We start from the raw sequence: 72,089 nt of genomic DNA on the forward strand, positions 1-72,089 counted from the left end.
TACTAATGGCGCACCATGGCCTATACTAATGGCGCACCAGTGGTGCGCCATTAGTAAAAAATACTAGTGGCGTGATACTAATGGCGCACCAGTGATGCGCCATTAGTAGGCAAAACTGGTGCGCCATTAGTAGCCCTTTTCCTAGTAGTGCACCCCCCCTTAAAAAAACAAAAAACCCAGCCCCTGAACTGCTGAGGCGTGGATGCTTTTTGGTCCCAGTTGGTGTTACCAACCGGGACTAAAGGCTCTCCTGCCTGGGCAAGCCGCAGCAGTCATGTGGAGCCCCATCTGTCCCGGTTCAAAAGTGATCCGGGACTAAAGGTATTGGGCTTTAGTCCCGACCCTTTAGTCTTGGTTCCAGAACCTGGACAAATGGGCCTCTGGAACCTGGACAAATGGGCCTTTTTTTACTAGTGGTTGAAAATGTTTGTGAACATCAAAAGTATGAAACAATTGCTTGGCTTGTCATAGGGGTTGTGCATGATTTGCATATTTTGTGTGATGAAGATGGAGCATAGCTAGACTATATGATTTTGTAGGGATCAACTTTCTGTGGCCATGTTATTTTGAGAAGACATGATTATCTTGTTTGTATGCTCGAAGTATTATTGTTTCATGTCAATATTAAACTTTTGTTTTGAATCATACGGATCTGAACATTCATGCCACAATAAAGGAAATTACATGGATTAATATGTTAGGTAGCATTCCACATCAAAAATTCTATTTTTATCATTTACTTACTCGCGGACGAGCAGGAATTAAGCTTGGGGATGATTGATACGTCTCCAACGTATCTATAATTTTTGATTATTCCATGATATTATATTATATTTTTTGGATGTTTTATATGCATTATTATGCTATTTTATATGATTTTTTGGACTAACCTACTAACCTAGAGCCCAGTGCCAGTTTCTGTTTTTCCTTGTTTTAGAGTTTCGCAGAAAAGGAATACCAAACGGATTTCAAACTGAGTCAAAACGGAATGAAACTTTTGTGATGATTTTTCTTGGACCAGAAGACATCCAGAGGACTTGGAGTACATGTCAGGGAAGCCACGAGGCACCCACAAGGATGGAGGGTGCGCCTAGGGGGTAGGGCGCGCCCCCACCCTTGTGGGGCCCTCGTGAATCCACCAACCTATTTCTTCTGCCTATATTGATACGTCTCAAATGTAACTATACTTTTTTTATTGTTCGATGTTGTTATATTATCATTCTTGGATGTTTTACAATCATTTTATAGCAACTTTATATCATTTTTTGGGACTAACCTATTGACCTAGTGCCCAGTGCTAGTTGTTATTTTTTGCTTATTTTTTACATCACAGGAAATCAAAATCAAACGGAGTCCAAACACCGCGAAACTTTTTATGGATTTTTTTATGGACCAGAAGACGACCAATGGGCCAGAGCAGCACCTGGGGGGTGGGTTGTGCCCACCTCGGTGGCCTCCCACACCCCTCTATACCCTATAAATTCCCAAATATTTCAAAAACCCTCGGGGTTAACCTAGATCAGAAGTTCCGCTGCCGCAAGGCTCTATAGCCACCGAAAACCAATCTAGACCCTGTTCCGATACCCTACCAGAGGGGGGAATCATCTCCGGTGGCCATCTTCATCATCCTGGCGGCCACCACGATGAGGAGGGAGTTGTCCACCCTCAGGGCTGAGGGTTTAAACACCATATTGTCCACCCTCAGGAATATATATGATTTTTGGGAAGAAAAGTCCACGCGGGACGATGCCCGAGGGGGCCACGAGGCAGGGGGGCGCGCCCCTGACCCTCGTGGCCACCCCGTAAGGCAGTTGATGCCCTTCTTTCGCCGCAAGAAAGCTAATATCCGGATAGAGATCATGTTAAAATTTCAGCCCAATCAGAGTTACGGATCTCTGGGAATATAAGAAACAATGAAAGGTTAGAATCTGGAAACGCAGAAACAGAGAGAGACAGAGAGACAGATCCAATCCCGGAGGGGCTCTCGCCCCTCCCATGCCATGGAGGCTAAGGACCAGAGGGGAAACCCTTCTCCAATCTAGGGAGGAGGTCAAGGAAGAAGAAGAAAGAAGGGGCCCCCTCTCCCCTTCTCTTCCGGTGGCGCCGGAACGCTGCCGTGGCCATCATCATCACCGCAATCTTCACCAACAACTTCACCGCCATCATCACCAACTCTTCCCACCTCTATGCAGCGGTGTAACCTCTCTCTTACCCGCTGTAATCTCTACTTAAACATGGTGCTCAACGCTATATATTATTTCCCAATGATGTATGGCTATCCTATGATGTTTGAGTAGATCCGTTTTGTCCTATGGGCTATTTGATGATCAAGATTGGTTTGAGTTGCATGTTTTATTATTGGTGCTGTCCTATGGTGCTCTCCGTGTCGCGCAAGCGTGAGGGATCCCTGCTGTAGGGTGTTGCAATACGTTCATGATTCGCTTATAGTGGGTTGTGTGAGTGACTGAAACACAAACCCGAGTAAGAGGGTTGTTGCATATGGGATAAAGAGGACTTGATGCTTTAATGCTATGGTTGGGTTTTACCTTAATGATCTTTAGTAGTTGCGGATGCTTGCTAGAGTTCCAATCATAAGTGCATATGATCCAAGTAGAGAAAGTATGTTAGCTTATGCCTCTCCCTCATATAAAATTGCAATAATGATTACCGGTCTAGTTATCGATTGCCTAGGGACAAATAACTTTCTCGTAACAAAAAGCTCTTTACTAAAACTAACTTAGTTGTGTCCTTATCTAAAACAGCCGCTACTTTTTATTTACGTAATATTTATTATCTTGCAAACCTATTCAACAACACCTACAAAGTACTTCTAGTTTCATACTTGTTCTAGGTAAAGCGAACATCAAGCGTGCGTAGAGTTGTATCGGTGGTCGATAGAACTTGAGGGAATATTTTTTCTGCCTTTAGCTCCTCGTTGGGTTCGACACTCTTACTTATCGAAAACTATTGCGATCCCCTATACTTGTGGGTTATCAGTTCTTTGTGTTGGATTGAATATTATCTGAATTTTCTTTGGTGTTATTTTAGTATGAACTCTTGGTTACATCGATCGGAAAGAATAGCTTCGTGTTATTTTAGTATGAACTCTAGGATAGATTGATCGGAAAGAATAGCTTTGAGGTGGTTTCGTACCCTACAAACAATTCCGTCTTATGTTCTCTGCTAGATAGGAACTTTGGAGTGATTCTTTGTTGCACGTTGAGGGATGGTTACACTACTAGGAAAAGCCTTATCAGTAGCGTGGGTTTTTGGACTACCAGTTGATGAAGACATGTACCTAGGGTAGGGACACGGACCTGACCGAAGAGTCCTACTCTAGGACACCCCTGGGAGAAATCACCTTTCAATCGACTTGAAGGCATCCCAGTCGACAGGTTCAAGACACTCGACCAAGAAGCTATCACTCGACCATGAAGCCAACCACTCGACCACCGGGAGATCTATAGTCACTCCGCAGGCAAACGGTCAGCTGTTAAGTAGTCTTTATGGTCATTATAGCTCTTTATTAGGGGCGTTACCAGTAACGCCCGACCTTAAATGTACCTTAAACCTTCTGTGACGTGGGCTGGCTGGGGTCCTGGCGCACTCTATATAAGCCACCCCCCTCCACAGGCACAAGGGTTCGCATCCCTGTAATCCATACACGCATAATCCAGTCGACCGCCTCCGGGCTCTGAGACGTAGGGCTATTACTTCCTCCGAGAAGGGCCTGAACTCGTAAATCTCGCGTGTAACAACTTCCCAATAGCTAGGATCTCGCCTCTCCATCCTCACCCCCCTACATCACTGTCAGAGTTAGAACCACGACAGTTGGCGCCCACCGTGGGGCTGGAATCTTAGCGCTTAGTTGAAGAAGTTGTGATTTTTCTCGATCCCTTTGATCATGTTTTCTTGCGGAGTTTTGGTCGAGGGCCGTGAGATCCGTCTCGGCGCGCTCACCTTCATCGTCGACGACTCCGCCTGGCTTCAGGAGGCACCGCTCGACATCGACGCGCTCCCCGCCCGCGGTGCGACACATTTCCGCGCATGCGTTCGTGGCGTCCTCCTGCGGCAACCGCCGAACCAATATGGGTCGGCCCCCGTATCGTCTCCCCGCCCTGTCTCCCACCAGCGCAAGCGCTCCGGTCGGTCAAGGCTTCAGCGGTGGGTGAGGCACGCCGTGGCCCGCCAATCGGCAGCCCCGCAAGTCGCGGCCATCGAGCTCGTCGAATCCCTCTATGGCCTGTTCGACCTGTCGACTGGCTCCGTGGAGACCGCATCCGAGTGCGACAGCAGCGATCCAGCGGCTGAGGTTATGGCGGTCGATGGAACACACAGTCCTCCTGGTTTCCCTCGCACTGATGGAGGCGCGGGTGGTGGCGATCCGTCGCATCCCCACGACGAGTATCTCCCCGAACCTCTCACGTCATTGCAGCGAGAGGAGCTTCGCCGCCGGAACATGGACGCGCTCCGCACTCCTATCGTCGGAGAGACCCCCGAGGCCCGGGCCTTGGAGGACGCGCGTTTGGCCAACTTGGCCGAGCGCACTCGACTGGAGAATCTCCAGCGAGCACTCGACGAGCGAGCGCGTCAGCGGACTCCCGAGTCTAGTCGACGCCAGCTCTTCCCGCCGACGCAGGTATATCGAACCCCAGTTCAGAATCTGGCCGCCGCGGCCCGTATAGCAGAATCGATTCAGCCCTCCCAGTCGGAGGCTGGCAGGGGCTTGTTATAGATCAGAGCATTGCTCCGGGCGGCGGGAGACCAGAATTCCGCTGTCTCTCAGTCACGGAATAGGATCCACAGTCGGTCTGTCGCAACAGATACAGTCGAGTCAGCTCACAGCCCGAGATCGCCCCCGAGGCGTGAGGGACGTGGTGGCCAGCATGATCAGTACAGGAGGAATGAGCAGTATGATCACCGATTCGACCGTGATGATCGACGTCGAGTGCCAACCCCTCCCCCGAGGAGTGGGTCATATGCGCCTCGATGGCAAGATGACAGGCGCCCTCATAGTGTTGGGCAGAGAATTCCAGTCGACCCCAGAGACCCAGGCTTTGATGCGAGATCCATCCTCGTTCAAGGTTTGGTTGACAGGAACAGAGCTCATCGAGAAGGCCACAACAGAGATGCGCCTGCCAGCAGCAGAGTACGTGCTTCAGGGCCAGAGTGTTTCAGTCGAGCCATCAGAGCCACAGTGATACCTCCCAATTTCAGGTTGGCGACTGGAATCGGCAAGTTCACCGGTGAATCTAAGCCTGATACCTGGCTCGAAGACTACCGAGTGGCTGTACAGATTGGCGGTGGCAATGACGAGGTGGCCATGAAGCATTTGCCTCTCATGTTAGAGGGCTCGGCCAGAGCATGGCTAAATCAGTTGGCACCCAGCAGCATTTACACTTGGGAGGACCTCTCCCGAGTGTTTATCACAACCTTTGAAGGAACATGCAAGCGACCTGCAGGCCTAACCGAGCTGCGGTCTTGCGTACAGAAGCCGAATGAAACTCTGAGGGAATACATCCAGAGGTGGATCACGCTGCATCACTCGGTTGAGAATGTGCCGGACCATCAAGCGGTTTGTGCCTTCAAGGAAGGTGTTAAATACAGAGAGTTGAATCTGAAGTTCGGTCGAACTGGAGAGATGTCTCTGAATCGGATGATGGAGATTGCCACCAAGTATGCTAACGGAGAAGACGAAGATCGACTCCGGAGTGGCAAGCAGAAAACAATCGCCCAGGAAACTGGGGGCAATTCCGGTCGGAAGCAGAAGCGGAAGGCCGAGCCAGCCGCCCCTGGAGAGGCCCTGGCCGTAACCCAGGGAAACTTCAAGGGAAAACCCAAGGGAACCTGGAAGCCCAAAAAAGTCAAGGATCAAGACGGAAATGATGTTTTGGATCTGCCATGTCACATCCACACCAAGAAGGATGAAGAGGGTAATTTTATTTACCCAAAGCATACCACTCGACAGTGCCGGCTCCTGATCCAGCAGTTCCAAGGAAAAGAGTCCAAGGATAAGGAAAAAGAGTCGGACAGAGTCGAGGACAAGGAAGACAGTGATGATGGATACCCCCAGGTCAATTCCACCCTGATGATTTTTGCCGATGTCGAAAGCAAAAGTCGACTGAAAGTCATTAACCGAGAGGTGAACATGGTTGCCCCGGCAACACCCAGTTACCTGAAGTGGTCCCAGACTGCCATCACATTCGACCAGTCTGATCACCCGACGCACATTGCCACCCCTGGGAGGCAAGCTTTGGTGGTCGACCCAATTGTTGAAGGCACTCGACTGACTAAAGTCCTGATGGATGGAGGCAGTGGCCTGAACATACTGTATGCTGAAACATTGAAAGGAATGGGCATTCCGATGTCCAGACTCAGCACCAGTAACATGAGTTTCCATGGAGTCATTCTTGGGAAGAAAGCCCAATCACTCGGCCAGATCGGTCTTGATGTGGTTTTCGGTGATTCAAAGAATTACCGCAAGGAAAAGTTGACATTCGAGGTCGTGGACTTCCAAAGTGCTTATCACGCCATTTTGGGCAGGCCAGCTTACGCACGCTTCATGGCCCGACCATGTTACGTGTACCTCAAACTGAAGATGCCTGGCCCCAAAGGTGTGATCACTGTCACAAGCAATCGGAAGAAGGCGGAAGAGTGTTTTCAGAAGGGCTCAAAGATTGCAGATGCTCCGATGGCAGTGGTCGAGCTGCGAGAATACCAAAAGACTGCCGACCCAAGCGAGTTTCTACGAGCCAAGAAGCCTGCTTCAGAATCAGCTTTTCAGTCGTCCGGTGAAACAAAAACAGTCGACATTCACCCGACCGACCCCGACGCTGCCCCGACTCACATCTCAACGACGCTTGGCTCCAAATAGGAAGAAGCGCTCATCCAGCTCCTCCGTGAGAACTGGGACATCTTCGCATGGAAACCCTCCCACATGCCTGGAATTCCCAGGGGGCTGGCTGAGCACCATCTACGGGTCGACCCAAAATTCAAGCCTGTAAAGGAACATCTTCGACGGTCCACCGTCCAGAAGAAGCAAGCCATTGGCGAGGAGGTGGCTCGGCTCTTAGCAGCAGGGTTCATCCGAGAAATTTACCACTCCGAGTGGCTCGCCAATGTCGTCATGGTCCCCAAGAAGGACAAGTCACTTCGCATGTGCATTGATTTCAAACATATCAATCGGGCCTGCCCGAAAGATCATTTTCCTCTCCCTCGCATCGACCAAATAGTCGACTCGACTGCGGGGTGCGAGAGATTGTCTTTTTGAGATGCTTATTCCGGGTACCATCAGATCCGTCTGTATGGACCCGACGAAATCAAAACAGCTTCCATCACCCCATTCGGATGCTTCTGTTATGTCACTATGCCGTTCGGCGTCAAGAACGCCGGAGCCACGTTCATGAGAATGATTCAGAAGTGTTTACTCACTCAAATCAGTCGGAATGTGGAGGCATACATGGATGATATTGTGGTCAAGTCACGCAAAGGTTCCGACCTGCGAGCTGACCTTGCCGAAACTTTTGCCAACCTCAGGAGGTATGATATCAAGCTCAATCCATCAAAATGGACATTCGGAGTTCCAGGCGGAAAGGTACTCGGTTTTCTCGTTTCCGAACGAGGGATCGACGCCAATCCTGAGAAAATTGGCACCATACTCCGGATGAAGCGTCCTGTACGCATGCACGATGTCCAAAAGCTTACAGGCTGCTTGGCCGCCTTGAGTCGATTCATTTCTCGCCTCGGTGAAAAGGCGTTGCCTCTCTACCGACTGATGAAGAAGTCTGACAAGTTCGAGTGGACTCCAGAAGCTGACGCAGCGTTTGCAGAACTCAAAGCTCTGCTCTCCACCCAGCCGGTGCTTGCTGCCCCAATCAGCAAAGAGCCTCTGCTGCTGTACATTGCGGCCACGGGACAAGTTGTCAGTACAGTACTCACGGTCGAGCGGGAAGAAGAAGGAAAAGCCTTCAGAGTTCAGCGCAGTCTATTATCTGTCTGAAGTTTTGACCCCTTCAAAACAAAGATACCCTCACTACCAGAAGCTTGTATATGGGATTTACATGACCACGAAGAAGGTTGCACACTACTTCTCTGACCATTCCGTTACAGTCGTCAGCGACGCCCCACTGTCAGAGATTCTGCATAACAGAGATGCAACTGGTCGAGTGGCCAAGTGGGCGATTGAACTCCTTCCCTTAGATATCAAGTTTGAAGCAAAGAAGGCTATCAAGTCCCAAGCAATCGCAGATTTCGTCGCCGAGTGGATTGAGCAGCAACTTCCGACTCAAGTTCACTCGGAGCACTGGACCATGTTTTTTGACGGATCTAAGATGCTGAATGGTTCCGGTGCTGGGGTAGTTCTAGTCTCCCCCCGAGGAGATAAGCTCAGATATGTTCTCCAGATCCACTTTGATTCCTCCAACAATGAAGCAGAGTATGAAGCACTTTTGTATGGGTTACGCATGGCCATTTCACTCGGCGTCCGTCGCCTCATGGTCTATGGCGACTCAGATTTGGTGGTTAATCAGGTGATGAAGGAGTGGGACGTCAGAAGTCCAGCTATGACTGGTTATTGCAATGCAGTAAGAAAGCTAGAAAAGAAATTCGAGGGGTTAGAGCTTCATCACATCCCCCGACTGAAAAACCAAGCAGCTGATGACCTGGCAAAGATAGGCTCCAAGCGAGAAGCCATTCCCAGCAATGTGTTTTTGGAGCACATCCGCTCGCCGTCAGTTCAGGAGGATCCTTTCACAGAGGAAGCCCCACAACCGAAAAGTGCCACAGATCCGACTGAAGTCGAAGTTCCTGCTGTGGTCGACCTGATCATGGAAGTCTTGGCCATTACTCCCGACTGGACGATACCATACCTCGCGTATATCCTAAGGAAAGAGCTCCCAGAGGACGAGGAAGAGGCTCAACAGATCGTCCGCCGATCCAAGGCCTTCACAGTCATAAAGGGGCAGTTGTACAGAGAAAGCGCGACTGGAATCGGTCAGGAGTGCATAACTCCGGAAGAAGGTCAGATGATCCTTGAGGAGATCCATTCGGGGACCTGCGGTCACCATGCGTCCTCCCGGACCATTGTGGCCAAAGCATACCGAGCGGGATTTTACTGGCCAAGAGCAAATGAGATGGCAAAAGAGATAGTTGACAAGTGTGAGGGGTGTCAGTTCTACTCCAACATGTCCCACAAACCCGCATCAGCCCTGAAGACCATTCCACTCGTCTGGCCCTTCACTGTCTGGGGACTGGACATGGTCGGTCCTCTGAGAACAGGCAGGAGCGGTTTCACCCATGTGCTTGTGGCAGTCGACAAGTTTACCAAGTGGATTGAAGCTAAACCCATCAAGAACCTCGATGCTGGCACTGCTATTAGTTTCGTCAGAGGACTAACATTCAGATATGGAGTCCCTCACAGCATCATCACTGACAATGGGTCAAACTTCGATTCAGACCAGTTCAGAGCCTTTTGCGCCTCTCAAGGCACTCGTGTCGACTATGCGTCAGTCGCCCATCCCCAGTCGAATGGACAAGCTGAAAGAGCAAATGGTCTGATCCTCAAAGGACTAAAGCCTCGGCTAATGCGTGATCTCAAGCACGCAGCAGGTGCCTGGGTCGACGAGCTTCCATCAGTTTTGTGGGGATTAAGGACCACCCCTAACCGGTCGACTGGAAGAACCCCATTCTTTCTTGTTTATGGAGCCGAAGCCGTTCTGCCAAGTGATCTCCTTCACAACGCTCCCCGAGTCGAGCTTTACACCGAAGATGAAGCTGAATAGGCTCGGCAAGATGCAGTAGACCTCCTGGAAGAAGAAAAAGAGATGGCCATGATCAAATCGACCATTTATCAGCAAGACTTGCATCGATTCCATGCCCGACATGTGAAGAGTCGAGCCTTCCAAGAAGGAGATTTGGTCCTCCGAGTGGATCAACAGAAACCACACAAGCTTGCTCCTACTTGGGAAGGCCCCTTCATCATCACCAGAGTCCTCCACAACGGAGCGTATCACCTCTACAATGTTGATCGCCAGATTGACGAGCCGCGAGCTTGGAATGCGGAACTACTCCGCCCCTTTTACACTTAAGTTCCTTCCCATAAAGATGTAATAAGAGAAACTCCCGCAGTTCATTTTTATCAAAGTCAAGAGTGTTCCAATGATTGCTGTCACTTCTGTTTACATACGAGAACCCCCAGTGGGTGACTTAGCCGCGAACCCGTTTTGCCTAAGTTCAAAAAAAAAATCCTACCGAGTGGAGAGCAAACCTCCCACTCGGGGGCTTAGCTGCAGTCCAGCACTCGCCTAAGTTCTCCTACGCAGAGACTTAGCTGCAGTCAGCACTCACCTAAGTTTGAAAAATCCTACCAAGTGGAGAGCAAACCTCCCACTCGGGGGCTTAGCTGCAGTCCAGCACTCGCCTAAGTTCTCCTACGCAGAGACTTAGCTGCAGTCAGCACTCGCCTAAGTTTGAAAAATCCTACCGAGTGGAGAGCAAACCTCCCACTCGGGGGCGTAGCTGCAGTCCAGCACTCGCCTAAGTTCTCCTATGCAGAGACTTAGCTACGGTCAGCACTCGCCTAAGTTTGAAAAATCCTACCGAGTGGAGAGCAAACCTCCCACTCAGGGGCTTAGCTGCAGTCCAGCACTCGCCTAAGTTCTCCTACGAAGAGACTTAGCTGCGGTCAGCACTCGCCTAAGTTTGAAAAATCCTGCCGAGTGGAGAGCAAACCTCCCACTCGGGGGCTTAGCTGCGATCCAACACTCGCCTAAGTTCTCCTACGAAGAGGCTTAGCTGCGGTCAGCACTCGCCTAAGTTTGAAAAATCCTACCTAGTGGAGAGCAAACCTCCCACTCGGGGGCTTAGCTGCAGTCCAGCACTCGCTAAGTTCTCCTACGAAGAGACTTAGCTCCGGTCAGCACTCGCCTAAGTTTGAAAAATCCTACCGAGTGGAGAGCAAACCTCCCACTCGGGGGCTTAGCTGCAGTCCAGCACTCGCCTAAGTTCTCCTACGAAGAGACTTAGCTGCGGTCAGCACTCGCCTAAGTTTGAAAAATCCTATCGAGTGAAGAGCAAACCTCCCACTCGGGGGCTTAGCTGCAGTCCAGCACTCGCCTAAGTTCTCCTACGAAGAGACTTAGCTGCAGTCAGCACTCGCCTAAGTTTAAAATCCTACCGAGTGAGAGCAAACCTCCCGCTCGGAGGCTTAGCTGCAGCCCAGCGCTCGCCTAAGTATGAAACACTTCTCATGTCCCAAGGACGACGAGAGGCAGGTCGACTGCCACCTTCTCCTTCGGAGCTGCACCACAGACACAAAGTTATTTTGAGTGAAGATCATATCCCACTCGACGGGTCGTCCACAAAGAGATTCAACGACAAATCAATTACGGATAAAGCCTAAAAGGTCCTAGAAACCTCAGGTCAAAGTACTCGAGCCCCCGGCTCGGCAGAGTTTAACTGTTACACTTCCACTCGGCATTCCGAGGCAAATTTAAGGCAGAGTTTAACAGTTTACAAAATACACTCAGCATTCCGAGGCAAGTTTTTTCATTCCTCAGGAGGAGGAGGACTGGCAGGGGCCACGAACTCATCCAAGTCAATCCCATCTGCGATGCGGGTAGCAGCAGCAATAAATGTCTCCATGAAGTCCTGGAAGTTGTGCTTCCTCGTGTTGGCGACTTGGATGGCAGCCAGCTTCTCCTCCCACACCTCCTTGCAATGGACGCGGACCAGGGACAGAGCCACGTCAGCACCACACCGAGCTGAAGACTTCTTCCACTCCTGCACTCGGTCAGAGATTCCATTGAGTCGAGTCATCAGAGACTCGAGATCATTCTGAAGCGTAGATTCCGGCCAAAGTGTCGAGTCGATCCGCGTCATGGCAACCTTCAGTCGAGCCAAGTAATCCACGACGCCGTCAACATGAGACTCCAGACGGAGCACGTTCATTGCGGCCTCGTCCTTCACAAGAGAGTTAACAGGGTCCAAGCTCGGCTCCACTCGACTGGTCTCCTCTTCAAAATTCTGGCAAAGCTCTGCATACAAGATTCAAGGATAAGACAATTTTCACAGAATGAGTCGACTCAAAAACCAGTCGGAACTGAATGCGCACCTTCAAGCTTAAGGTACAACTTCTTGGCGAGGCTCCCCAAGTAGCTCTCCAGGTCGTTTCTCCCGCGAGCGAGGCCTTCCAGCTTCTCGCTCAGGGTGAGGTTCTCCTTCTTCCAACGTGAGCACTCCCTGTTGGCTTCATTCAGAGCGGTCTTGAGCTTGGTATTCTCTTGTTCTAAGTGGTCGACCGAAGCTAGCTTCTGTGCGGCCAGAGCGGTCTTGTCATCAGCCTCCTTACGGGCAGCAGCCAAGTCCTGATCCTTCTTCGCCAGAGCTTCTTTCAGTTTTTCTGCAAAAAATGATGATTGAGTCGGAGAAAGCGAAAATACTCAAGCCTAAAAACTAACCAGTCGACAAAGGCGTCTTACCTGCGGCGCCGTCTCTGACCGTCTGCAGTTCTGTCCTGGCCAGCTCCAGATCAAGGTTCATTTGAATTCGCTGCTTCTCCAAGTCAGCCAAGCGGGTTCCAAGATCACAAGATTTCTGAAGTCAAAGAGGAGGAGTTACAATTTCAGTAAAAAGAAAAAAGCAACAAAGGCAGTAAATACTAAGACTACGGTCGACTGCCAGCAGTCCACCATAGTCTCGGGGACTACACCCAGTGGGTGCACTCAGCGTGCCCCCACCGGTTCCTATCCCACTCAACCGATCCCTGAAGTCGAGTCCAAGACAAGCTGCTTCCGAGCAGTTAAGAGACAATAACAGAGTTTCTAAGACTACAGCCGAAGCAAAACATTTGATAGTAGCCTCGGGGGCTACACCCAGTGGGTGCACTTAGCGTGCCCCCACAGTAAAAAAAGAAGAGAGAAAGACGTCGACTGCCCGCAGTCGACAGGATTCCGTTCCATTCGACATGACCCGATCAGACAGAGCGAAGAAATTCAACTACAACGACTCAATTTAAAGACTACAGTCGACCGCCAGCAGTCCACCGTAGTCTCGGGGACTACACCCAGTGGGTGCACTTAGTGTGCCCCCACTCGTCCAAGAATTGGCAAACACACCCACTGGTTGTACAAACTTAAAGACCTTCGGAAAAGAGAATCTTCAAAGGACATACCAAAATAGACCAAGTGTTGAAGTCGACTGACCTGGACATTGCTCTGAAGAGCCGAGCTTGCGTCGTAAGCCGCCTGGCAAGCCTCCCGAGCCACTTTCACCTGTTCCATCATGACTCCAGCCTGGCGTACAACCTCCTTCGCAGCAGCCGCTTGGTCCTCAGGGACGGGGTACGCAGCAAAAAGCGAAGACGGATCCGCAGTCGACGCTGAAGGCCGCACACTCGTCAGAGGAACAGCGAAAGTCACGGAAGCCCGAGTGGGTTCGCCATCGTCCCGAACTGCGGCCTCAGGCGCCGGAGTGGATTGCGGAGTCTTGCCAGCCAACGCCTTCTTCTTCCTCTTCACCCTCAGTGGTCCGTCGTCGTCGTCGTCCGGGAGGTCAATAACATGAGGAGGAGCTGCAAGGAAAACATACAGTCGCAATAAAGTTTCGGTCGACTCAAAAGCAGGAACGTCAGTGATCGTACCAGGGTTGGAGGTGACAGCGTCCTCCATCTCGTGGTCGTCATTCCTGGCGGAGACCTCAGAAGTTGCACCACTGCAAATCTCGAAAGTTGGTCAATTGGCTCTGTGAATCGACCAAGGATCCGTCCACAGTCGACAAAGGAAAGCAAGTGTTGTTTGTTACCCAGAAATGGTGGGAACAGCTATCTTCATCTTGGGCAAGGCCTTGGGCGGCTTGGACGGCGTCACTCGTGGGTGCTTAGGAGCTTTCCCGGTCGGCGGAGGAGAAGAAGTCCGAGGGCGTTTCGACGACTGCCCAACAGGAGCAGTCGCCTTGTCACATTCCCGCGCCGGATCGTGGGTGAGCTTGGACCTCCCCTCCGGGCGGGAGGGCTCAGCCTCCCCCTCTTCTTCGCTGGAGAAGATGTCGTCACCTTCATCTCCCTCACCGTCGGACTCCCACTCGCCCTGGTCGTCCCCGCTCTTGCCTCCACTCCCCTCACCTTCCTCAGTCGACCCTTGTGCCCCGCTGGGCGTCGAGTACATCTCAGTGGTCGCCTGGAAGACAACAGACAGGACGAAAGTCAATCGACTTATCCAAAGAAGACCAATACAGAAGGCCAAATATCCGACACAAAGACATACCTGGTCCACTTCATATGAGTTGTCGAGTGGAATCACCCTTCTGGCTCCTCGGGGGTTGTCTTTGTTCCCCGTGATACTTGACAGCCACCCCTCCAGCATCTCATCGGTGACCTCCTCCGGGTGGATCCGAGTGGTGTCGTCAAGGCCAGAATACAGCCACATCGGGTGGTCTCGCGCCTGGAGCGGTTGAATGCGCCTCTGGAGAAAGACCTCTAACAGGTCCATCCCAGTCACCCCCTCACGGACAAGCTCAACCACTCGACCCGCTAACACCTTGACCTGGGCCCTTTCTTCCGGTGTGACTTTCAGAGAGACAGGCTTCTCGGCTCGGTCGAGGGAAAAAGGAGGAAGACCAGTCGACTGTCCGGGGGTCGCCTGGTCCTGGCAGTAGAACCATGTTGACTGCCAGCCGCGGACCGACTCCGGGAAGGTGATAGAGGGAAAACAGCTCTTCCCCCTCGTCTGGATCGCCAGGCCCCCGCACAGCTGGATCACTTGCGTCTTTTCATCACTCGACTTGGCCTTTTTAACCGACTGAGAGCGGCAAGTGAAAATATGCTTGAAAATCCCCCAATGCGGACGGCAACCCAGGAAGGCCTCACACATAGAAATGAACGAGGCAAGATAGACTATGGAGTTGGGGGTAAAGTGATGGAGCTGCGCTCCGAAGAAATTCAAGAAACTCCGGAAGAAAGGATGGGGCGGCAGAGAAAACCCTCGGTCGATGTGGGTGGCTAGGAGCACGCACTCACCGTCACGGGGTTGAGGTTCGATCTCTCCCTCCGGAAGACGCGCAGCTTCATGGGGAATGGCTCCCCCCTCGACCATGTCGTCAAGATCCTCTTGCCGGAGCACCGAGGGCATCCAGTCGCCCTGGATCCAACCTTTGGGCAGAGCGGTCCTGGAGGAGGATCCGCCCCGAGCAGATCTCTTCCCTTTCCCCGCCGCCGCCGCCTTTTTCGCGCGCTCCAAAGCGGTGGTCTTGCCCTTCACCATCGTCGCCGGAGAGATCTCGCACGAGCTCGCGGCGCTAGGGTGAGAGCGGAGGTAGCAGAGAGGCTGACGAAGGGAGAGAGGAAGAAGGAAGGAGAAGAGAGCGCATGACTTGGAAACCCCGAGCCAGCAACTTATAAGGGGCCGCTCCCGAGTGGCTGACCGGTAGGCCCGGGCCATCCAGTCAAATCCCGCAACAGACGCGCGCGCAGTACGTGGCGAAAAAGGCGACACGGAGATCGAGGAACTTCCGCTTTATCGCTTCCGATTACTGCGGCTGCTCCCGTCCCGCGCGCTTCCCAAAATCCAAATCCCGCGACATCCGCGGGCCGCAGAACAACTTGCTAGAAAACGGAAGACCCCGATCGCGCCGGCACTCGGTATGGCACAAACAAAGAAATTCACTCGACGGAAGGCCTGGAATGGATCAAGGCGACTGTAAAAGGTTGGCAACGTCATCCGCGACGATTGTCCCGAAACGAGGCGCTCACATAGCCCGAAGAACCAGTCGGGAAGATCTCCAACTCTTTCCCCACTCTAACCTCGATCCATTCGGGGGCTAATGATGAAGACATGTACCTAGGGTAGGGACATGGACCTGACCGAAGAGTCCTACTCTAGGACACCCCTGGGAGAAATCACCTTTCAATCGACTTGAAGGCATCCCACTCGACAGGTTCAAGACACTCGACCAAGAAGCTATCACTCGACCATGAAGCCAACCACTCGACCACCGGGAGATCTATAGTCACTCCGCAGGCAAACGGTCAGCTGTTAAGTAGTCTTTATGGTCATTATAGCTCTTTATTAGGGGCGTCACCAGTAACGCCCGACCTTAAATGTACCTTAAACCTTCTGTGATGTGAGCTGGCTGGGGTCCTGGCGCACTCTATATAAGCCACCCCCCTCAACAGGCACAAGGGTTCGCACCCCTGTAATCCATACACGCATAATCCAGTCGACCGCCTCCGGGCTCCGAGACGTAGGGCTATTACTTCCTCCGAGAAGGGCCTGAACTCGTAAACCTCGCGTGTAACAACTTCCCAATAGCTAGGATCTCGCCTCTCCATACTCACCCCCCTACATCACTGTCAGAGTTAGAACCACGACACCAGTAGTGTAGGTTCCCACGCTACTGCTATGACGCTATAGCTATTTTTTAGCAGCAGCGTGTGTTTTACCCCACGCTACTGCTAAACAGACATACTAGTAGCGCTGGTGCCCCATGCTACTAGTATTTCACAGCCACGCTACTAGTAAAGGAATAGTAGTAGCACTTCTATGATACACCCATGCTAGTAGTAACAAATTAGGATTTTTAAAAAAAAGTCTACCTATTTCAGTTTAGACATGCATTTCACAATACGTACATGTTATGCATACAGTCAATCATCAATCATACATATCTGATGTAGATAATTAACACACGCACACGCGCACACGCATGCACGCGCGCACACACACACACAATATATGCCACACGTCTACGTCGTCGGCGTCGGCGCCTCCACAAGGCCGTGTTGATGGTGTTGATGTCGTCGTCATCGCCGCCGCCGCAGCACCATGACGATGTCGTCGTCTTCGTCGCCGCCGTAGCCTTTTGTCGATGTCGATGTCGTCGTCATCGTCGCCGCAGCCCCATGTCGATATCGTCTTCGTCGCCGCTGTAGCTTCATGTCTATGTGTTCCCTTCTAGGAACTCACAAATCCTGGAATTAAACAATGAACCAAGACCACTACTAAGAACTCAAAAGAACCTGGAGCATTAGTACAGTATAACAGTAACCTATAGAGCACATAGTAACAATAGCAGAAACAAAAGCATATAGCAGCAGCATTGTATATATGAATTATAAGCAGTACCTAACAGACCAATCCTAGAAATTGGGGAAAACCCAACTTAAGAAGGATACAATGCTAGGCATGACCAAATCTTATTATAGATTATGAATCCAAGCTTTTGAGGCAAATTGCAACAAGCAAAGTTTGTGCGCCAAGTTGGAGTAATTCCCAGGTCATTCGCAAGCAAGCAAGCAAGAAGGCATCAGCAACAGTAGATTATTACCAACATTTTACCCTTTAATGTCAGGTCATTTCAAACAGCTTTTGTTTAACATTATTACAACAAGAAAATCTTAAGAAGTTTTCACTTACCAACATTTGGCGTAGGTGTCTAAGGCCCAGCTTTATTGTTCTTAGTCTTTGATTTAGAATTCTTAACAGCTTTTCCGGACACTGGGGTGAGTAGCGGATTGCCAGTAACTCCAGTGGTGACAATCATACAGTCACTTGACTCAGCCGCATTATTTTCTTCATGTGTGGCTTTTCTTTTTAGCTGCAGAAGAGGGGACTTGTGTTATATGATGGTAAGATAGACTAGCTGACATCTGGCAAGGATGTCTATCATTAACTATTTCATATTTTGGAGAAAATGCATCAGCTCAATCACATACAAAATCCAATGTCCTGACAGCAGAATTCCTGGATAATCTTAGATATTCGGTAAAGTCATTTTGAATGCTAAATATTCAGAAGCATCAAAGATAGTTATTTTGAGAATGGAAATATATACCATAACTCGTTGGTTGTTTCTTGTAAGAGTATGTAGATAGAGTACCATCTAGAAAGACTCTCATGGCTCAGTGGTTGTTGCTTGTAATGCTATACAGATAGAGGACCATCCAAAAAGACTAAGCTATCAAAATGTTCCAATGCTCGCCTTAACTTCACTACCAGTTGTTGAAATAATAAAAATAGTAACCATAGAAACAAAGTTTGATGGATAAAACTGTAGGACTGCAACATTGTAGTTGGTATTATTGTTTTGAAGTAAGGCCTTACTGGGAAGCTGAATCGCATAACATCCTTTATGTGGACTGATATATTGTAGACCAAAATACACTTGCCATTAGAAATAATTCTATATGAGAAGATACAGTTTTATACCTGAACTATCAACGACATGATCCTTCCTTCCCAGTCACGAGTAGTAGATGGACCAGAACCAACTGCTCCAAGCTATCAGCGACGCGAGAATCACAATCGCGCGGACTGCTGCAACATAGGCGTGAATAGAAAATTTTATACCTGAACTAAACTCAAGTTTAGCAGCACTACAATGAACGATAACTGAACTTGACATTACTGAACTAATTGTGCATCTATCTGCTAACATCTAATTTGTTTGTCATACACTAGTACTACGGAACTATAACTGATATCCCAAAGCCTACACTAGTACTACACTTAACTAAAATTGAACTTCGCCGTTGCACTTACGAAAATTCAGAAAATGCACTTGGAATAGCTTGCCGCATTACTGAAAATTCAGAAACGAGCAGCTCCAGCGGCGTCCAATAGCAATTGGTCGTCAGTCAGCCACCGGAATCCATGGACGACAGCGCCTCACCGTGACTCCAGCCGGCCACGAATGACGAGCCGACCCGGCGGTCACCAGATCCGCTGCCGCCACAGCTTCTCCTACTACCGCGCCAGCACTCATCTCCATCCGCGGCCAATCTCCGTAGTGCTCATCTGCCTGGGCACGCGCAGGTGCGGGGTGCTGCTCGTTGGCCAGCGGGCCGACCTGGCACTCGACGGAAGGAACAGGGGGTGCCTGAATCCCTAGCCGCGGGCAAGGGTGCAGACCTTGAGCGCATGGATCTAGACGAAGGGGAGGGCGGGGCGGAGTTTGGGGGCATGTTGCATGCGGCCCGAGATCGCCGGAACCGGCCGGCATGGGTGATACGTCCATTTTGCATCATGCTTTTATATCGATATTTATCACATTATGAACTGTTATTTCACTTTATGTCACAGTACTTATGGTTATTCTCTCTTATTTTACAAGGTTTACATAAGGAGGGAGAATGCCGGCAGCTGGAATTCTAGTCTGGAAAAGGAGCAAATATTAGAGACCTATTCTGCGCAACTCCAAAAGTCCTGAAACTCCACGGAACGTCTTAAAAAAAATAAATAAAAATTCACGCCAAAGATGAAGGCCAGGAGGCCCACACCCTGCTCACGAGGGTGGGGGGCGCGCCCCCTACCTCGTGGGCCCCCTGGTGGCTCTCTGACGCCCATCTTCTCCTATATGAGGTCTTTCATGAGAAAAAAATAAGGAGGAACTTTTCGGGAAGAGACTCCGCCGCCACAAGGCGGAACCTTGGCGGATCCAATCTAGAGCTCCGGCAGAGCTGTTCTGCGGGGGATACTTCCCTCCGAGAGGGGGAAATCATCACCATCGTCATCACCAACGCTTCTCTCATCGGGAGAGGGCAATCTCCATCAACATCTTCACCAGCACCATCTCATCTCCAAACCCTAGTTCATCTCTTGTATCCAATTCTTGTCTCAAAGTCCGGGATTGGTGCTAGTAGGTTGCTAGTAGTGTTGATTACTCCTTGTAGTTGATGCTAATTGGTTTATTTGGTGAAAGATCATATGTTCAGATCCTATATGCATATTATTACCCCTCTGATTATGAACATGAATATGCTTTGTGAGTAATTACGTTTGTTCCTGAGGACAAGGGAGAAGTCTTGCTATGAGTAGTCATGTGAATTTGGTATTCGTTTGATATTTTGATAAGATGTATGTTGTCTAGCCTCAAGTGGTGTTATGTGAACATCGACTACATAACACTTCACCATTATTTGGGCCTAGAGAAAGGCATTGGGAAGTAATAAGTAGATGATGGGTTGCTAGAGTGACAGAAGCTTAAACCCTAGTTTATGCGTTGCTTCATAAGGGGCTGATTTGGATCCATATGTTTCATGCTATGGTTAGGTTTACCTTAATACTTTTGTTGTAGTTGCGGATGCTTGCAATAGAGGTTAATCATAAGTGGGATGCTTGTTAAAGTAAGAACAACACCCAAGCACCGGTCCACCCACATATCAAATTATCAAAGTATCAAATGCGAATCATATGAACGTGATGAAAACTAGCTTGACGATATTCCCATGTGTCCTCGAGAGCGCTTTTGTTCCGGCTTGTCCTTTGCTACAAAAGGATTGGGCCACCTTGCTGCACTTTATTTACTTTTGTTACTTGTTGCTCGTTACAACCTATCTTATCACAAAACTATCTGTTACCACTTATTTCAGTACTTGCAGAGAATACCTTGCTGAAAACCGCTTATCATTTCCTTCTGCTCCTCATTGGGTTCGACACTCTTACTTATCGGAAGGACTATGATAGATCCCCTATACTTGTGGGTCATCAAGACTCTTTTCTGGCGCCGTTGCCGGGGAGTGTAGCGCCTTTGATAGGTGGAATTTGGTAAGGAAAAATTTATATAGTGTGCTAAAATTTACTGTCACTTGTTGCTATGGAAAGTAATTCTCTGAGGGGCTTGTTCGGGGTATCTTCACCCAGACCATTAGAGCAAAGAGTCACTTGTTGCTATGAAATTCCTTATGAGTAGAAAAACTGCTAGCTATTCCTTTTACAGAAGATGGAACAAAGCATCCTGATGAGCACTTAATATATGTGGATGAAGTTTGTGGATTATTTAAGCTTGCAGGTATACCCGATGATGTTGCTAAGAAGAAGGTATTCCCTTTATCTTTGAAGGGAGACACATTGATATGGTATAGGCTATGTGATGATATGAGATCATAGGACTATAAAAGATTGAAGCTGGAATTTCATCAAAAGTATTACCCTATGCATCTTGTTCATCGTGATCACAATTATATATATAATTTCTGGCCTCGCGAAGGAGAAAGCATCGCCCAACCTTGGGGGAGGCTTAAATCAATGTTATATTCATGCCCCAATCATGAGCAAAGTTTTTATTCTTCTTTCTGATAACAATTATGCAAAGTTTTTATTCTTCTTTCTGATAACAATCGCACCATGCTCGATACTTCTTGTGCTGGCTCTTTTATGATGAAGGCTATTGAATTCAGATGGAATTTATTGGATAGAATTAAACGCAACTCTGAAGATTGGGACCTCGACGATGGTAAGGAGTCAGGTATGACACCTAAGTTTGATTGTGTTAAATCTTTTATGGATACCGATATTTTCCGTAAGTTTAGCACTAAATATGGACTTGACTCTGAGATAGTAGCTTCTTTCTGTGAATCTTTTGCTACTTATGTTGATCTCCCTAAGGAGAAGTGGTTTAGATATCATCCTCCCATAGAAGTAAAAGTAGCTGCACCTATTAAAGTTGAAGAAAAGACTGTCACTTATAATGATCCTATTGTTCCTACTTCTTATATTGAGAAACCACCTTTCCCTACTAGAATAAAGGATCATGCTAAAGCTTCAACTGTTGTTTGTAAAAGAAATATTAGAACTTATACACCTCCTAAGCAAGTTAAAGTAGAACCTAATATTGCTATTGTTAAAGATCTCTTATCTGATAATATTGATGGGCATGTTATTCAGTTCGAAGGTGAAACTGCTAGAATTGCTAAACCTTGTGCTAAAGATAAACATAGACCTGTGGTAGGCGTGCCTGTTATTACTGTTAAAATAGGAGATCATTGTTATCATGGCTTATGTGATATGGGTGCAAGTGCTAGTGTTATACCACATACTTTATACGAAGAAATTAAGAATGAAATTGCACCTGTTGAGTTAGAAGATATTGATGTTACTATTAAACTTGCCAATAGAGATACTATTTCACCAATTGGAATTGTTACAGATGTTGAAGTCTTGTGTGGGAAAACTAAATACTAAAGCTTCTGGAGGCAGGTATAATCTATCCCGTCGCTAATAGTGAGTGGGTAAGTCCTGTCCATTGTGTCCCTAAGAAGGGAGGTATTACTGTTGTTCCTAATGATAAAGATGAATTGATTCCTCAAAGAATTATCACAGGTTATAGGATGGTAATTGATTTCCGCAAATTAAATAAAGCTACTAAGAAAGATCATTACCCCTTACCTTTTATTGATCAAATGCTAGAAAGATTATGCAAACCTACACACTATTGCTTTCTAGATGGTTATTCTGGTTTCTCTCAAATACCTGTGTCGGCTAGAGATCAATCAAAGACTACTTTTACATGCCCTTTTGGTACTTTTGCTTATAGACGTATGCCTTTTGGTTTATGTAATGCACCTGCTACCTTTCAAAGATGCATGATGACTATATTCTCTGACTTTTGTGAAAAGATTTGTGAGGTTTTCATGGACGACTTTTCCGTCTATGGTTCCTCTTTTGATGATTGCTTGAGCAATCTTGATCAAGTTTTGCAGAGATGTGAAGAAACTAATCTTGTCTTGAATTGGGAAAAGTGCCACTTTATGGTTAATGAAGGTATTGTCTTGGGGCATAAAGTTTCTGAAAGAGGTATTGAAGTTGATAAAGCCAAGGTTGATGCTATTGGAAAGATGCCACGTCCCAAGGACATCAAAGGTATAAGAAGTTTCCTTGGTCACGCTGGATTTTATAGGAGGTTCATCAAGGACTTCTCAAAAATTCCTCGGCCTCTGACTAATTTATTGCAAAAAGATATACTATTTGTCTTTGATGATGATTGTGTAGAAGCATTTGAGATACTTAAGAAAGCATTAGTCTCTGCACCTATTGTTCAGCCACCTGATTAGAATTTACCCTTTGAAATTATGTGTGATGCTAGTGATTATGCTGTAGGTGTTGTTCTAGGGCAAAGAGTTGATAAGAAATTAAATGTTATTCATTATGCAAGTAAGACTCTAGACAATGCTCAAAGAAATTATGCTACTACTGAAAAAGAGCTTTTAGCAGTTGTATTTGCTTGTGGTAAGTTCAGATCTTATATTGTTGATTCTAAAGTAACTATTCAAATGGATCATGCTGCTATTAAATACCTTATGGAAAAGAAAGATGCTAAACCTAGACTTATTAGATGGGTTCTCTTGCTACAAGAATTTGATTTGCATATTGTTGATACAAAGGGAGCTAAGAACCCCGTTGCAGACAATTTGTCTAGGTTAGAAAATATTCTTGATGACCCACTACCTATTAATGATAGCTTTCCTGATGAACAATTAAATGTTATAAGTACTTCTCGTAGTACTCCATGGTATGCTGATTATGCTAATTAGATTGTTGCTAAGTTTATACCACCTATCTTCACATACCAACAAAAGAAAAAGTTCTTCTATGATTTGAGACATTACTTTTGGGATGACCCACATCTTTATAAAGAAGGAGTAGATGGTGTTATTAGACGTTGTGTACCTAAGCATGAACATGAACAGATCCTACGCAAGTGTCACTCCGAGTCTTATGGAGGACACCACGCTGGAGATAGAACTGCACATAAGGTATTGCAATCTGGTTTTTATTGGCCTACTTTCTTCAAGGATGCCCGTAAGTTTGTCTTGTCTTGTGATGAATGTCAAAGAATTGGTAATATTAGTAGACGTCAAGAAATGCCTATGAATTATTCTCTTGTTATTGAACCGTTTGATATTTGGGGCTTTAATTATATGGGACCTTTTCCTGCCTCTAATGGATACACACATATTCTAGTTGTTGTTGATTACGCTACTAAGTGGGTAGAAGCTATTCCAACTAGTAGTGTTGATCATAACACTTCTATTAAAATGCTTAAGGAAGTTATTTTCCCGAGGTTTGGAGTCCCTAGATATTTAATGACTGATGGTGGTTCACACTTTATTCATGGTGCTTTCCATAAAATGCTTGCTAAATATGATGTTAATCATAGAATTGCATCTCCATATCACCCACAGTCTTGTGGTCAAGTAGAGTTGAGCAATAGAGAGCTCAAATTAATTTTGCAAAAGACTGTTAATAGGTCTAGAAAGAATTGGTCTAAGAAACTTGATGATGCATTATGGGATTATAGAACTGCATACAAAAATCCTATGGGTATGTCTCCGTATAAAATGGTTTATGGAAAAGCATGTCACTTACCTCTCAAACTAGAACATAAGGCATATTGGGATATTAAAGAGCATAACTATGATTTTAAACTTGCCGGTGAGAAGAGGTTATTTGATATTAGCTCACTTGATGAATGGAGAACCCAAGCTTATGAAAATGCCAAGTTGTTTAAAGAAAAAGTTAAAAGATGGCATGAAAAAAGGATACAAAAGCGTGAGTTTAATGTAGGTGATTATGTATTGCTATACAACTCTCGTTTAAGATTTTTTGTAGGAAAACTTCTCTCTAAATGGGAAGGCCCCTATGTTATCGAGGAGGTCTATCATGCCGGTGCCATAAAAATCAACAACTTCGAGGGCACAAATCCGAAGGTGGTAAATGGTCAAAGAATTAAACATTATATCTCAGGTAATCCCATAAATGTTGAAACCAATATTATTGAAACCGTAACACCGGAAGAATACATAAGGGACACTTTCCGGAATGTTTCAGACTTCGAAAAGAAATAGGTATGTGGTACGGTAAGTAAACCGACTCCAAAACAATTTTTAAGGCAATATTTCTCCGTTTTGGAATATTTAGAAAAATAGAAAAATAAGTAGCAGTCCGGGAAGGACACGAGGGACCCACGAGGGTGGTGGGCGTGCCCCCTACCTCGTGAGCACCTCGTGTGCCTTCCGGACTCCGTTTTCTTGCACGATACATATTTTGGTCGGTAAAAATTCATTATATATTCTCCCGAAGGTTTTGACTCCCGTATCACGCAAACCTCCTCTGTTTTCGTTTCAAGCTGTTTTCTGTCAGGGTTTTCCAGGCTAGGCATCATGTCGTCTCCCTCCTCCAACAATGGTGACAACGATGCTTGGCTAATGAAGATAGATCTGAAGAGGGAAGAACCCACGAAGGTCAACAAGGATGAAAGGATCAAGAAGGCCACAGAGGATCAAGCTCCAGCAGCAAAAGACACCCTTCAAATTGATCATAACCTTCTTACCCCAACTGAGATCGAAGCTTTCAAGATGATTGAGTTAGCTCGTGTTCAAAACAAGTATCTCACACAAGAAAATATTTTGTTGAAGGAGCATATTGTCGCACTCAAGGGCATTATTCGCAAGCTGGAGGACCTCTTACGCTCGATGTGCGATTGTCCAACACTTCCACCTTCTTCACCGACCAAGGAGATATAATCACATGGGTATGGGCACTCCCCTTGGCAACTGCCAAGCTTGGGCGAGGTGCCCCGGTATCGTATCACAATCACAACTCCTATCTTTACCGTTTTTCTTAGTTCGATCCTATTAGTAGTATCTTGATCTAGTAGAATAAAGTTTATGACATGATCTAGTTTTGAGTTTTGCTTTATGATCTCTCCATGTAATCGAGTCCGTGAGCTATATATAATAAAGGTTAGTGTTGAGTCAAGGGCTTGATTATTTTGCCATGATCTTGGGTGAATAAAAGAAAAGAGAAAAAATAATAAAAAGAAACAAAAAGTTCATATTGATCTTATAGAGAGTAATGACTTCACATAGAAAGAGTATGATGATTAAAAGTTGTTGGGAGTTGGCAAACATAGCTTTGGTCATTGTTGCAATTAATAGGAAGTAATAAGGAAAGAGAGGTTTTCACATATAGATATATTATCATTGACATCTTTTATGATTGGGAGCACTCATTAAAATATGACATGCTAAAGAGTTGATGTTGGACAAGGAAGACAACGTAATGAGTTATGTATTTCTTATATCTGAGATAAAGTATGTTGTCATGAATCCTCTAACTTTTTGAGCTTGCCTTTCCCCCTCATGCTAGCCAAAGTCTCAGCACCAAGTAGAAATACTACTTGTGCTTCCAAATACCCTTAAACCAGTTTTGCCATGAGAGTCCACTATATCTACCTATGGATTGAGCAAGATCCTTCAAGTAAGTTGTCATTGGTGCAAAGCAATAAAAATTTCTCTAAATATGTATGATTGATTGGTGTGGGAGAAATAAGCTTTATACGATCTTGTGATGTGGAAGTAATAAAAGCGACGGACTGCATAATAAAGGTTCATATCGCAAGGGGCAATATAAAGTGACGTTCTTTCGCATTGAGATTTTATATATCCAACCATAAAAGCGCATGGAAACCTCTGCTTCCCTCTGCGAAGGGCCTATCTTTTATTATTATCTTCTACCTTATGCAAGAGTCATGGTGATCTTCACCTTTCCTTTTTCATTTTATCCTTTGGCAAGCTCAGCATGTTGGAAAGAACATGATATATATATATATATATATATATATATATATATATATCTAATTGGATGTAGGGGAGCATGAACCATTATTGTTGACATTACCTTTGAGGTAAAAGGTTGTGGGGCAAAACTATAAGCCCCTATCTTTCTTTGTGTCCGATTAAAACTCCGTAACCACAAGTATCGCGTGAGTGTTAGCAATTATGGAGGACTAAATGATAGTTGAGTATGTGGACTTGCTTTCTAGCTCTGACATAGACTCTTTCCGATGTTATGATAAATTGCAATTGCTTCAATGACTGAGATTATAGTTTGTCGGAGCCCAATAAGGTTTATGATTTATACTTTTGCATTGTGAATAGATCATCACTTGAATATAAGTAATCATATGACAGAAGCTATATATGTTGCTGTTATGAGAATAATCATGATGCCTTCATGTCCGTATTTTATTTTTATCGACGCCTCTACCTCTAAACATGAGGACATATTTATTGTTATCGGCTTTTCGCTTGAGGACAAGCGAGGTCTAAGCTTGGGGGAGTTGATACGTCCATTTTGCATCATGCTTTTATATCGATATTTATCGCATTATGGACTGTTATTTCACTTTATGTCACAATACTTATGGCTATTCTCTCTTATTTTACAAGGTTTACATAAGGAGGGAGAATGCCGGCAGCTGGAATTCTAGTCTGGAAAAGGAGCAAATATTAGAGACCTATTCTGCGCAAATCCAAAAATCCTAAAACTCCACGGAACGTCTTAAAAGAAATAAAGAAAAATCCACGCCAAAGATGAAGGCCAGGGGGCCCACACCCTGCTCACGAGGGTGGGGCGCCCCCCCCCCTAGGGCGCGCCCCTACCTCGTGGCCCCCCTGGTGTCTCTCCGACGCCCATCTTCTCCTATATGAGGTCTTTTGATGAGAAAAAAATAAGGAGGAACTTTTCGGGACGAGACTCTGTCGCCACGAGGCGGAACCTCGGCGGATCCAATCTAGAGCTCCGGCAGAGCTGTTCTGCCGGGGATACTTCCCTCTGGGAGGGGGAAATCATCACCATCGTCATCACCAACGCTCCTCTCATCGGGAGAGGGCAATCTCCATCAACATCTTCACCAGCACCATCTCATCTCCAAACCCTAGTTCATCTCTTGTATCCAATTCTTGTCTCAAAGTCCGGGATTGGTGCTGGTAGGTTGCTAGTAGTGTTGATTACTCCTTGTAGTTGATGCTAGTTGGTTTATTTGGTGGAAGATCATATGTTAAGATCCTATATGCATATTATTACCCCTCTGATTATGAACATGAATATGCTTTGTGAGTAATTACGTTCGTTCCTGAGGACAAGGGAGAAGTCTTGCTATGAGTAGTCATGTGAATTTGGTATTCGTTTGATATTTTGATAAGATGTATGTTGTCTAGCCTCTAGTGGTGTTATGTGAACGTCGACTACATAACACTTCACCATTATTTGGGCCTAGAGGAAGGCATTGGGAAGTAATAAGTAGATGATGGGTTGCTAGAGTGACAGAAGCTTAAACCCTAGTTTATGCGTTGCTTCGTAAGGGGCTGATTTGGATCCATATGTTTCATGCTATGGTTAGGTTTATCTTAATACTTTTGTTGTAGTTGTGGATGCTTGCAATAGAGGTTAATCATAAGTGGGATGCTTGTTCAAGTAAGAACAGCATCCAAGCACCGGTCCACCCACATATCAAATTATCAAAGTATCGAACGCGAATCATATGAACGTGATGAAAACTAGCTTGACGATATTCCCATGTGTCCTCGGGAGCGCTTTTCCTATTATAAGAGTTTGTTCCGGCTTGTCCTTTGCTACAAAAGGATTGGGCCACCTTGCTGCACTTTATTTACTTTTGTTACTTGTTGCTCGTTGCAACCTATCTTATCACAAAACCATCTGTTACCACTTATTTCAGTACTTGAAGAGAATACCTTGCTGAAAACCGCTTATCATTTCCTTCTGCTCCTTGTTGGGTTCGACACTCTTACTTATCGAAAGGACTACGATAGATCCCCTATACTTGTGGGTCATTAATGGGCGGTGGCGACGGCGACGAAAACATGGGGGAGAGGAGGTCGACCGAGAGCCAGGGGCACGGTGGGGGTGAGATTTGTGTGAGAAGAGTTTTTTTAATCTAGTCGCTTGGCATGTGGAGGCAGTGGACATGCTGAGTAGTAGCGTGGGTGTATCGCCTGCGCTATAGCTATTCACTTAGTAGTAGCGTAGGATTTACTACCCGTGTTACAAATATTTTTTGATCTGGTGGTGTGGTGTGGCACACTTAGCAGTAGCGTGCCCATAAAAAACCAATGCTGCTGCTATGCCATACTAGTAGCGCGCTTTGTACCCAGCGCTACTGGTAATTACCAGTAGCATGGGGACACAAACAAACGCTACTGGTGAACTTCTATGTATAAGCATTTTCCTAGTAGTGTTATATGATCCAATTATATTAGCACTGTTGAGAGATTGCACTAGCGAAAGTACGGACCCTAGGCCTCATTTTCAAGCATTGCAATACCGTTTTGGTTCCCGTTTACTATTTTCTACCTTGCTATTTTTGTTTATTCAGATTATAAAAAGATATTTCTACCATCAATATTACACTTTTATCACCATCTCTTCTCTGAACTAGTACACCTATACAAATTATCATTGTATTTGGTGTGTTGGGGACACAAGAGACTTTTTATTATTTGGTTGCAGGGTTGTTTGAGAGAGACTATCTTGATCCTACAACTCCCATGGATTGATAAACCTTAGGTCATCCACTTGAAGGAAAATTGCTACTGTCCTACAAAACTTTGCGCTTGGAGGCCCAACACGTGTCTACAAGAATAAAGTTGCGTAGTAGACATCAAACTCTTTTCTGGCGCCGTTGCCGGGGAGGTGAGTGCTTGAAGGTAGTAGACATCAAGCTCTGTTTATCACTAGTTTGGTTTATAAAACAAAACTACAAAAAAATGGAATTTAGTTTGCATCATATTATTCGTCTTTATAATGTATTTTTTGAAAATGATGGAAAGGAAAATTGTGCTCAATTGATAGAAGAAGAATTCAATAGAATGTTTGGTATAAATGATGAGCATGATTGCAATGTTGTTAGTATGAATTCCTTGAATATCCATGATGCTAATGATATACAGAGCCATAAGCTATGGGTGATATGTTTGATGAGGATGATATTTTTAGTCCCTAATATTTTATGTGCAAATTTGTTATAATGATTGCATGCCTCCTATTTATGATTATTATATTGATTAAAGTGGATTTGGAGAGGTCATGACTTTATTTAGTGATGAATCCACCATTTTGGATGAGGCTTCAATTGACTATGATAACAAAGTTGCTACCTATGATGATTCTTGTGATGACATGTATGCTATAAAGAATAATTATAACCATGAAACTTTCCATCATGATTTTAATTTTCACTCTCATGATATTTATTTTGTTGAGTTTGCTCCCACTACTATTGATGAGAAAAAAAATTCTTATGTGGATAGTAATAAGTTTTCTATGCTTTTGTGTCATGAAAGGAATGCTTTATGTGATGGTTAAATTGTTGAATTTCTTCATGATGCTACTGAAAATTATTATGAGGGAGGAACATATGCTTTTACATATTGCAAAAATATTGAGTTTCCCCTCTATGTGTTGAAAATCTTGAAGTTATGCTTGTTTTGCCTTCCTATGCTAGTTGATTCTTGTTCCCATAAATTGTTTGCTCACAAAATCCCTATGCATAGGACGCATGTTATACTTAAATGTGCTAGCCATATGCTTCATGATGCTCTCTTTGTGTTTCAATTCTTATCTTTTATGCAAGCATCATTGAAATCATCATGCCTAGCTAAAAAGCATTAAAGAAAAGCGCTTGTTGGGAGACAACCCAACACTTTTACCTACTGTTTTTGTGTGTTCACATGATTAGGCTACTGTAGTAATCATGTTTTATTGCTTTTGTTCTAATAAAGTGCCACGGAAGACCTTTGGGATGGCTTACGGTGATAGTTGATTTGATCTTGCTGAAAAACAGAAACTTTTGCGCTCAGGAAAACAATTCTCATTTTTAACAGAAGAGTGATAAAATTCTGATTCTTTTTGAAGAAGATTAATAGACAAGTTACCCAGGTTTTACTATTTTTACAGAACTTTTGACGTAGTAGAAGTATGGTTGGAGTACAGATTACTATAGACTGTTCTGTTTTTGACAGATTCTGTTTTCAATGCATAGTTTGCTTCTTTTCTAATTTCCATGGATTATATTTCTCAATATTAATTGGGAAATGATATTCTACATTAGGAATCATGTGATAACAATTATGAATCTTGTCTTTGACAGTACCAAAAGTGAAATGGTTTGCTCTTTATCATACTAACCTATCTCACAAAGTTCCGTTAAGTTTTGTGGGATTGAAGTTTTCATGTTTGGGGTGAGATGTCGATATGAGGAGAATAAAGAGTGACAAGACCCTCATATTGGGGATGCCCATGGCACCCCAAGGTAATATTCAAGGGAGATCTAAGCAGCTAAGCTTGGGGATCCCCGAAAGGCATCCCCTCTTTCGTCTTCAACATTATCGGTAACCTCACTTGGAGCTATGTTTTCATTCGTCACATGATATGTGTTTTGATTGGAGCATCATTTTATTTTGTTATGATTTGCTTTCTGTTATTTATAATAATTTTTTGCATCTTTTATTTCAATAAAAGTGGCAATGGTAGCCTTTGGCATGCTTATTTTGCAAGTATACATGTTGCTGTTTGAAAACAGAAAGTTTACCTCTGTTGCAAAAATTCCCTAGAAAAGTCAGACTGTGATAAAATGTTGAAACTTTTTGGAAAATGAGATCTGATAAAATTTATACAGTTTGTCAAATTTTCATAACTTTTGGAGTTAGGGAAGTATTGATACTCTTGCATTCTTTACAGACTGTACTGTTTTGGCAGATTGCTGTTATGTTTGCATTGTTTACATATGTTTGCTTGTCTAATGATTCTATTTGAGGATAGGAGTATTAAATATGCAGAGGCATTTAGTGTGCAATGTTGAATAATAATTTTAGTTATTTGCTACAATAGAGAATGATAAGGTTTTTGCATTGGTTTATACTAACTTATCTCATGAGTCCTTGTTGACTTTTGTGTGGATGAAGCTTTTGAGATTTAGGAAAACCGTGATATGAGAAGAATTAAGGAGACACAAAAGCTCAAGATTGGGGATGCCCAAGGCATCCGAAGATAATATTTCAAGAAGTCTCAAGCATCTAAGCTTGGGGATGCCCCGGTAGGCATCCCACCTTTATTCTTCAACAATTATCGGTTAGTATCGGTTGAGCCTAAGTTTTTGCTTCTTCACATGAGTTGTGCTATTCTTGAAATGTCATTTTATTTTCATTTTCCTTGTTGTTTTAATAAAATACTTAGATCTTAAAGTTTTTAAATAAAATAGAGTCCTCAAATAGTTGCCGGGGAGGCTAGGTAAGCGGCACTCACATCCCGTCAACGAAGCTCTTTTCTATCGAATTGCTCTAGTGCTTCACTTATATCTTTTTGAGCACGATGTGCTTTAGTATTTTTGAAGAAATTCTCTCTTGCTTCACTTAATTTAATTTGATAGAAAGTAATATTATGCTCATGATCTTCACTTATATTTGTTTGAGCTTATCAAAAGCAACACATGAAAATTAGTCCCAAAGTGATAGATATCCAAGAAGGATATAATAAAAACTTTCATGAAGATCATTGGACAAAATAAACTTGATTCCTTGTAATAGTTTTGAGATATGATGATGTGATATGTGAGTCATGTTGATTAGTAATTATACTTTAGTAAGAATATTGGTGTTAAGGTTTGTGATTCCCTATGAAAGTACGAAAGTCAATAGTTGTGCAATGAAATTACATCCTACTTGTGGTGCATTATTCGGTCAATATTATGCTCAATGCTCGCTTATGAGATTATTCGTTTCTTGGTTGGTCGCTTCTCAATCTTTTGCTAACCTTCATTTTGCACTAAGTATGATTACTACTTCAGCATCTGAAATCCTTTAAACCAGTTTTGCCACATGAGTCCACTATACCTACCTATATGTGGTATTCTTTTGCCCTTCTCAACAAATTTGTATGTGCCATCTCTAATTTTCAAAATAAATTTCTCTTTTGTGTGCTCATACCGCTTGCGAGGCGGTGAGGGGTGGCCAATATTTTCCATGCTAGATATGTTATTCTCACGATGAGTGTTTATTCACTTGTTATTGCACGAGAGTAAGGCAAAGGTATTATGGATGCCCAATCACTAAATGAAAAATGAATTTACTTTATGTTGTCAAATAATAAATTCCTTGGAAAGTGTTGGTATGGAGGGAACCCATGGATATGGTTAGCCATGGAAAGTGAAAGTATGGTTGAAAAAGGAATAAACTTTATTTTCTGTTTGGGAACCGCCTATGATATATCTAGCATGGAAAGTGTCGGGAGCTCTAAGTTGTTTTCGTTGGTGGGAAAAGTATGCCTCTCAAAAATGTTTTTATCTCTACATTTTTGCTTTGAGCTCTGGCACCTCTACAAATCCCTACTTCCCTCTGCGAAGGGCATTTCTTTTACTTTATGCAATTTTTATTTTTAATTTCACTCTCCATATTCTCTTATAAAGCACCAACCAGGGGACACTATGATCGTACTTGAGCATTGGGTGTAGTTAATATGCGAGTGTGTTTCATGAATGGATCAATGGTTGAGCATGATGGGCTAGGGATAACTTATTTTAGCGTTGATATTTTGAAAGACATGATTGCTTGTTGATATGCTTGAGTACTTAAGTCTCACGTCAAAACTAGACTATTGCTTTGAACAATATAAAAGTCCAAATGTCCATGCTATAAAGAAAAGAATATGAGATGACATGTTAGACAACATTGCACATCAAAAATTCTGTTTTTATCATTTACCTACTCTAGAACGAGCGGGAATTAAGCTTGGGGATGCTGATACGTCTCCAACGTGTCTATAATTTTTGATTGTTCCATGTTGTTATATTATCATTCTTGGATGTTTTACAATTATTTTATAGCAACTTATATCATTTTTTGGGACTAACCTATTGACCCAGTGCCTAGTGCCTAGTGCTAGTTATTTTTTTGCTTATTTTTTACATCGCAGGAAATCAATATCAAACGGAGTCCAAACATCGCAAAACTTTTTGTGGATTTTTTATGGACTAGAAGACCACCAATGGGCCAGAGCAGCACCTGGGGGGTGCCCCGAGGGGGCACAACCAACCAGGGTGCGCCTGGGGGCCCAGGCGCGCCAGGGTGTGTTGTGCCCACCTCGGTGGCCTCCCGCACCCCCTCTTTACCCTATAACTTCCCAAATATTCCGAAAACCCTCGAGGTTAACCTAGATCAGAAGTTCTGCTGCCACAAGGCTCTGTAGCCACCGAAAACCAATCTAGACTGCATTCCAGCACCCTGCCGTAGGAGGAATCATCTACGTGTCCATCTTCATCATCCCGGTGGCCACCACGATGAGGAGGGAGTAATCCACCCTTGGGGCTGAGGGTTTGTACCAGTAGCTATGTGTTTAATCTCTCTCTCTCTCTCTCGTGTTCTTGAGATGTCACGATCTTGATGTATCGCAGGCTTTGTTAATATATTCGAATGGTATGGTGTTTTCCCCTCTCTATCTTGTGATGAATTGAGTTTTCCCTTCTAGATTTCATTGTATCGGATTGAATACTTTTATGGATTTGAGAGCACTTGATATATGTCTTGCATATGAATACTCGTGGTGACAATGGGGTGTCGTATTGATTCACTTGATATATGTTTTGGCACTCAACTCATGGATTCCCGAGGTGACATTGGGGTAATCTATGCATAGGGGTTGATGCACGTTCTTGTCTTTGTTTCTCCGGTAGAAATCTTGGGGCACTCTTTGAGGTTCTTTGTGTTGGATTGAATATTATCTGAATTTGCTTTGGTGTTATTTTAGTACAAATTCTTGGTTAGATCGATCGGAAAGAATAGCTTTGTGTTATTTTAGTATGAACTCTAGGATAGATTGATTGGAAAGAATAGCTTTGAGGTGGTTTCGTACCCTACAAATAATTCCGTCTTATGTTCTCCGCTAGATAGGAACTTTGAAGTGATTCTTCGTTGCACGTTGAGGGATGGTTATATGATCCAATTATATTAGCACTATTGAGAGATTGCACTAGCAAATGTACGGACCCTAGGCCTCATTTTCAAGCATTGCAATACCGTTTTTGTGCCCGTTTACTATTTGCTACCTTGCTGTTTTATTTATTCAGATTATAAAAATATATTTCTACCATCAATATTACACATTTATCACCATCTCTTCGCCGAACTAGTGCACCTATACGAATTACCATTGTATTTGGTGTGTTGGGGACACAAGAGACTTCTTATTATTTGGTTGCAGGGTTGTTTGAGAGAGACCATCTTCATCCTACTCCTCCCACGGATTCATAAACCTTAGGTCATCCACTTGAGGGAAAATTGCTACTGTCCTAAAAAACACGGCGCTTGGAGGCCCAACACGTGTCTACAAGAATAAAGTTTAGTAGTAGACATCATATATATTCTCAAATATTCCAAAACCTACTAGGGGAGCCACGAAAACACTTTTCCAGTGCCGCAACCTTCTTTACCCGTGAGATCCCATCTAGGGGCCTTTTCCGGCGTCCCGCCGGAGGGGGTTTCGATCAGGGAGGCTTCTACATTAACACCATTGCCTCTCCGATGAAGCATGAGTAGTTTACCTAAGACCTACGGGTCCATAGCTAGTAGCTAGATGGCTTCTTCTCTCTCTTTAATTCTCAATACCATGTTCTCCTCGATGTTCTTGGAGATTTATTCAATGTAATACCTTTTTGCAGCGTGTTTGCCAAGATCCGATGAATTGTGGATTTATGATCAGCTTATCTATAAATATTATTTGATTTTCCTCTAAATTCTTATATGCATGATTTGATATCTTTGCAAGTCTCTTCGAACTATCGATTTGGTTTGGCCAACTAGATTTGTTTTTCTTGGAATGGGAGAAGTGCTTAGTTTTGGGTTCAATCTTGCGGTGCTCGATCCTAGTGACAGAAGGGGAACCGACACGTATTGTATTTTTGCCATTAAGGATAACAAGATGGGGTTTTCATCATATTGCTTGAGTTAATTCCTCTACATCATGTCATCTTACTTAAAGTGTTACTCTGTTCTTATGAACTTAATACTCTAGATGCACACTGTATAGCGGGCGATGTGTGGAGTAATAGTAGTAGATGCAGGCAGGAGTCGGTCTACTTGACACAGACGTGATGCCTATATTCATGATCGTTGCATTAGATATCGTCATAACTTTGTGCTTTTCTATCAATTGCTCGACTATAATTTGTTCACCCACCATAATACTTTCTATCTTGAGAGAAGCCTCTAGTGAAACCTATGCCGCCCGGGTCTATTTTCGATCATATAAGTTTCCGATCTACAATTTTAGTGTTCTATTTTACTTCCTTTGCAATGTTTTACTTTCCGATCTATAAACCAAAAATATCACTTTACCATTTATCCATCTCTATCAGATCTCACTTTGCAAATAACCGTGAAAGGATTGACAACCCCTTTATCGCGTTGGGTGCAAGTTGGTGTTTGTTTTTGGAGGTATTCGGTGACTCGTTCATTGTCTCCTACTGTTTTGATACCTTGGTTCTCAAAATTGAGGTAAATACTTACTCTGCTTTGATGCATCACCCTTTCCTCTTCAAGGGAAAAACCAACTCAAGCTCAAGAAGTAGCACCGGACATATGGTGCCATCCAACACGAGACTGTACCGGTCTGCTCAGTCGTCCAGACACATTTTTTCCTGCAAATTAGAGTCAAAGTGTGGGGGAGGGGGGTTTGCGGACGTCCGAACCACTATCATGTACACTTATGACTGCCCTGGCCCACCCAAACCCCCTCCTCCCTCGCCCTCACACTTTCCTGCATTCATATCGATGTGAGCGGCATCTCCGCATTGATGCCGGCCCAGAGTAGACATGACCTCTCACTGACACCGGCATTGAAGCGGCGTGCCAGCTGTGAGAGGACTGCTTGGTGCACACCCGACTGAACACACATACTTGCCTACCCGGTTGAACAAGCCACCTCGCCTGCATTCATTAAAGTCGCGTGTGTGCCGAGGAACCTTTTTCGGACACACCTCCGTTCACGAGCTGGCTAGCTAGCGTTAAACACAAAGCTAGTTGGTTCCTCCCGTCCATGGCTATTCAAACATGGCCAGACGTCGGGCAAGAACTGCACCACACCTCCGCTCGCCATCTCCTTCTTGCGCCATATTCTACAAACTGTCCATGGCATCTGGCAAGCAGGAAGAGGCATTCTCCAGCATAAAAGCTGACGCGCGGAGGAGCAAGTTGCCGCTCCAAGCCAGCTTGCGGAGGAGCACGGCGACACGGGCAATGATACTGTCGTGGACGAGGCAACATCCTGCCATGCCATCCACCATCAACGTGAGCAAAACCGTGCCCACCTGGTGGAGAAAGAAGCCGGCGGCGTGGAGCGCAATGAGGCGGCCAACACTTCCGGGGTCGCTGTCGGCAGCAAAGCAAAGTAGATCATGGGAGGCCACCGCCGCTTGGCTCCTATGAAGGCATGTGCCAGCTCGTTGTCGGTGCGCACAGCTTGTCTCTTGCCCTCTTCGCATGCCACTGTCGTCACCTGCCCCAAAAGCCAACCTTGGTTCGTACTTCATGGATGCGGAGTCTACTCCGATGATTGGCACTGCCGAACATAGGGAAGGTATGGGGAATTGCAGGTTATTCTTCCCCTCTAGCTGAAGCATATACCTCCAAGGAATATGGCAGTCTGACGAGCGAGCTGCTGGACATGAGGAACACATGTTAGCAGAGGGGCTGCGGAGGGGGTGGAGCTTCATTTTCCAGGGCTCATGGCCGGCCAAAGATGGGGAATGGGCGCCGACGGTCATTTTAGTCTAGGTTTAGAGTCTGGTCTAGTAGAAGAACTCTAAATGTAAAGAATTTACTCTGGTTTAGATGAAAAGCATCCCATTTTATGTAAAAAGTGTCCAATTTATTTGAGTTTAAATCAATTTTGTTCATTTTCATCGAATTTCATTTGAAATATAATCAGACATATGCGGACATCTTTAGATGGCCGGCTCCTGCATCCGTGTCCACAAACTGGTCCCCTTGTCCGCAGGCGGATGTGGGAGCAAATTTGCGGGTCAACGTTAGAGACATGCGTGTGTAAGCTAACCTCTCCGGAGGTCTCGAGTTGGACCCACACGTCCTAGTGAGATTAAGGGATGCAAAGTGGGCCCGATGCCGCGTTGGTGCACCATGTAGGCAGGGTTGACGGCTATAGATGGGGAATGAGCGTCGTGTTTGCATAGTTGCTACGAGAACGTATCCTGTGCACCCGCCCGACTCATGCACCAGGTGCTCCGGTGGAACGTGAGCCCTTGGATTAAATAGAGAGAGATAGGATGCTGTGCAAGGGGAGCTATTGGTACATTTGGCAGAATAAACCTTGAAGTGCAGCTTAATTCTGTCCTGCCCTGTCTTTTCTCCCGTTTCTATATCTTCATTTCCCTGTCTTATCTCATGTGCCACCGGTCACCGGACCATGGCGATGGATGCTAGGATTAGAAAAAAATCGCTCATGTCATCTCTATCCCTCCCTCTCCTGTACCCAGCCAGGGATCTCTGTGTGTGTGTGTGTGTGTGTGCGCGCGCGTGTGCGCGCGCGCGTGCCTACGAGATGACAGCTGATGAAATTGATAATTTCACCTCTCATACTAGTCCAGATCGTATGGTTGGCTCAGGCTCTAGTTTTTTTAGCACCATGTAAGAAAGAATGTACACTTGCGACAAATTCGTATGCGACTTTTTTTTGTAGTTTAGAGGAGCAATTGTTGTACAGTTCATGTGCATGGTTGTGATGCTCCAATGTGATACACTTGATGTTCTTGCGTGGAAGCATATAAAGAAATGTATTCAGAGATCTTTCGTTCAGTTGCAAAACAACATCATTCACAACAGTTATTTAAAAATATATTTCTCTCATACGTACTTAATGTTACAGTCATAACTGTTGAGCTTTCCAATGGTTCGAACAATAAATTACATGAATCTTTTGCATCTTTTTTTTGCCAAAGTCACTAATGAGCAATCATGCGCCAGTTACAACAACTGATACAAGAGCACAACTTGTCAATTTTCTCAGGTGTTGTGCATGGTTTGAAGAAGAAGCTCAGCCAAACAAATGTATAAATGAAGATGGCACATGCCATCCTATACAATCTACACCAGAGCAACACTGCTACTTGAAAAGCAGTGGAGATTTCATACATCTTAAATGTTACACAGACTATTGCATTATCCATTTGAGGTTTCTAGAAATTCAGGCATGGGCCATGTCAAAGTCTGCTGCAGGACTGTCATCCGGCTACAAATAGGCCTGAAAACAACACATAGTATAATAAATCATATTTTTCTTGCTAGGTGATTACGACAAAAAGTAGGCATTAAAAGCCAGAACAGGTAACCTTAGGAATTTTTTGCAAATTACATCTTGTGTATATCTAGTCATTTCACAGAGCTATACAAGTCATACCTTTTCCAAGCTTGTAGTGCATCACCATAGATAAACCGTGCACTCATAACAGAAGCATGACAATGTTTACTTTAATAAGATGACATAACTTTCTGCATATATTGGCATGTCAAATTCACTTCTTACATACAAATCATTTTGCACTGGACAAACATGAAAAATGGAAAAACTTGATCCCAAAAGACCACAATTGAAAAGGGAAAAGATTCCCATCACCCAGCCGATTTACAGCGTATCATCCGCCACCTGAGATGCACACCATGTGTCCCATGTGGGGCTTAACACTGCTCATTATTATTATTTTCTTATCATAACCGCTAATGATTGAGAGCCAGTTGGTTTTTTTTCGTCTTTTGCAACATGCTTTTGCAAAAACAATATACAATATGATCTCTGTTGCAAGAAAAAAGTCTACAGACTTCTCAACATGTCTATGTTGCAAAAAATGCTGCAATATGACCTTTGTGACAAGAAAAAAAAACTCTACATGTGTTTCCACGACGCGATATCTGTTGCAGAAAATATTGTATAGACGTTTCCGCAACATGATTTCTGTTGCAAAAAATTCTGCAACATAATCTATGTTGAAAAAGTTAGGATGTCTGTCATCCGCTTGATGACGCCAGATCTACGGCGAGCGACCCGGCCAATCTTTTAAAAAGATCAGCCGGCTGATGCACACGTAGCGTCCGCATTCTCATAGTCGTTGCATCAATCATGATTGAGTGCTCAGTCTGGCACAAGTCCAGAAAAACCATTTTCTTTGGTTGGCACCACACACAAACATTACCAAAAGGTTTGTGCAACATGTATCTTTTTACAGAGGGTTTCTGCAATGGAGGTCTTGTTTCTGAAAGTAAAAAAATATTCGGTGGTGAATGTTTTTTTATGAAAGAAGGGTATTGTTTCATAAGTTCTCTGCAACATGGGTCTTGTTTCAGAAAGAAAAAATGGTTTGGTGGTGAAGTTTTTTTTTCTGCAACAGGGTCTTGTTTCAAAAAGTTTCTGCAACATGGGTATTGTTTCAGAAACAAAAAATTGTTCAATGGTGCTTTGCAACAAGCTTCTATTGTAGCGGGATGAATGCAACACTAACCTTGTTGCAAAGGCCGACGCTCACGTGATGGGCCATTAGACGGCTATTACAACCTCCATCAAATGTCTGGTGAGGCGGTCGATCTTTTTGGATCATTACCTAGCCGACGTGTAGCGCTCCCCATAGAAAAATTGCATGAAACCTAGTTTGAAGAAAAAAAATCACGAGACCCCCGGTTGCTGGCCCTGACCTATCTTCGGCACACTATGGGCCATTCGGCGCTATTACCTATAGTGAGCATATGTAGTAGTTTAGTACAAGCGGTCTATAAGGGGCGGTGATGTATGCCACCTTCTGCGGGCAATACTACTGTGACCACCCATGCCCAATGCTAAATGTCCACAACTGTGTTCCTCATTAATGACCACTTTAACTCATAGGAATAGTGGAGAAAAAACATAGGATCCATCGCTAGAGCCTCAACCGTATGCCACCTTCCAGCGGTCCTCTAGAGCCCATGAACCACCCTGAACAAATCCATCGCTACACACTGTTCTCCATGGTATACGGGGATACGACGATGCTCCCCTTCAAAATCAAATACGATTCCCCGTGCATTTGCCGGTACGAGGAGGAGGCCGCCAAAAAATCAAGGAAGGAAGATCTCGACACCAATGACTGGATGACGGGAGAGGAGTTTTTGGGTGGGCCGGGCGTGTCAGTGCCTGACGTGGCAGAGGTCCGAGAGCCTGTGAACCTCCTTTTGAGATGGTTCCGATTTGCGGGATTTCGGATGTCCAGACCAACCTAGACATTTTAGTAATTGTCGTTCGGTGTAAAAAATTCCTGCAGCGCTAGGTCCTTACATTTAGGGCCGATTTGGTGAGCAACGTTGGATATTCCCTTACCATGCAGACTGGTAGCTCACCAAATAGCTTGAGAATTTGCATGGTGGCGCTAAGCTCGAATATAAGGGTTGATGAAGACAACAACGTCGCCGATACACGGATGCTCGTATGGGGATGGAGTGCTGAGGTCCAATATCTGTGAGCACCCCTTTATGTACTCTTTAAACATAATCAACTATTTTAGAAACCCCATCATCCCTAGGGATAGGTTTAGAGTTGCACTGTTGGGTTGGAGCCATTCGTGCATTCAACATATTAGCTATTATAATCTTACATTTTTATTTGAAATTACAATGTTCATATGAACGCTTCTCCAAATCTCTATAGAAGAAATGCACGTGTGATGCTCGGTTTGATAAATGAAAGATTAAGTTTGAAGGTTCGATTCCAACTCTATTGACATTAGTACAAATTTGACTTCTCAAATATTGTTAGTCATAGTGGTGTTGCACTTTATAGTTTCTGTTGGGCAAACTTTTGTTTTTCCATTGGGTAAAGAAACTATGGAAGATGGTAAAAATGGGATCTACCTCCACCCTTGTTGCAATCTCTGTGTTGAACTTCATAGCTGCTAAGATAGAAGATTGTTATTGAGTTGGGTATCCATTTGCTCAACCTTTAGTTTCTACCCTCAAATACATTTATCTTAATTTTGTGTTTAGCTTGTGTTGTGCTGAGTGTGGGTGCAGTGAAAAAACAACGGTTGATTGATTATGCCTTTTGTTGGTTGCTTTTACAATTTATATAGTTGATTTGTGTGGGAGGGCTTCGTGCTATGTCATGTCGCAAGCTTGATGTATCGAGGGTGTTAGTAGTATGATGTTATATTATATCGTTATTGTTGTAATTATGTGGACCTATTGTTGCACGCATCACAAGATTATTATCCCTTCTCCTCTTTATCTTTTTAGGGATCGGCTGGTCATTATTATTAATGTGCGTAATTAACTCCAATGGAAAAGTTATACTTCCTACATTGATGTGTTTAGTATTCCGGCGGCAGTAAATATATGGTGATGAGATGTTAAAGGATTGTGACCAAACATGTTCCACATATATTTTTTTGTCACGGGGAGAATTAAAATATACGAATTTTTATACTAAAATTTTATATCTATTTAAACGTATACCATATTAGAGTTGTAATGATTAAAATTCATATTACTTACTATTATAGTTAATCACATAAAATGTTGCTAAATAATATTCATAATGGTATTTGTTATACAATTATATCACTGAATATTTTGTTTGTGCTAAATTTAAATTGTATGGCGTACTTTCTTTAAATTGATTTTTTAAGGTTTGACACATACATATATATTTGCATGTATGTTTGGGTTACCGTGTGTTCGTATATAATTTAATATCATCAAATATCATGATAGAGAATTTTAAATCATAAACTATTACAAACATATTAATAGTGGTTTCTAGTGTATTAGTAGATAGATATATTTATAATAACTACTAGGGTATGCCAAATGTATCATGCAAGTTGAATTCATTAATAAGTTGACAACATGTGCATACTTTGTGCTTATATTTTAAAAACATCATTATTCAAATCATCAAAGAACATAAAATTTTCCCAGTTCCACTTTTAGATAAATATGATTTAATTATTTGATATGCTCATACATAATGTAGTTGATTTGGTATATACGAGAGCTCCTTCCTGTTTCTCAAATGAATGGTTGCGTGTTAATTGAACCTACCTTAGAGCATCTCTAGCATACCTTTTAAGACGCACGAAACTGTAAAATAACCGCCAGTTTACAGTTTTAGACGGAAAAAATGACCCGAATAAAACCCGTAAACAACTCCAACCTGTAAAATATTTTAAGGGCTGCGGAAAACATTTGCGCCAAACCCATGAAAATAAGGATTTCGAAGGCAACCCAAGGGTGCCCTATATACGCGAAAGACCGTTGGCGGGAGTCCAACTGCCATCACAATCTTCATGGCTCGCTCCCGGCCGTCTCCCCGTCCATCCCCGACTGCCGCCACCCTACCCGCCCGGACCACCGCCCGTCCGTCCCCGGCCGCCGCCGCCGGAAACTCGAGCAGCTACGGTGACGAAGGAGCTCCTGGATCGATCTAGCTCCTGGATCCATCCCGCCACGGTCGAGCTAGCTAGCTCCTGGATCCATCCGGCAATGGAGGAGCTGGCTCTTGGATCGATTCGGCGACTATGGCAGACGATGGGAACTGAATATGAACACGGGCGAGAGGAAGAAGAAAACGTGGGGAAGAATATATGCGAACATTTGGTTTTACAGTCCACGTTTAAGGGGTATGTTCAGCCGTAGCTCAAATCGATTCTTAAAATGCGTTTTTCGTGAACTGAAAACCACGTTTTCAGTTCCGCGGTTTAAGGGGTCTGCTAGAGACGCTCTTAAGTAGTTCTCCCTTGGAATTAAGCATTTTTCTTAATAAGCTGAGCACTGACGGGAGCGAACGTTTGGTCTATGGGGACATATATCCCCGTTATCCAATTCGTCAACACATGCATCGCGATTGACAGATGAAGTAACGTTTCAGCAAATACAGGTTGAAGGAATAGTTGTACAGTGCAATACACGGAAGGCGAACAGTGTCGTAGTAGTACGCGGACAGGTCGGTACAGAATCTTTCTGCAGCCCTTACGCGTTTTCATATGCAGCACCGATAAAAATGTCCTGCTAGAACACGCCACCTTTTTGGAAGATCGAGGTTCTTGTCAGAAAGGACTGGACTGAACAAGCCAGCACGCTTTACACAAACAAAACACGGAGGCCTGGACTGAAGTTAGCTTAGTTGGCGCACAACTAATCTGTCTTTGCGTTTAGTACAAAGTATGGAAAATGTCCCATGTTTATGTAGCACGGATGCCTGGGAAGCGAGAGGAAGCATATATAAAACAATTTAAAAAGTAAGGTTAGTAAATTTGTGTAATTAAGACTTAATTACATAATTTAACTCGGCGGTGAGAAAAAATAAATAATTGCTAACTGTACTTTTTGTACCAGTGAAAGCCTCCACTAAGCCACATCTTCTATGATTACATCTTGTTTGTGTAAAAATGCATCGAGAAGTTGGCAGCTGGCTGGAAGTAGCAAAATGGTGTAGCAGTAAATATGGGTGGTTGTTTGGTGTAGGCACTTTAACTAGACTGTCGGTGCAATTGTTCGGGTAAAAGCTAGACCCTCCATTCGTTCTATCCATTTGCTCTGAAGGAACTCCTCCTACCAAGTTAAGCGAAGAACAGCTCAGTGCCTAACGGAGAGGGAGAAAAAGCAAGGTGGTGGATGTAATGGACGGACTGCCTTCATGCAAGGTAACAACGTCTGCATCTGTATGTTGCGTATGATTAGAAACACAGCCCGCCTTCATTTGTCATACCTCATTTGTAATATGGGAGATATACTGTCTAGGTTATGCTAGAAACTGGGAAATCTGAAGAAGAAGACGATAAGAGAGAGTTATCCGGTGGTGATGTATTGAGTAGTATTAAACCGGTGGATGTTGGTAAAGAATCTTGTCCAATAGAAGAGTGTGCAGGCACAAAAGTAGCGTCCAGTTCTATTGGTAACATTTCGATGGCGCAGGGCAGATTCACAGCGTCGGATCTGCAAAATTTGTATCTTGAACTATCTCCAGAGCAAAAGGGCAAAATAAGTAATTTAGGCATTGCAGGAGTAGAGTGGATTAACAAGATGGTGCACACAGACCTAAATCATTCAGCATGGTTGATGCTCAATGTAATGCCTGATGACCGTGCTCTGAGAATTGGAGTAGATGATTGTGACATAGTTCATATTACAGAAGCTGCGGCAGCTAACATAACTGGGTACAAAATGGGTGGTTCAAAACGATTCCAGTTTCTGAAGGTGCCCCAAGCCAAAGTGAAATCAAAGCTGTGCGAAGCATACTGGAACTGTACGACGAAACTGAAGAAATAACAATTTCTGAACTTGTCGCACTGTTGTTGGGAGAAAGTAAGAAGGTGGTCGAATTAAATTATGAGGGAGTTTCCCGCACAGAGGTAGCGTTTGCAATGTTGTACCTTTCTATTGCGCTTGGTCCTGTGGAGAGGAAATGTTGCGTGAACAGGAGTTCATATATGATGGTGATACTTCATCCGGATCTGAAAGATGTCAATTGGGGGAAATATGATGTTGATGAAATAATAAGCGGCACAAGGAAATTGAACCGGGAGAATGCACTGCTTAACATAACACTACATGGGTGCCCTGCTCTACTGGAGGTATTTTTAAAAATTCAATATGCAAAGTACGTTTGTATCTTAAATTTGTGGTTGTAATGACAGTTATTTGTACAACAGATTCTTTATTTTGACTCCGTCGACACAGGATTCATTCAACTAGATCAGAAAGCCGTGCCTAGGATAAAGTACTACAACAAACAAATCCTGAGTGCGCTTGTGAAGGCTAACAGCAAAGTAGATGGTGGGCGCATTACATTTGGATTAATGAAGGTATATGAATAAGTAGTTACCTTGTCAGTTTATTTGTGAAAATTGGGGAATTGTAAGAAAGACAGCTAAAATTCACATGGAAGCACTCCTCTGACCGTCTATCATGTTGACAGGTAAAAGGATCAATCAAGAATGCTGATAACTTAGCTTCTGATCTAGCTACAGAATCATGTGTGAAGGTAAATATATACAACCAGATTTCAGTTTAATGGGATGCAAGTACTACATTATATTGAATCTTAAAAAAATTCATATAGGGGAGGAATTGGATATTAGAGGAACTAGCGCAGCAGGCTGAAGGCAGGATTGAAAGATCAATGAAGTTCCATGCAGATCTCATGAATGAAATTAGTCTGACTGAGGAAAGGAAGAAAAATCTATTTCAGACACATCGATCAGTAGAGAAATTGATGCTGACTGTTGGCACAGTGAAAATGTTGCGTTATATTCAGAAATACGAGGTACAGATGGGTGGCTTGGTAAACGAAACAGTTTCTTGTCTGGACAACGTATTGGCTGGTAAGAATTTATCTAATTCCTGGTAATGTAAAGTTCGAATTCATAATGTAAAACGTTTGTAACAAACTTTTTTGGGATTTAGGTGTCCGTGAAAACTTTGCCAAGGGTACAAAGCGGAAGGCAAGTCCAAGTTTGGATGAGGGTGCACATAAAGATACAAGTATAGCAAATCATTACTGTTTTTCTTAGTACATAACCTGAATGCACTAAATTATGTTCACATGGTATATGGTCCCAGACTTGAACATGCCGTTGATGGTTAGCAGTGAAAGTGTTAAAGGGAAGGAAGTTGTACCTGAAGAGGGATGCATGTTCAATCAAGGGATGCTGGTGCACTGTAGTCCACATGATGAGCTACATCACATAGCTGAAGAGTTGGCAGGAAAAAGATCCATGTAGAAACCAATTTGAAGAAGGTTGCATTACCAATAATCAGAGCATCGTGTCCTTTCCAGTTCCAATCAATGTATCCTACAGTTAGTAATGGTGTATTGGAAAAAGGGTTCAGAAGCATGATGATATGCTTCAAGAAGACATTGAAATCGTCACTTTTGAAAGAACACAACTTGTGATTACATACATGTCGTTGCGAACTGATTTTTTATAATAGCAGCGCTTGGCTGATACATGAGGTGCCTACAAGGATATCCCTAACTGGACAACAGGTAGTTGCCCAATTCAACGGCCCAGGTAGCTTGGAGAAGGATGGGTTTGAAATGGTCATAAGAATGATGGCAACTGTAGAGATTAAATGGATTACATCACTATACCGTGGAAGGTGGAGGCACATCTTGCTACCTATATGGGCTGTAAGTAATGTTAGGTGAATTTATTAAATTGAGTATCGAAAAAAATATGATTTGGAAATTAAGCTGTCGTAAAACGCAGGAATTGGTGTTAAACACGGAGCAGTACTTACTTGACGAGACCGTGAGGATGATGTTTACTGACCCAAAATTGGGATACGACGTTGAATGCTGCAGAGTGGTAATTATTTCATATTTATAAATAAGTGCACTACAACAATTAATATGTTTATTGTGTAACTTGATATATGCTATGCAGATTTTTGCTCCATACCGGGATGAAGAACAATTCTGGATTTTATATGCATTTGATATTGAAACCTGTAGAGTGCATGTTTTCTATCCGAAAAGGGGGAACCGTCCAATGTGGGTGCTGGAGAAAAAGCACAAGAAGTTATGCTACAGATTGATCGAGGCTCTTTGTAGATGTGTTTATAGGTTCTTTGATGGATGGAATATCAATGCGGAATCATTCAAGTTCATCTATCACACCTTCCTTGAGAAGGCCAGCAACAGGTCATACCTGATCTTGCATAATAATCTTGTGAGCTATTTTTGTGTGCTAATCAGTCTGATATAGTTTCATTTGGCAGATTTGACAGTTCATTCTACATTGTTCATTGCATTACATGGGTTAGGGGGACTGGTCTGACACATTGATGTACTGAGGTATGACATATTTCCATACTTCCGACAATTTGTAAAAATTAAAAATCCTTAATCTTGGCAAGTAAAACAGGATGGGTTGAAGAAGATAAGGGAGTACATCGTACACATGGTGCTGACAATGGATGGTAATATTGGAGTACCGCCGAAATCCATAGTGAGTCCTACGATGCTGGAATGAAGTACTGATTGCCCAAGAAGTTTTAAATATAATGTAATATATAACGCATATGTCGGATGTTTTATGTGGTTTTCTACAATCTAGTACTATGTTAAATGCAGTTGAATTCTGAGATGCATCACTCTGGTGTTGTGTATTTGTGGAAAAAATGTTAGACGGCGTGTAGCAGGTAAAAAAATGTAGTTCTGCTGGTTTCATGGAAACTAATCATATTTTTCATAATTACAGCTGCTTGGTTACAGAGCAGTAATGAGAAGTTGCAATGCCAAAAATGTATGAAGTTATGATGGTGCTTGTCAATGTTAGTAATAAAAATGATTAAGGGGCTAATGTAAATTCGGATCACATTAGTTTCGATGTAGGTGAAAATTTGTTAAATGAATGACTTTGATGCAATGAAATAAAAATTGGTATATGTTTTTTTGCAATAAATGATGATTCATTTTGTGGTACTCGTATACAAAAAATGCACCCAGGGTGGTTATAATTGGATGTTGTAATGATAAGTTGCACAGGTATAAACATCGAAGAGTGGGATTTCAACCCATATGGGTGATTTAAAAAAACAAAGGGCGGCGATTGTAAGAACTAGTTTGAGAGGATAACTCACTATCTTTGTAATTAATAATTAATTATTAATGGCAGAATTTGAAAGGCAAGTCAAACATATGTTGACAAGGATGCGAAGTAAACATGATTTTTTTGGGGATGACGTAAGTGTTTCTTGATTGTATATGTGAGATTGAGTTTTTTTGTTTACTAAGTGTAACGAGTATGATAAAAAAAGAGATTAATAGGGAAAAACTATTACAGATAGTTATGACTTGTCATGTAAATAATGGCTTTGTTTGTACATATGGGATAGTTTTCACATCAAAAAATGAAGGAAAGTAAAAAAAGCAATGGAGCCGCCGTTTTGTTGGCACGCTAAGGAACCGAGTAAAACCCCGTACAGTGGTAACACATGAGAGGTTTGGTGTAAGTTCTATGGAAAAAATATCTATAAGTATGTAGTTAAACGTAAATAGTAAGGAAGTAAAAAAAATGGAGTACATGTTCTTAGTGTCATGGGCAATTAATACATTTGAAAATTAGTGTGAAAATAATGATTAGTACTAATCATTGGCATCTGGATACCAACAACAGAAGGGCTTGGGCAGCGAACGCACGTCACCAGAAGGGCTTGGGAATCAAACAGAACACATGTCTAGTGGAAAGACAATGTTTATGTATGGCAGGGGAAGGGAAGCATTAAAAAAATGTTGTGGTAGCTGGGGAGTGTGGCATTTAAGTGGTAGGCAGTGCGAGCAGATATGCCATTGACTAGGAAAACGAGTTGCCTCTGGGAGGAGGATAGGGTTTCAAGGTTAGATCTGAGCTACAGAGGGCACGGCGGCGCCATGGCGACACAGCAGAAGCTGATGAATACTGGAGTATACGGGCAAGAAAGGTAACACCTAAGGCTGTGTCCCCCTCTTCTTTGCCTATTTGTGTGCAAGCTGTTTTTTGACAGTCTAGTTGTTTCATTACATGGCGGTGCTGATTCTATGGGGATTTCCGCATTTAGATTCCTTGCTTTATTAGAAAGTGCGAATAATGGGGAGCTGTTCTACGGCGATGAGCTGAGTGCTCTGGAAACAGTAAATGAAGGAAGCGAGTCACATATGTATTCAGGTTCAGAGCAGATGCTGTCAAATGTTCACGCATGGCAAAACAATGGTAGTGACACTGTGAAAGAGTCAGATTTGGCTGAGCCTGAGGGTCTCCAGCTTATCAGTGGGTTGATTGAGCCTACTGAAGTAGACAAGGGCAGCAAAGAATGTATGCAAATTTCAGACACCGGTGGAGCAGAGCAGGTTTCTGAAAGTGATACTAGTTGGGTTAGAAGGTAATTTCAAGAGTACTTACAGTTTATAATAAACTTTGTGAAGAGAAAAAGTGTTTCATGCATTTTATTTATACAGGCATAGGCGAGGAGCAATGCCTGATGAGAGAACTATACAAGCAGAGAGGGTTACAACACTTGAAAGTGCAATTAGGGGGTTTGCTGAAAGGAAAACTGATTCAGTCATTACACCAAAGCTAGGATTGAGTTATGATTCGTTGACAGAAGATTACGACTTTTACAACCTTTATTCTTGGGAATGTGGCTTTGGCATACGTTACGGGAAGAGCGGAAATAATGTGAAAGGAGCGAGGTGTATGCAGGAGTTTGTTTGCTGTTGTTCGGTAAGTAACTAGTTTATTTATAATTAATTACATACAAGATTGTGTGGATTGCATGTTCGGTTGTAAAAATTGACATGTGCATTTGTTTTGTAACAGGGGAAACCAAATAAGGAGAACAGCAGTTCATGCAGAACAAAATGGCGTGCAATGGTGAGTGTCGGTGTCAAAACCGGCGGATCTCGGGTAGGGGGTCCCGAACTGTGCTTCTAGGCCGGATGGTAACAGGAGGTAGGGGACACGATGTTTTACCCAGGTTCTGTCCCTCTTGATGGAGGTAAAACCCTACGTCCTGCTTGATTAATATTGATGATATGGGTAGTACAAGAGTAGATCTACCACGAGATCAGAGAGGCTAAACCCTAGAAGCTAGCCTATGGTATGATTGTATGTTATGGTTGTTGTCCTACGGACTAAAACCCTTCGGTTTATATAGACACCGGAGAGGGTTAGGGTTAGACAAGGTCGGTTACAAAGGAGGAGATATTCATATCCATATTGCCTAGCTTGCCTTCCATACCAAGTAGAGTCCCATACGGACACGAGACGAAGTCTTCAATCTTGTATCTTCATAGTCTAACAGTCCGGCCAATGGAGATAGTCCGGCTGTCCGGAGACCCCCTAACCCAGGACTCCCTCAGTAGCCCCTGAACCAGGCTTCAATGACGATGAGTCCGGCGCGCAGTATTGTCTTCGGCATTGCAAGGCGGGTTCCTTCTCCGAATACATCACAGAAGAATTTGAATATGAGGATAGTGTCCGACCCTGCAAAATAAGTTCCACATTCCACTGTAGAGAGAATAATATTTTCGCAGATCTAATCTGCTGGCTTGTTTTGATAGCATGACGTTACGTCATGGCCCGGTGATTATTCGAACCGTTTCTTTTAACCAGCCCCGCGCACAACGCGAGGCAGTTTTTCAACACGTCTTGTCAAAGCAGAGATCGTGTCCCCTTATTACGGGATTCTCATCAATACGGGCGTGGGTAACCCAACCGCGCCATCAATTGCGGCGCTTGGGGGATAAGCGAGTTTTACCAGGCAAGTGGGGACGCTTAGTTTCGTCTGCCCATATAAAGGGATAAGGATTCACCTTTCTATCCACGCCTTCTTCCTCCCTTATCCATCCATTTTCGCACACTCGAGCTCTAGCGCCCAAGTCCGCACTTCCCACCTCGACCTTCTCCAATCATGTCCGGAGCGGGAGGCAAGTGGATGGTCTCCTCCGTCACGGAGGGAGACATCAAGAAACTAAGGAGAGCCGGATACCTGCCCGACGACATCGCGCACCGGCTCCCCGATGAGGGGCAGCTCATCCCCACCCCCAGGCCCCATGAGAGGGTGGTATTCCTCACCCATTTCCTCCACGGACTGGGATTCCCTCTCCATCCCTTCGTCCGGGGGCTCATGTTTTATTACGGCTTGGATTTCCACGATCTAGCCCCGAACTTCATCCTCAACATCTCGGCGTTTATCATCGTGTGCGAGGCCTTCCTCCGCATCAAGCCCCACTTTGACTTATGGCTGAAGACCTTCAATGTCAAGCCGAAGGTGGTGGGAGGCCATCAAGCGGAGTGCGGAGGCGCCATGGTGGGCAAGATGCCCAACATAACATGGCTCGAGGGCTCCTTTGTGGAAACCATAAAGGGGTGGCAATCGGGGTGGTTCTATATCACCGAGCCGCGCGACCCCGCATGGGTAGCGGCCCCTGAGTTCCGATCTGGCATCCCCATGCGGCTCACCTCCTGGAAAGAGAAGGGCCTGTCCTGGGGTAGTTCGAAAGAGCTGACCGGACTCCAAAAATGTATTCAAAACATGGTGGACAAGAAGTTCAAGCTTGTCAACATAGTCCAGGTTATGCTCATCCGCCGGATACTCCCGTGCCAACAACATGAGTTCAACTTGTGGGAGTTCAATCCGGCGCAGCACCGAACTCTGAACAGGCTCTTCGACATGACTCATGAAGACGCCTGGAGGGTGCTGTTCAAAAGTGCCGAGGTCCCTCCCCCTATTACTGAGGATCGCGGATTCAGCGCGAAGCGCCAAGCCAGTGCGGTAAGCTTCTTTGCCTTTCACAGGATACTTATTTTTTTATATAGATTGACTCTATGCGGGATCTAAACTCCCGTACCTTTGACATGATTGGCAGAAGATGGCCGGACAGATCGACTGTCCGGCTCCTTTGCCCGAAGGCCCCGCAGACGCTCTTCTGGCGAAGATGCTGACTCCGGCCCCTTATAAGGTGCCGGAGAAGACCAAGAAGGCCAAGGGAACCCGAAAGAGTTCCCGATGCCAGGCGTCGTCGGACTCACCTTCCAATGACTCTGCGACGCACTCTTCCCCTTAAGACAAGGAAGAAGAAGAAGAAGAAGAAGATGCTCCCCCACCGACTGCGGGAGACAAGAAAAGGAAGGCCGCCCCAACTGGGGAGGCCGGAGGGTCCAAGAAGGGAAGCACTCTCCTTCAGGACAGTTCCACCGCCGCTGACGAAGGCGAAGGCGAGTGGTTGCCCAGGGTCAAGCCCCCGGGGACATCGTAAGTATTCGGATACCAGAGTAACTCCTAGGATTCCTTTGTCGCATTGCTTTCCCTAACGCCGAACGCAATTATGCAGGCCGCCACGACCAAGATTCGATGTATCATCGGACGGCTCCTTGGGCTTGTCGCACATGGATAGGGATCCAGTCCTGACCGCCACCTCCCCTCATCCTGCCGACGACGCCGAGGTGTTGTCTCAAGAGGCACCGGATCGAGGGGAGACAGTCCTGGAGGCGCCTCAAGGCGACCTTCCGGACTACGGGAGCCGCGGGGACGGGGCCCCCGAGAGCTCCGAGTTCGGCCCTCGGCCGAACACCGTGCCGGACCCTCCAGCGGTTCCGGGCTCGGGCAGGCGGTCTCCTTCTAAGAGGGGCAAGACGCCTATGCCGGTGACCTCTGTCCATCCAGAGGCACCGGACAATCTGCTGGGAGCGCTTCGCAGCGCTTCCATCGACGAGGAGCACCGCACTATCATGAGTGCGGTGATCCAGAAGGTTCAGTCGGCCAAGAGCGGATTGACTGAAGCCTGTGCCAGCCTTCTAACAGGCTTTAAGGTAAGTGTTTAAAAATGTAGTAGAAATATTACCGCATAGACAGTAGACCCTAATGCTTTGTTCGGTGTTCACAAAGAAAAGCCGAACAGAGGATCAAATAATATCACAAGAGTCTAATATAAGTATGTCAATATGCATATGCAGGCTTCGCTGCTGGCATCCGCCGCACTAACTGCGGAGGTCGCCGTACTGAAGCAGGACCTCGAGGGGTCCAAGAAAGAGCTCGGCCTTGCCAAGAGGCAGCTCGAGGAGAACAAGGGTAAGTAATACCCCGTCTATAGATATGTATATATAAAAAAGGACGCGATTGCAAAATTACAGGATCATTGTATGTTTGCCAGGGGCCACGACCGAGGTGGCGACCCTGAAGCAAGCGCTGGCCAAGGCCGAAGATACAGCGGCCAAGGAGCGCACCGAGTGAGAGAAGCACGAGGCTCAGGTGGGCGAGGTGCAACAAGAGCTCTAGGATCTTGTGGCGAAGCACGAGGCGTTGGAGCTTGACTCCAAGACGCAGGAGTCTGAGCTTGCCGCGGCCCTCGAGAGCGTAAAAAGTGCCAAGGCCGAGGCCCAAAAGGCCCTCCAAGAGATCGACGCGATGAAGAAGATAGCGGCGGGTAAGGCTTTCTATATGCAAAGCAAGCATGTAAAAGTAAATTACCGATTACTTACCCAGATCCGGAGCTCTTCAGGAGCATTCACAGATTTGCCCCGCAGTGTGTCCGATGCCGCACAATTTTACCAGGCCGAGGACGGAAGCTCGACGGAGAAGTTGTTCTGGTCTCAGTATGCTGAGGCCGAATATCCGGTGCCAATGAGCGACCAGCTGAAGCAGATGGTCGAGCTACATAAGGCGGCCGATCAGGCCATGAAGAGCTTTATAGTCCGGTTGTGGCCTGGCGACGCCCTTCCGAACAGCTTCTTCAGCCTGGTGAGGCGGCTCATGGATGCCTGCCCGCGGCTGGAGGTCGTCAAGCGATCTGTCTGCATTGAAGGTGCACGCCGGTCTTTCGCCCGTATGAAATTGCAGTGGGTCAAGCTAGACGCCGTGAAGCTGATCAAGGAGGGGCCGCCAAAGGGAAGGAGCACCGCCACCCCGAGATGTACTACGAGGGTGTTCTGTCGGGCGCCCGTCTCATCGCGGACGAGTGTTCGAAAGATGTAATATTTGAATGAGACTTGCTCGTTTTATCCTGTATGTATGAAAACTTGTTTCATATGCGCTATGCAACGCTTGTTAGAATTTAAAATATTACCTTCTGTTTGGCTGTTTATCCAATCTGAGAGATGGCTAGTCCTCGGCTTCTGCCCCCATGCCACGAGTGCTGGGGTGTTCGGGATAAAACTGAGCACTCTTGTTCCCATGTTTGGGTCCTTCGAGGGAGGTGCTCAGCACAACGAACAAGGCAACCGGACTAATAATGCTTTATCACTCTCACTTAGCCATAGAATTCTATAATTTTAAATTTCGGCGAAGCCCCTGGTATTCGGAAGGCCGAATTCAAGGCGTGATACGCGCCTGTAAGCCGGACAGGGCTGGCCCCTCGCCCTAAGCAGCATAAGTCTTTAGGGACTCGAAAAACCTCGCCGAACAGCGACCAGTCTCTCGCCTTATCATGACAGTCAGTTTTAGCTTTCTCTACTGAGGTGCTCAGCCCGGCAGAACCGGGGCACAATCGCAGTAGTTCTCCTAGCACTACCTTAGCCGATAGAGCGGAACGTAAGGTACCAAAACATAGGAGCCGGGCAAACCCAACATTTGACCAAAGACATGATTCGGAGCTGATGCATATAATGCTATAAGTTCAGGGTGCCGCACCTGTGAAAGTGTTCGGACTTTTCACACCGCATTGTGGGGTACGTAAGCCCCTGGTGTATTGGCCGTACCAGAGTGTACGGTTGCAAGGCGTCATTAATGAACACACACACACACACATATATATATAACAAGAATGAAATAATAGTTGTAATGTCATGCATTGTTTATTGAAAAATTGCGCTAAAGCAGAGTGATATAGATAGTGCGATAAGCAAATAGTAGGACTGTGTCCCTTCCAAGGGCAAGCTAAGGAATGATATGAAATCGAATATTTCGCTCGTTATTGTAATCAACCTGGGAATTCCGTGGTATGACGTAGTTGTTTGCCTCCTTGGTTGCTGCATCATGTGTTCGACAATAGTGATGCCGGACAGTGTTTCCAGAGATTAAGGTCCTGAAAGAAAAAGAAAAATAACCAAACGGGAAGCTTCTAGTGCGGTTTAGGCCGCGTTTTGGGGCGTGCCGCAGTTGTGCCCCCCTCCCCACCTGTGCCCATGGTATTTTTAATGTGTAATTATGTACGCGTGGCACGAATATCGCCGTTGGGCTGGGATTGGGGTGGCCGCCGTATTGCTACGCGAGCTCAGATCGCGCCAGGCGGTCTATTTGCCGATTGCCCCAAGCGCGCTTGAATGTGTCCGGGCTTTGAAACGCCGAACTGGTTGATTGCCTTGAGAGGCTGCTTTGCGCTTCTGCTGCGAGGGCCGCGGTGTGCTCCTCTGTTCGGAGAGAGCGCTCTGTGTTTCCATTGACTGTAATAACTCTGCGAGGTCCTGGCATCTTGGGCTTGAGGTATGCATAATGCGGTACCGCATTGAATCTAGCGAATGCGGTTCGCCCGAGCAGCGCGTGATAACCACTGCGGAACGAGACTATATCGAAGATTAACTCTTCGCTTCGGAAATTATCCGGGGATCCGAAGACCACTTCCAGTGTAATTGAGCCTGTGCAATGGGCCTCTACACCTGGAATGACGCCTTTAAAGGTCATTTTCGTGTGTTTGATCCTTGAGGGCTCTATACCCATTTTGCACATTGTGTCCTGATAAAGCAGGTTCAGGTTGCTGCCGCCGTCCATAAGGACTCGAGTGGGGTGAAATCCATCGATGATTGGGTCTAGGACCATTGCGGCGAATCCGCCATGACGAATACTAGTGGGGTGGTCCCTGCGATCGAAGGTGATCGGACAGGAGGACCAAGGGTTGAACTTTGGGGCGACTGGCTCCAACACATATATGTCCCTGAGCGCACGCTTCCGCTCCCTCTTGGGGATGTGGGTTGCGTATATCATGTTCACCATCCGCACTTGCGGGGGAAACCTCTTCTGTCCTCCAGTGTGCGGATGCCGGGGCTCCTCCTCGTCATCGCTATGCGGCCCCTTATCCTTGTTTTCGGCAATTAACTTGCCGGCCTGCTTGAACACCCAACAATCCCTGTTGGTGTGATTGGCTGGCTTGTCTGGGGTGCCGTGTATTTGACACGAGCGATCGAGTATACGGTCCAAGCTGGACGGACCCAGCGTACTTTGTTTGAATGGCTTTTTCCGCTGACCGGGTTTAGAGCCTTTGAATCCGGCATTGACTACCGTATCCTCAGTATTTTCGCTGTTAATGCGGCGCTTATGCTTGTTGCGACGTGACCTGCTATTGCCGTCCTTGGTATCTGAGGTACCATGTTTCTTTGACATGTTATTATTGCGAGCCAGCCAGCTGTCTTCTCCCGCACAAAAGCGGGTCATGAGCGTCGTGAGAGCTGCCATAGATTTCGGCTTTTCCTGACCAAGGTGCCGGGCTAGCCACTCGTCTCGGATGTTGTGCTTGAAAGCTGCTAAGGCCTCCGCATCCGGACAGTCGGCGATTTGATTTTTCTTTATAAGGAACTGAGTCCAGAATTGCCTGGCCGACTCTTCTGGCTGCTGAATTATGTGGCTCAAGTCATCGGCGTCTGGTGGTCGCACATAAGTGCCCTGAAAGTTGTCGAGGAATGCGGTTTCCAGATCTTCCCAACAGCTAATGGAGTCCGCTGGCAAGCTGTTAAGCCAATGCCGCACTGGTCCTTTGAGCTTTAGTCGGAGGTATTTGATGGCGTGTAAGTCATCGCCGCGGGCCATGTGGATGTGGAGGAGGAAATCCTCAATCCATACTGCGGGATCTGTTGTGCCGTCGTATGATTCAATATTTACAGGTTTGAAACCTTCTGGGAATTGATGTTCCATTACTTCGTCTGTGAAGCATAAGGGGTGTGCGGCACCTCTGTATTGAGCTATATCACGAGGCAGCTCGAATGGGTCTTGCCCGCAGTGTTCGGCCCGACCGGATTTTCTTTTACTGTGTCCGGCGTGACGTTTGTCGTCTTGCAGAGTGGTGCGCCCCGTGATCCGTAGATCGATCTTGAATGCTTTGCCTTCTCCTCCAATATGTCTCGCAGGTCTGGCGTATCTCCCCATGCCTTTTTATTTGAATGGCGTTGGGGGGAGGCTGAGCTTTTGGCTGGAATGCATCTCTATCGCGTCCACGAGGTGGCCGATCAGCCATATCATACGCTTCTTCCTCCAGTCGGGGTAGTAACCTGCTCCTTGGGTAACTCTTGGAGGGACGCTCGAGTTTATATTCCTCGGCCGCGAGGACTTCAGTCCATTTGTCAGCTAGCAGATCTTGATCAGCTTGAAGGTGCTGCTGCTTTTTCTTCAGGCTATTTGTCGTGGCCATAAGCCGGCGCTTGAAGCGCTCTTTTTCGACGGGATCCTCTGGTACGGTGAATTCATCCTCGCCGAGGCTTGCCTCATCTTCGGAGGGGGGCATTTGATCATCCTCCTCCTCTCCATCTGCCGCTCTCTTAGGAGAGTTGGCTCCTTCATCCTCCTGCTCTAAATCTTGCTGGAGGGGATTGTTGTTGTCTTCGGCACTATCCGGAGTGTTATTATCTCCTGTGTCGGCATCACCACTTTTGCTTTGGCGGGACTTAGAGTGGCGCCGCTGACGTCGGCGCTTGGGTTGCTTCTTGGAGGGGTCATCCTCCGCTATCTCGTCGCCATTGCCTTCGTTGGGTGTATCCACCATGTATATGTCATATGACGAGGTGGCTTTCCAGTGCCCTATAGGTGCTGATTCATGTTCGTCTCCTACATCGTCATCCATACCGTCAATGTCTTCGGAGTCGAAGTCGAGCATGTCGGTTAAATCATCGACAGTGGCTACGAAGTGGGTGGTGGGTGGGCGTCGAATTTCTTCGTCGTCCGCATCCCAATCATGTTGGCCATAATCCGGCCAGGGCTCTCCTGACAAAGAGAGAGACCTTAGTGAATTCAGAATGTCGCCGAAGGGCGAGTGTTGAAAGATATTCGCGGCGGTGAATTCCATGATCGGCGCCCAATCGGATTCGACTGGCAGGGGCGCGGATGGTTCGGAGTCCGGAAAAGAGTCTGGCACCTTGGAGTCACGGGCTGCGCAGAGGATTATGCTGGTGTTTGGCTCGATCGCCGTCGAGACTGCAGCCCCTGAGGCGGTGTCTAGCCACCCGTCCTTGATTGGCGTAGTTGGCTCCGAGCTAAGGGTCGGAGCTGATGCGGGCGCGGCCTCTGGGGTACTGTTCGGCGGCAGAGCTAGGTCATACCCATCGCGACAGTGCGGCGCGCCCGGCTGTGGCTCGAATCCGTCGAAGATCAAGTCTCCGCGGATGTCAACCGTGTAGTTCAAACTTCCAAATCTGACCTGATGGCCAGGGGCGTAGCTTTCAATCTGCTCCAGATGGCCAAGCGAATTAACCCGCAGTGCAAAGCCGCCGAATACGAAGATCTGTCCGGGGAGAAAAGTCTCACCCTGGACCGCATCGCTATCGATGATAGTAGGAGCCATCAAGCCTAACGGCGATGACACATAGGATCTAAATGAAAGCACCAATGTCGGTGTCAAAACCGGCGGATATCTGGTAGGGGGTCCCGAACTGTGCGTCTAGGCCGGATGGTAACAGGAGGCAGGGGACACGATGTTTTACCCAGGTTCGGGCCCTCTTGATGGAGGTAAAACCCTACGTCCTACTTGATTAATATTGATGATATGGGTAGTACAAGAGTAGATCTACCACGAGATCAGAGAGGCTAAACCCTAGAAGCTAGCCTATGGTATGATTGTATGTTATGGTTGTTGTCCTATGGACTAAAACCCTTCGGTTTATATAGACACCGGAGAGGGTTAGGGTTAGACAAGGTCGGTTACAAAGGAGGAGATATTCATATCCATATTGCCTAGCTTTCCTTCCACGCCAAGTAGAGTCCCATCCGGACACGAGACGAAGTCTTCAATCTTGTATCTTCATAGTCTAACAGTCCGGCCAATGGAGATAGTCCGGCTGTCCGGATACCCCCTAACCCAGGACTCCCTCAGTGAGGCTACTACGAACTGATGACGGGGGGTGGTATATATCTGAGAACAGGACAGAGCACAATCATGCACTGCTTGATACTTGTGCTTCTAAGCTGCATTTTCCTTTGCATAGGCACATAGATAACTACACTAGAGAATTGGTGGCGCATCTTAGGCAGAATAATGTTAATCTTAGTAAGGTTTACAGCATCATTGGAACCTATTTTGGGAGGATTGAGAATGTCCCATTCACCAAAAGGTGCTTACGTACACTGTGTGGGAAAATTAGTAGAGAACGAGCTGATGATGATGTGCGTAAAACAATAGAACTTTTCTCGAAGATGAAAGAGAAAGATAGTGATTTTTCTTACACAGTGCAAGTGGATGATGAAAGCAGGATTAGGACATTGTTGTGGTCTAATGGTAGAAGTAAATTGCAATACCACTATTTCAGAGATGCGGTGACATTTGACACTACTTACAAGACAAACCTGTACGACATGCCATTTGGGCTGTTTGTAGGTGTCAACAATCATTTCCAGAGCACTATTTTTGCTGGTGTTCTTATGAGGGACGAGCAGTCAGAAAGTTTCGAATGGGTCTTCCGTGAATTTGTGAAGATGATGGGAGGAAAGGTTCCGGTGACAATCCTAACTGGTAATTTTTTTGTTTGTTTTCGATATGAAAAGTTCATAAAAGAAGTAATTTCGTCGATATGAAATGAATATGATTAGTAGTACATATGGAATTTATGTTAATATTGTTTTTTTATTATAAATCTGAGCAGACCAAGCAAGGGCGATGGAGATTGCTATTGAGAATGTTTGGCCAGAAACAACACACCGGTTGGTGCAAGTGGCATATTCTTCGTAAGGCTAAAGAGAGTTTGGGTTTTCATTATACAAAGAAGAGTGACTTCCGAGCAGAATTCCATAGATTTGTGAACGACATGCTAACTATCGAAGAGTTTGAGAAGGGGTGGCTGGAGATTATGAAGAAATACAGTTTGCAGAGCAATACATTCCTGATACAAAATTTGAGGTGAGGCGGAAGTGGGCTAAGCCATATTTTTCTGGAAAATTTTGTGCAAAAATGACGGGCACACAAAGGAGTGAGAGCGCAAATCACATGCTTAAGAATTATGTTCCTCCAGCATGCCCAATGAATCTTTTTGTGAAGCATTATGCAAAAGTACTATTTGATAGAGAGCAAGAAGAAGGTTTCCAAGAAAAGAGCACCAAATTGGTAAGATAAGCAAGTTTGTTTTAATATATTGTACTGTGTTTAATTAAGGCTGAATCATTTTTTTATCGTTACACAGGCAGGAGTAGTTCTAAAAGTTAACATACCAATTGAACGCCATGCAAGCACGGTGTATACTCGGGCCATGTTCGAGCTGTTTGGAAAAAGTCTTTACTACTCAGGTTCTTATTACATCAAATAATTAGTTCCAAGGACTGAGTACCTGGCAACACACGTGAAGGCGGAATCGAGGGAGAAATGGTACAAGAGCAGATACAAGGTGGTTGTTTCAGAATTCAGAGATTTTTTCAGTTGTGAGTGTGGACTCTTTGAGCATATGGGGATGATTTGTTGCCATGCACTAAAGGTGTGTAGATATGATTTACAAGTAGGTATTTCTTTTTATTTGTCCATTGCTGACTTTGCAAGTGATTTGGAAAAACAGGTGATGATAGTGTTGGGATTGAATGAGATACCAAGGAAGCACATACTGAAAAGATGGACAGTAGATGCGCGTGATAGCCTTCCTGAACATCTGAAGCATTATCAAAAAGATGTAGGCCTACCTGATTGCACCACTTTCAGGCACAATGCTATGTACATCTCGGCCCTGGAATTGGTTATGATGGGTGATAGCAATCCAGAGGCTTTTGATTATGTCATGAGCGGCCTGGCAGAACTGAAGAAGGGAGCTTTGCCACTAAGTAATCTAAAAGATGAAATGAGTCTAATTGAAAAAAGGAAGGCATGCAACTCTTCTTCTGTTGGTAAATCTGTTCCTCCAAAGTGTAGTCAGAAGCAAAATATTGATGATGGAGCTGCGTCAAGTGCTGGGAAAATTGAATGGAGAAATGCAAAAGCAAGAACGGTAGGAGGGGATGGGAAATCTTCAGTCAATGGTAATGGGAACATTGAAGCTAATTCGGCCTCGTCTACTGTACAGGGGGACGACCTGAGCACGGTTGATTCAAATATTGCATTAACATCTAGAACCATGGATACAGAAAGCAACATGTCCCTGTTACCCCCTAAGAATAAGCCTAGGATGAGAGGTCATCCGACAACGGCAAGAGACAAGTCGAATTATGAAATAAATGACAAGCGATCGAGGTTTTGCACCATTTGCCGTGGGAAGGGGCACAAGAGAACTACATGCCCTCAAAGGGGCAACGAACCGCAGAAGCCGAGGAAGATTCCGACATGTACAAATTGTGGCATAGCCGGTCATCGTAGGAATACTTGTTCAAAAGTTTTGTACTCTACATTGGATGGGGTCCCCTCTGTAGGATGTATCTGAATTGATTATGCACTTGTAATTGGATCTTTTTTAAACATTTGGACAAGTTTGTGTTGTAAAACTTCTGAAGACAGAAATGTTGAAGTTATGTTAGTTTTTTAATTATGTTGTGTAAGAATGTCATAGTGGTAAGACATATATGTTTAATATGTAGGCGTTACATTAGTAAGTGCAGCAGCAAGGATGCATAGAAATCATTGTTGAAAAAGGAAAAAAAATCGGTTATATATTTTGCATGGTGGCACAAAGGTGTTTTTTTTGAAAATGAACAAGTACAAGAAAAAAAAATTATTACAGTGTGTTTATGAGATTGGGATAGGCTGCAAGAAAAGGCCAGGAAAAGGCATGTGGGGTATGGGTGGCAGAGGAGTAATAAATGTGTGGGTTTTTGAATTTTGAATCGCGTGTGAGAGGCGGCAATGCTGTGGAGGTGCTTCACCATATAAGGACATGCCAAGTCTTGAGGAAGTTTCAGTACTCACAAGGGCAATAGAAGTTCATCATGTTCTAGAGAGAGAGAGAGAGAGAACCATTCAGAGCATCCATGGCCATGGTGATGGAATCAAAGAAGCGTCGCAGGAACTTTTCGGTGCGTGCACTATACTAGTTTGAAATTTTTCCTGCTTCTGTTGTTCAATCTTTTACTAAGTTGTACGTATCAGACAACTGCAAGTGTGGAAGGAGGGGCAGCTTATGCAACTATTGAGACAGGAGATACCTACTCTGGTTCAGAAGTTGAGCAGGTAAAAATGTAATTAGTGATTTAAACAATAAGATTGTATGATCTATAAATATAGCTTGACATCGTGGGAAATGACAAACAGGTTAGGCCAGTGTTGGGGCTCTATACTAAGGAAGAAGATGGAGAAAAGAAGGGGATTTTACTTGTGAGTCTGACTGCGTCTAATATGCTATATATATAGTGTTGCTATTCATCACCCAGGGTGCAAAATAAGTTACTCTTCACCCGAGATAATCTTACGATCATTTCATAATTAAATTACGTTTTGAATTCAAATAGTTATATAACATAAAATATTTTTTACGGCGATTATATATTTTCTTACGGTCCCTTTTTGCGTCGGAAATAAGACAAAACTTACGGAATGTAAAATTACGGTGCATTGATGGTAAAATAGAGGAGGGTGAAAAATAACTATATATAGGGTTGCGCTATTCGTCACCCTAGGTAAGGAATAGTTATCTATTTTGGAACGGAGGGAGTAACGGTTTGATTTTATTGACTATAAAATGAGTAGTTAGAGCGAAGCTGATGAACGTACGCCAGGCCTACGGATGTAGTCGCCGCTGGCAGGCCACCGCTTCTCCGGCTCCATGGCGGCGGCGCCATTCTTGAGGTCCATGAATTTCGCAGCCATGGTCGGAGTCCGACGTTTGGATGCCTCCGCCTCTCTCTTCCCCGGCCTGGCGTTTCAATCTCCCCGCGTATATGCTTTCTCCATTGGTCCGAGCTCCATGTATATGTAGCCGGCGCATCGCGTGGCTATCTAGCTAGCTAGAGTTCTAGTTGTATTCTGTCATCTGTTCTGCGTTTCGGACAGCGACTCTACGGACAAACATTAGAGTATCACCAACATTGGTGCCCAAAAAACACGGCAGGAGAGAGAAGAAATTGGGGCACCAGTAAATTTATTAGTGGAAAGTTAGACGGAGGCGAACGTTTGGTCTATAGGGACATGTGTCCCGGTTATCCAATGCGTCAATAGGGGCATCGCGATTGGCAGATAAAGTAGCGTCTGGGACTATACGGTTTGAAGGAAAAGTTGGAAAGTTGATTATTAACCTGATGAACAGTGCTGTACTAGGCGGTGGAACAGGTTGGTACAGGATCTGCCGGCAGGGATGACGCGCTTTCCATCGTCCATGGATAAATGCTGTACTGCAGGAACACTCACCTTTTTGCAAGAACGAGGTCTTTGCGAGAGGCCCGTCGTCAACGTAGCTTGGTTAAGTGGGCGTGTAAGAATGTCCAAAGGATCGGCAAGAAAATGGGACTAATTAAATAAGTATGAAAAGTAGTTTTATCCATGGGACTAATTAAATAAGTACAAAAATTAATTGGTAGTATAGGGGAGGGGAACGTTTGGTTCTGGGTACATATGTACCCTAAATGAAAAAATAAATTAGAAATTCAACAAAAAGTCAAAAATTTATGAAAATATTTTTGAAATAAACTTGACCTTTAATTGTACTAGTGAGAGAAGTTTCACAAAAAGAAATTTTCTCTTTGACTTCTTTCCAAAGAAGACAAATTGTCGATCAAAATATCATGAATACTGACATATAATAGCAAATAAATTTTCCCTTTTACGCTGTGAAGTCAAGGTTGTTTTTTTCGTGAAGTCAAGTTTAATCTAAAAATACTTTTGAACTATTTTGACTTTTTGCTTAATTATTTATAAAATAATCCCCATATAGGGGGTATATACATGCGGGAGCGAAAGGGGATTTCCCGTAGTATATAGCTCACTATTCATTATTTTTATTGAAAAAACATTAGACTGCTTTGATAAAGGTAGTCAGAAGGAGATTTCTTTCTGTTGATTATCTGCAATGACTACAATAAAAAATCGATATTATTTGGAAAAACAATTGCAGAAACTATTGACTTATTGTGGAATTACATATTTTTGTCGTACAAGGGTGTAGCTGTCCCCATACACCATTGTAACGAGTACAAGAAATCTAAGTCCGCGGTTTTTTTGGTCGGTTTAAGAAACTAGGAAACTATGAGATTAATTATTTTTCCGTGATGACAAACTTTGTCCGATTGAAATTGTCTTGCTCAATACCCGTCGTGTGTAGTGATAAAACATGTGATTTGGCTATAGGATCTCCTTTATTGTCTAATTTTTAATTACAAAATCTATTGCATGTGGTCTTTGTTACTATTTTATTTTCCGAAGTACAAGGGAAATATTTAGTTATTCCCAAAAAATGTACTAATAAGAACAAAGGAAAATGTAGTTAATAAATGGTGGAGAAAGTGTAGGTTGCTGGTTTAACCGGGGGGAGAATATTGCGGTAACATTATATAATAAGTTTTTGGTGGGGAAAAACCCAATGTTTCATGGGGAAATATGTACCCTGTAAGGTGATTTTTTAATGGTTAAACAAAAAGTCAAAATAGTTAAGAAACTATTTTTAGAATAAATTGGAGTAACTTGCGCAATAGTATATAAATTTTCACAATAAAAGAAGCTGCGTTGACTTCACAGCGAGAAAGCCAGAATTTATTTGCTATTATAGGTCATATTCATAGCAAGGGAAAAATGAATCTAGATAATTAGTTTTTAGTGTCATGTGGCAGTTAATATAAATGAAAGTAGTGCGTCATTTATTATTAGTACTAATCCTTGGCAGGTGAATATGAAACAAAAAGTACGTAGATGATGTCTGGAGTAATCATATTCATCAGCGAGTAATCAAGTCACTTATCTGTAAGCGTATGCATTTGTCTCGATGGTGTACAAAATAAAGAACAACAACCATCCGGGAAAGGGTCCAGACGCGGTTTGTGCACTGCTGCATTCCGACATGAACAGTGCTTGACACAGAGATGGGTGGGGAGGTAGTAGCTGGTTAAATGCGAATGGGACAGCAGCCTGTACAGGTCGGACCGGATCAAATACATGGACTGCTTGTACAGATAAAGCAGTAATACAAAAGAAGACCAGGTAATATACTAATAGCCACGGCTGGATGACCGGTGAGATTCCGGGGACAGAACCATTGGGTATTTCCCAAAGTTAGACGCTGAAGAAAGAGGAAGAGTGGAAGCGAAAAAGCCCAGGGCATGAGTTACCCAGTAAGCTAACCGCAAAAAAAAAGAGGTTACACAGTAGGCTAATTGACCCGATGAAGCGAAAATGCCTTTCGGTGGACGGGTGCATTGGTGGAGTTAAAAAAACAATTTTCATAGCACCAAAAAAATTTGTACATGGACAAATACACATATAATACGTTCATAACAATATACTTTCACACTTTTTTAGTCTAATATATTCATACATGGGGTAGAGAAAAAAATGTAAATGAAAATGGGCCAATTCTTTAAATGTTGGGCCGGGATTATTTTTTGTGCAGCTCTCTGGCTTTAGGCATTTATCAAACTAGAAGAAACCCCGCGCTTTGCTGCAGGATGTTTTGCATGAAGTTGAATGTGATTATTGTGTACATAAAATAACTTGCCCTAAATAGCATTTTTCCTATCTGGTTGTGGCTCAATAGTACAATATCTTAATGAATAATCAAAATGGCCAGTCAAATTTACTTTCTGCTAGGACTCAACTAAACAAAATATCTTGATAACATGAATAAAATACTACAACCCCTTAGTGGAATTAGCACATAAAATGATTTGAGAAGGACATACATAATCTGCACGGTACAAAGCAAATAAAATATGAAGTCATAAATTATGTGTACTTTAAGATTACAACATAATCTAGACGCTAGAAAACAAATACAACATGAAGTGAATATAGATATTAATACTCTACGACCCTATACGTGCAACTAACATGTTGAAGACAGAACATCTAAACCTCTCTCCCTCCTGAAAGAACATATAGCTCTCCCTGTAAAAAATCAAACTAAGATGTACTTTATGGAATTTTAGAAAACGGGAAACTTGCTGACCAAAATATGTTACATTGATTATTTAATAACAAAAGCTAGCAAGAGTTAAGAATAGTATATACTCCCTCCGTTTTTATTTAGTCCTCATATTAGCTTTGGTCAAAGTCAAGCTTTATAAGTTTTGACTAAGTTTATAAACAAAAATATTAATATATATACAATAAAAAATCAATACCAATAGATTCATTATTGAATGTACTTTCACATCATATAGATTTGTTATGGTAAATGTTTATATATTTTTCTATAAACTTGGTCAAACTTTGCAAAGTTTGACTTCTGTCAAACCTAATATGCAGACTAAATAAAAACAGAGGGAGTACATGCATGTCGAAGCTAATTAAAGAGACTTAGAATTTAAAAAATTAACCATGTAAATAATCCTTACATAATAATTATATTATATCTCGTGATATAAACACCTCAATGTTTAAACATCCACGGTGGAAAACCAGAAGGAAAATATAGATGCATCTTCAGGATATAGATGATTAGCTGATTTATGGAGTACATGGCTGTTCAGATGTGCATGAATCGCCTTTCATGGATTTCTACATAAAGGTGCAGAACTCATGGTATGATACTAAGGCCCTAGTGCATATGCTTTGAGAAGAAGGAAACTCAAAATAAATACGATATATTGTATCACTGTACTGTAGGATGCCAACATCAGCAGACAAACACTCTGATGCATGTGATTGCAAAAACTTGGACGACAAATTCAGGGCTACTCACGTCATGGATCAAAATCTCTAGTAAGGGACTCTTTGATTCGTAGGATTTCCCAAATGCAGGAATAGGAAAAACGTGGGATTGGATTGGCATGTCATCTTGAATCCTACATGATTGTATGAGTGTTTGATTGTGCACAAGAAAAACGTAGGATTCTTTCAAAGAGGTTTGAGTGGATGGAAAATTTCCTATGAAATCTAGTGCAAATGAATCCTATGGAAAAATTCCTACGGTTTACAATCCCACAAATCAAACAACCCACATAGGAAAAAATCCTAAGGATTAGAATCCTTCAAAATTCCTTTGAGAATCCTTTGAACCAAAGAAGTTTTTATAGGCCTCCATGAAAGTAAATAAGTGTACAGAACAACCATAATATCCTTTGTACTCCATATCATACTGTAATTGTGCATATCATACTGAATCTGATTCATGATGTGTAGACAGATTAATCAAACATGGTTGTTTTGCCAAAAAACATCAAACATAGAATGCTTACCAGTGTACCGTGCTGGATTCTCGGTCCTTCAGCTATATTATCCTAGGCATTTGTTTTTCTATCACTGTTCTTTCCTTCTATAACATCTACTGAAACAACATTGAAGGGATACCACAGTCAAAAGTGAGCGAGGGCAGCAGAGCCAGTTGCAGCGAGGACAGTAAAGCCGGTTGAAGAAGGGGATACCACAGTCAAAAAAGCGACAAATTTCAGATGAAATAATTAAATGATGCAATACAAAAATATATCATTTTTCACCTTTTCATTGGGCTCCATCTAGGCAAGATTTGGAAGATGGGGAAGGAAGCGAGGGCAGCAGAGCCGGTTGCATAAGGGGTTGCGCAGAACCACGCCATCGAATCCAACCGTGGCAGAATATGACATGGGAGGAGGGCGCTGGAGCTAGGTTGCAGATGTTGCCGGCATAGCCCCTCGCCATGGTCCCATGGAATCCATTGGTTGCACGGATTGTTGGTTGCAGCAACAACAATTGATGAGGCAACAAATAGGTGAATTTATGTGTGCAGATTTGTAGAGGGCCAAGGGATGGTTTGGGGAGTGGGAGAGATGAAAACAAGAAACGGGAGGTGAATTAATGGAAAGAGTAATGGATCACGGAAGAAGGTTAGCACGATATGTGTCAGCTCCTATTATAGACTACTCGCCGGTTTCGGAAGACAGAGAGAAACCAACTACAAAGATTAAAAATCTCATGGTTCGCATCGCTGAAAACGAAAAAAAGAAAATGCTGAAGTGGCAGGTTTGCTGAGGTGGAAGATTGCAATTGGTTGCTGATGTGTATATGCTGCATGTCAAGAGAAATCAGCTAGTGGGGTGCTCCTATTTAGATATAAAAGATAACTGTTGATGCCCCCTCTGTCTTCATGTATAGGCCTCTTGAGCCATACCTCAAAGTCTATTAATGTGTTGACTTCCCGCGTCGCACGTAAGAGAGGGTGTTGAAGTGTATATGTGTATTGCCTAGCTTTTTCATAAGTTCCGATTTTTTGATTGCGCCGACTAGTGCACGTTTATGTCGATGAGACGCCTTTCATTGCTCCTTAGGGATGCTGCAGAACTTCGCAGTTGTGTGTCCCACAACTCCACATCACAAATAGAAATTTGGTAATTTCTAGTACTTAACATCATACCGAATCTCAGTTCTACTTCCGATCAAGGTCGTAACAATAAACTTCCTGAGCAGCTTGTCCACCATGTGCTTGACACTGACGCAGAGGTTTTCATCCACGATCCTCTTGTTCCGATGCGACGCCCATTCTCTTGCCCAGAAGCCAGCCCATCTCCTCCGTCTTGATCAGCACCAGAAGGTTAGGCCAACTCTAACGCATCACCCCAAACACACGTCCAATTTATTCGAATTTTATCCGTTTAGGTCGAGAAAACGGACAGAGGACCTCTACACCCAACGGTGCTGCCCCATTTGGTGAGTTGTCTGCCCCGGGCATTTCCTCCAACACCTAGCCCGCGTGCTCGCCGGCGCCCGCCCAGCGCGCTCGCCCCGCAGCCCTAAGCGCACCCGCCCTCGCCCTCTGCCCGCCCGTGCGCCGCTCGCTCGCCCGGCGCCCACCACGCTCGCCCTTCGCCCACCCGATGCGCTCGTCCCGCCACTCACCACACTTGCCCTGCGCCCGCCCTGCGCTCGCCCACAGCAGCAACCGGGCTCGCCGAGGAGCGCCTGGCGTCCGCAATGTTGCCGCTGAGCTGCGCAACGGCGCAACACTGCAGGTAGTTGGCGGAGGCGGCGTCTGTGGTGACGCCCACGAGAGCAACACAGGCGAGCTACAACTTGTAGGAGAGCGGAGTCCATGTGGGATATAGCGAGGGCGGCCTGGTTGTGCTGCGTCCTGGACTAGAGTGGCGAGGAGCGCCTGACGTCCGAGGCGGCCTGTTCATGCTGTTGAGCAGCTGCGCCCCGGACCAGAGCGCAAGCAAGTGAGAACGACGGAGGCGCTGCTCTAGCGCTGCCCCGACAGCTAGCACAGCGGAGGCGTGACCACGGTGGCTGCCTTGTCCCCCGCAGCATGGCTGGTGGTCTGCACCTGGGTGGGTGTGCGGGGGAAAAGAGAGAGAGAGGAGAAGGTGGAGAGAGAGGGGGGGATGGTGGGTGAATGGCAGGTGTACCCAGGCCATACAAGAGAGGACACAGCTAGACGACCAGGACGCATAAAACGTCGGGTTTGTGTCTGCTTCGGACCCAAATCATGAGCAAATTTGGTCCGAAAATGAGACCGAACAGACACAAAATAATGATAAAACGGGGTTGCGCATTGGAGTTGACCCTATAAATTTACACGTAAATCTTGAAGAGTCGAGCCTCATGTCCGTGGGGTTGCCCATGCCTGCAAGGAGAGCAACATCATTCCTGAAAAGCGAGGGGCTAGCTTGCGGGACTTGGCGCCGGTCCCCCTCCTTTTTGTAAGTGTTACTTCCTCCGTAAAAAAATATAAGAACATTTATTTATAGAGTGAGTATGTAGGAATAGGATTTTTCCTTTCCGAAAAATATCACTATGTGAACACAGGGGCTAAAACACAAAGAAGGTTCATTCATAAATGAAAACATCTGGATACTAGCCAATCATTCCAATATTCCATGATCGTAGAAGCTTAGTGCAAGTATATATAAACATTACTAATAAGAGGAACATGAACATAACTCATAATTCATATTCAAGCAGCATCCATCACTCTACAATAAAGACTAGCATAGTAAGTAAATGAACGGTGTGGGTATAGCAGCTCCATGCCTACAAATAGGATGTGGATGTTGCACTGCTAAGTACAAGCAATGTTGTAGAGTTGTGAACATGAAAAATCATGGTCCATCTAATAGACCACACCTTATATTGATACATAGAGTTCTATGCGCATACTTTTAGCTTACTGTATCCATCGTAGAATGTAGCTGGATTAGTAACTCACCAATGGACTCCCCGCAAAAAATATATATAAAAAATAGTTGACTCACCAATGGACAATGAAGACACTTTGATAACCAGATGTATTTTTTCTTCTGAGTAGAGAGAAAATGGTCAGTGGTCGGGAAATGCCTGTTGGTTCCTGGGGACATCTATCCCCGGAATCTCAACGGTCATCCGGCCGTGCCTATTAGTATATGACCTGGTCAACTTTTGTATTAGCACATTACCTTTACCGGCTCGCCCTGTATTAGATTCCTTCAGACCTGTGCCGACCTGTCCCGCTCGCATTTATATTGCTACTCCCTCCCCACCCAACTCTGCCCTGCCCACTGTTCACGTCGGAAGGCCGCAGTACACAGACCGCGTCGGGCCACTTCACACTGTTTTGTGTTGCTTATAACCAGTTTAAGGGCTTCTTTGATTAAAATAAATTTTATAGAATTTCTGAAGGATTGAAATTCTTAGGATTTTTTCCTATGTTGGTCCTTTGATTCATAGGATTGGATCACATAGGATTTTTTCCTATGGAATCTTCTGTACTACATTTCATAGGAAATTTAACATCCACTCGAACCTCTTTTTACAATTCCTTTGTTTTTCCCGTGGCATCAAACAATCATTGCTAATTCTATAAGATTCAAATGGGCATGCCACTCCAACCCTACACTTTTCCTATTTCTATGTTTTCAAAATCCTACGAATCAAAGAGGCCCTAATTAATGCCTCATAATCGGATTGATCCTTTTGCATTTAACCAGCTACTCCTTCGAGACTAATATATACAGTTAGTGATAAGCGTTTTTGTTTACTCGGTGATAAGCGTTTTTGTTTACTCGGTGATCATTATCATTTCTGTACACGCCTGGTACTGTTCATGCCCAATGGACAGACAGATACCTCTGTACATTCATCATCCTCTTCTCACCCTCTCACCACTTACCCCAACCGAGCAGAACAAAACAGAGAGCCTCCATCGGAAGCAGCCCCGCGCTCTACTGATCCTGTTAGAACCCTAGATCTCCTCACCCGAGCTACCCCTCTTCCCGCCGCCCCATAGTGTCTCCATCTGACGCGTTCTCTACCTGCTCGCCCTCTCCTACTACGGGCGGACCGCACATCATGTAAGCTTCCAGACTCAATTATTCCCCTCCACGCCGTATTCGTTCCTTCTTTGTTCCTCTCCCCCTCTTGCACCGGATGTCTGCTAAGATTTTTGTATCTCTTTTATTGACCCTCACAACAGCCTTCATGGAACCGGATGAAGAAGGGGATCACCCCGGCCTCGACCTTTCGTCCTTTGACCCCGCTTTCCCGACCCCAAGTTCCAGGACTTCACTTCAAAAAGTTTGTTCAATTATATCTACATTTAACGATTTTAAATGCAGACTTGTAGTAGAAATTGGTTTTGGTGGCATGTTGCGTCTGCCCGCTATTTCTAAGCTCAATTTGAAATTCAGCACATGGCTCATGAGCATGGTAGATGGGCCCAACAGATGCATCAGACTATCTCATGATAGATCCATTAGTTTCTGGCCAGGGGATATCCACAAAGTTTTCAGTATCCCATGTGGCAACCTAGACACACACATCATTGAA

Source organism: Triticum urartu, chromosome 7, assembly GCF_003073215.2.
Source record: "Triticum urartu cultivar G1812 chromosome 7, Tu2.1, whole genome shotgun sequence".
Classification (NCBI taxonomy): Eukaryota; Viridiplantae; Streptophyta; class Magnoliopsida; order Poales; family Poaceae; genus Triticum; species Triticum urartu.